Below are 54975 nucleotides of genomic sequence, written 5' to 3' on the forward strand. Positions count from 1 at the left end.
TAACTGGAAAGATTACTCCCATTTTTGTTGCCGGCAATTTCGACACTTTGATGTATAGTTGGGCAATCAAAATGCTCCATCATTATCGTGCAACTTCTATCTCTATTATTGTAACTATATTTTTGTTGTGAAAAGATGTAGTTAATCAAGATTAACTGACATGACTAAATTATTAATACTACCAGTCTTCAGCGCCATACTAATGATATGAATACAGTCATGATGGAGAATATTGATAAATCACAATCACAAATTGACTACGCCGACCCGCCGGAAGGCACACGGAAAAACTTGAATGACAGCACCGCCACATCAGCAACACTAGCGGGAATTGTGGTTGAGTCCTAAGGGCCATCATCATCCATGGAACAACCCTTCCTTAAGAAAGTACGTCCCGTCATCGATGGGAGAAGCCAGAACTCCACCTTTTCGTGTATCCACAAAGGTGCCGAGAACCAACCACCATGTCGAAATCTTCTCATCCTCAATTACGAGGTGCCCCCTCCCGGTGAGACGAGAATATTGATAAAATGTGCCTTATCAAAACAAATGAAATTAATATTTTAAATTAGGACCATAATAATGCTGGAGCGTTTTGATTAGTTTGCTGTGCCTGCAAATAGACAAAATTAATTGGAATGAAACGTGGTGAAATCATTCCCGTTATTAACTTTGGGGGAGGGGGTGTCTTTAAGTTTTATTTCGCTATATTTATATTATGTATAATTCTATTCTGTTGTAAGTAATATTTTGGAAGTAGTGGGGAGTAGACACCCTTAGTGGAAGATTTCGTGATAGTATTTGGAAAGAAATAGAGAAACGGTCATAGAGTTGGCGCAAATTTTTTTTCCGGTCAATTCTAGAAATTGATCAATTCCAGGGGCTTCCCTTGAGGAGACAGTTTTACCATGCCTTTCATTGACCTTGTTAGATATCTGCAGCTCGATAAGACTTCATAGTACCTGGAAGTTAAAATTGTATGGGGATTACCTTTCTGGATGCGAAAGTCTTCATCAAGTATCGTAAACTATAATACGAAATAAAAACTGGCAGAATCAATATATTTAATATTTTATTTGTTGGTAGTGATTCGCAAACTCTATTAAGGATTTTACCTGAAGAGAATATGCCTTGAAATATCTTTCCTAAATGGACAGTGACTAGAGAAGTACACCACTGATTTGATATGAAATTTATATAACCTTCATATGATTACTGGTTGCATTGATTTCTTATGAAATTAAAATTGCCGAGGTCAGTGCAGTATTTGTATTCGAGGGGATGATTCTTTGGATTTACAAATTATCATGTGCCTGCTAATCAATTTTTACTTTTGAAGCGTAAATAAAAAGCAAACTTCCCGTTAAAATGAAACTGCCGAAAGTGCAAAATGAAGCAATTACGATAGAAAACGATCTATGGATTTCTCGCATAGTTTTTGTTTCCTTTAAGGTGAATACTACACTTTTTTCTGTAACAGAAATTTACTGTAAAGTTTAAATCGTGCTGCCATCTGTTAACCATAAAAGGACAAAATGATTTATTTTAGTTCAGAAATCATGGGTAGATAGCAGTTCGAACTAACTTCTTTCACAAAAACTTCAAAGAACGAATGCTTGTTTTCAAAGAAATGATAAAAAAAAAGATTAATCCACACATCATTTAATACTAATGCACACATTAGTGTATTAAAAAACATAAATTATTTTTAATTTCTTTTAATATTTATTTAATAATTTATTACAATTTATATTACAGAGCAATAATGAATAAAGTGTCATTATTCTTTTTTTTAATTTCATGTCCACAACGAAGTGATGCTACTTGCATGGAATTAAATTCAATTCATTAATTGATAATTGAGTTCAGAAATTTCTAAAATAGTATATTTCATTTGCTAACAAATTGTACAAAATTTCTAAGCTCCAGCATATAAGAAAGTGAATGAATAAATAAATAAAATTCGATAATGAAATGCCGTTTTTCTAAATATTGAACATTTGAAATCAAATAAATATACATAATAAATAAAAAGACCACATATATTTACTAAAGATTCAAAACAAAGCAAGAAATTAGCGTGCTTTTTTCTGAAAAAAAAAATAACACTATAATTTATCTCGTTTCACTGTAGTAGGGAAAAGATATCATTATCTGCATCAATAATATATGCGATATTTTGAAAATATTTTTATTTAAATAAGGTCTAATGAATCGCCTATGGTTAAACAATCTGAAAAATGACCAGATGACGAAGAAAAATAAAAAGGATACTTTTAAATAGTAATATTTGCAATGAGATCTGGTTATAAACGAAGGTTTCTATAAATTTTGTCTTTAATCAAGGCAATCTTTTTACTTCTAGGATCTCGTTTTCCGGCTATTAATAGTTCAAAAAAAAATTATTATGCAATATATTGTTGGAATCACTGGCATGCATTTCACAACAGCAATCTCCATTACCAACCAAGTTACATTTGGTACGTTGGGGAAAATAATCGAATTTTGAAAAACGAGATTCCTAAAGAATGATATAACACCTGGAAGCAACCATAATAAGGTTGCATGCTATTAAAATGACATAATGTTGCTCTTCTCACTCCTGCTCATAACAATTAATTTTTTTGACAATATATCTGGATATTATTCTAAGAAGAATGCGCCCACATGGATGGAATGCTTATTGGCCTTATTTTGACTGTCCATCCTAAGATTTCTAAAAAATTCTTTTTTTTAAAAAATAATTTTCTCAAGGTTGTCCATGACAGTTAATGATTCTTTCCAGATCTGGATCTGAATTTGAGTTCGATAAAGAGCAATTTTCATGATCGGTTTCACTTTGTCCCTTGCATCCAGAGATTCGACGGTGAAATTTCTTAAAATCGCACTCATGAGAGTTTTAAATTCCATTTCTACACATTTTTGATCATCAGAAAGACAAAAATACAATTTTAATGCACAGAAAAAGAAAAATATCAGTGGAACATATTACTTTGTAAAGCATAATTGATATATTTTATTTGTCTAATAAATCGTGCGAAAAGCCTGATGAGGCCATACTTTTAAAAATCTACCAAGAATTTTATGAAATGATCTGATATCAGTTGTAGTCTATAAATTTAGATTCTTAAATTCATTTGTAGAATAACCTTAACCTGCTATTCCGACCAGCCCGAAAACAGAAGGAAAACACTGAATCACCGGACCGCCGCGGCAGCAACACTGGCGGGAATTGTGGTTGAGTCCTAAGGGCCATCATTGGCCACGGCATAACCTTTCCCTTGGGAAGTACGTCCCGTCATCGATGGGAAGAGCCAGACCTCCACCTTTTCTTGTACCCACAGGGGTGGCGAGAACCAACCACTATGTTGGAAGCTTCTCCTCCTCATTTCTGAAGTGTCCCCCGCCCCCGGTAGAAGTCATTGGTAGAATAAACTATATTTTGAATAGCCAAATCCAACAGTTATTTAAAAGAAATTCATAAAAAATCACCGTTAGCAGTTTTGTAACTTCGAAGCCTAAGCATTGTTAAATTAAAATATTTTGAGCAAAACTTTGTTTAACTATATTTTTGTGCATCGAGATAATGGTTGCCTCTGTTGATATGCTTACACTTATGCAGTTTATTGAAGATAATACAGATTCTAATTAATACGTAATTCAGTGCATCATGCTCTTTCTTTCTTCATCGATAAGAATCCTGCTTCTGCTGCTCTAGCATGACGCATCACGATGAGTCTCATAACCATAGGTAGTTAAATCTATTTGTTTATTATACAACAAGTGTTTGAATATAGATTTCAAAAATTACGTTATGCAAAAAACAGGATAAATAAGTTTTTAAACTTCTCAAAAAGTTTCTGCAATGACAGAATGCATCAAATATGCAATACTAATTTTGTTGACAAACATGTACGACACTTGCCCAAATTCAAACACTATAGCGTGCCCAATAATATTTAGGCTTCAATACCAAGAGTTTATGCCAAGAGTGGGAAAGGCTGATAACATTTGATTGTTACCTAGAACATACTAATGATGATTTGTTTTGCTCGCATTAATTAGTAACTGTTTTATAACTCATCAGTTCGTGAATTTGGTCACCTTTGATGATTTTTCCACCTCAAATATTGAAAAGCATAATATTAAAATTTTTTTTTGCTCGCGATTTAGCTGATAAGAAAATAAATTCACGATGAATGATATTATTGACGTCGAAAAATATGATCATTTTTTTTTATCTTGCTGCATACTAATTACCATAACTGAGAAAGGCGTTCAAATATTTATGTGATCACCATGAACCAGATTCACGTAGGATTTGTCATCCACTCATTTTCCCATTTCTCTCTCCCTGATGCAATCGCAAATTATCTTTATGTCTAATTTAGATGAACGAAAACTCAATATAATTTCTTGCCAATTATAAGTATCATTGCAACGATTTCATATGCTGTTACAGAAATGCCATTTGAGACATAACATGATTTGGAGGGAAGAGCTGCAGCCTCAAATCATTTCTTTTATTTCTCTGCGCTTTACACATCATTCCATCTCAAATACTGAGATGGAATGATGTAGGAGCTTTTTCCATCTTTTGATTCCAGGAGCTTTTGATGCATCTACGAAATTTTATTCAATTTGAATTATCATTATGTGTTTTTGGTGTGGAATTTTGTGACTAGAAGTGCAGTTTTATGTCAAATCTTTGTTTTAATCGGTCGAGAAAAACATGTCTAAAGCACAAATTCTATTTTCGGATACTATTAATGACATGCCAGGGATTCATGGTTAAAAGACTCGCCAAGAAGGATACAATAAATTCAGTAAAGAATGCTAAATTCACGTCAAAAATTAATATTTCGTAATTATTGTATGCCAATTCCATATAAGACATTCTCTGGCATGGAAAGTTTATTAGAGAATATGCGAGAAAGTTTCGGGGAAACAACTGCCACTGGTTTTTTTTCTTCAAATATTAATTATTTCTATATGAAAAACATCATAGTTTATCCTTTAGAATTGATGCCAAAAGTTAATATTTCGAAAATTTTAAGGAAGTCACTTCCGCTGGTTGCTTTATTTCCGTTCCTTAAATAACTCGCCAAGGATCCCACGATAGATTCAGTAAAAATGCTAAATTCATGCCAAAAGATAATATTCGTATATTTCGTAACTATTGCACGCCAATGCCATGGGAGGCATGGCAATTTTATTAAAGAATACTAGAGAAAGTTTTAAGGAAACCACTCCCACTGGTTCCTTTATTTACGTTCCTTAAATAACTCGCCAAGGATCCCACGATAGATTCAGTAAAAATGCTAAATTCATGCCAAAAGATAATATTCGTATATTTCGTAACTATTGCACGCCAATGCCATGGGAGGCATGGCAATTTTATTAAAGAATACTAGAGAAAGTTTTAAGGAAACCACTCCCACTGGTTCCTTTATTTACGTTCCTTAAATAACTCGCCAAGGATCCCACGATAGATTCAGTAAAAATGCTAAATTCATGCCAAAAGATAATATTCGTATATTTCGTAACTATTGCACGCCAATGCCATGGGAGGCATGGCAATTTTATTAAAGAATACTAGAGAAAGTTTTAAGGAAACCACTCCCACTGGTTCCTTTATTTACGTTCCTTAAATAACTCGCCAAGGATCCCACGATAGATTCAGTAAAAATGCTAAATTCATGCCAAAAGATAATATTCGTATATTTCGTAACTATTGCACGCCAATGCCATGGGAGGCATGGCAATTTTATTAAAGAATACTAGAGAAAGTTTTAAGGAAACCACTCCCACTGGTTCCTTTATTGACGTTCCTTAAATAACTCGCCAAGGATCCCACGATAGATTCAGTAAAAATGCTAAATTCATGCCAAAAGATAATATTCGTATATTTCGTAACTATTGCACGCCAATGCCATGGGAGGCATGGCAATTTTATTAAAGAATACTAGAGAAAGTTTTAAGGAAACCACTCCCACTGGTTCCTTTATTTACGTTCCTTAAATAACTCGCCAAGGATCCCACGATAGATTCAGTAAAAATGCTAAATTCATGCCAAAAGATAATATTTTGTAATTATTATACGTTATTGCTATGAAGACTTGATAAGTTTATTAAAGAGTATGCTAAATCGTTTTAAGGAGTCCACTCCAGTTGGTTCCTTTAGTATCATTCCTTCATGTTTGTTCATGTTTGATTGATTCAAATTGGCTAAGCCATTAAAAAATCAAAGCAAACAGCAATTGAAAGTTTGCAATTCCCTTAAAAATAAAGTTCGAAAACAACAACAACAACAGTAATTGAAAGAGCAATTCATTTAAAAATCAAGTTAGAAGACAACAACAACAACAGCAACTGAAAGAGTTGCAATTCTTTTAAAAATAAAGTTCGAAAATAATAACGACAACTAAAAGAATTGCAATTCATTTAAAAATAAAGTTTGAAAAACAACAACAACAACAATTGGAAGAGTTTGCAATTCACTTAAAAATAAAATTAGAAAATACTAACAACAACAGAGCTTTACTCTTATATATATTGGTGTCTTCATTAGATTCCCTTGCAAATAGTGGCATGGCTGGATAAAGCCGGGCAGATTCCTTAAAGAAAAAGAAACATTTAACTTTCGGGTTCAGTTTAGGTTAGTTATATTAACGTCCCGTTTTAAAGCAACTCTAAGGCTATTTTGAGACGGACCACATAATTTTGAACCGCGTTCAAATAAAGAGGGCGACACCTGAGCTGGAACCCTCCTATCGAAGTCTGCACCATACCAGCGGGGGAACATTAGGTCCCGATGGAGTTAGCGTGCTCCAGACCTCTTACACGACGGTAAGAGGGTCTGGACGCGACGGTAGGAGGGTCTTTCGGTGGAATCGGGACTCGAACCTGAAGTAAAGACCTTACCACCAGGCCACCGCGGCCATCTTTAACTTTCGGGAAAGAGCGAGACAGATATTAACTTTCATCTTCACAAAAAAAAAAAAAAAAAAAAATCAATAAAGCCATAATTATTCATACTCTTTATTAACTTCTTTTACTATCATTTCCAAACTAAAACTTATTAGTTAACTAGCCGTTTTTGGTATTCATTTGGTGGTTTGACATAATTAATGGGCGCTACAATTTTTAATTAAATATTTTATGCAACTTGGTCTTAAAGGTTTCTCCAGCAAAATATTTTTCAACTTTTGATAGTTACATATCCGTACTATCCGTATCCGTTCAGCTCTGTATACTATGCTTTTAAGATTTCCCTAAAATTCCTTATACTTTTTCCCTGAGCCCACCAAAATTTGTATTTTTATTTTAAAAGCTTGCGATTAAATTTCAGTCAATGCAAAAACTTTTTTCTAGAATCAGACATATTTTTAAACATATGAATACTGAAAACATAAGTCTAGCATTGATGTTTTATGTGCACTGTAGAACATTATAATTCTATAATTTATGCAATATTAATTTCTTAGAGGTTTATTTAAAAAAAATTCTCTAATTCTATATAAAATTCAGTTTACAACAGTAAAATTATTACATTTGATTCCGAAACTTTACACAGCCACAGTGGCCTTGTGGTAAGGTCATAGCTTCGGAGCCGGAGGATATCAGGTTCGAAACCCTTTTCCACCGAAGAACGTCGTGTTTGAGGGTCTGGTGCATTTTAAATCCTTCGGGGCTAAACGACCTTCCGCTATTGTGGTGTGGAAGTTTGGAAGTGGGGCGGGGAGCCAGCTCAGGTGTCGCCACTTGACCGCGGTTCAACATTGCTAGGTCCCTCTCAAAATAGTCCTAGTATTGTCTTAAAACGGGATGTTAATGTAACTAAACCAAAACCAAACCGAGGTTATTCACGATTGTTAATCTTAAGATATTAACAAATGACAGGATAGATTTAGTAAAATGCTAATTCTCACCAAAAGTTAATATTTCGTAACTATTTTACGCCACTGCTATGCAGGACGTTCTCTGGTATAAAATCTTTATTAGAGAATACGCGAGAAAATTTTGTGGAGACCCCTCCGGCTGGTTTCCAAAATGATCAAAACTCTAAGGCTCTTGAACAGCTTCAATTTATATAATGACCCTCTTTGGCATGAGTGCAATGGCGTCAAGAGTATTGATCATAATTTTTTGTTCTGCTTAGTTCTCTTACGGCAGAAAGTCTGACCGAACTTTTCTCGAACATCTGATTTAAAATACTGTTGGGGCCAGGTTGACAGATGATAAATCCAACCTTCGTGTTTCTTTGCAAATATTCAAGATGTTATGTGTTTTCGAAACTGTGACTGTTTTGGGATATAGGGGACAGAAATCTTTGCTGCCTTTTGAAATATGTTCATGTTTTCAAGGACAAATGTGGAAAATTTTTCAAATACACCAAATTTATTTTTGTGCCAGTCTTTCTTCAAATAGTCTTCAAAATGTAATAAATACAAGTGAATTTTTCAGTGTTATAAATAAGTGAATTTTTAAAATTGTGATAAATAAGTGAATTCTTCAAAGTGTAATAAATAAGTGAATTTTTTAAATTGTGATAAATAAGTGTATAGTTGCAGATGATTGGAAAGAAGACATTTTATTGATACGACATTAATCGGGAAATCTAAGACTTTGAATTACTCTACTTTAATTTTTTGATATTTCCATTTTATTTTTAAAAATATTTTTGGCCAGGTTAACAGAACATAAATTCAGCCTTCGTGTCTCCTTGATGCAGGGGGTGGGGATCTGTATATGACAATTTGTCAAATTTAAAAATAAGAAAGTTCCTATAAATCATAAAAACGTATATCTAAAGTTTTCGTTTTGTGCCTCTTGTGTCCTTTCTTATCAATAGCTGCACATTTTTCTCTACAAATCCATAATTTTTAACTCTTATATAAAAAAAATAGATTTCAACAGAATAACACTATAAAGAATTCAATAGCTAATACCAAATGTATAAAAGTCATATCACTAACTCTCCGTCCCGCCTCGAAGGCACAAAAAAAAAAAAAAACTAAATGACCAGACTGCCACAACAGCAGCACTGGCATGAACTGTAGTTGAGTCCTCAGGACCAACACCGTCACGGTACAAACCTTTCCTTAGGAAGTACGTACCGTCATCAATGGTAGGAGGCAGACCACCACCTTTCTGTGTACCCTCCAGGATGACGAGAATCAACCACCATGCCGGAAGCTTCTCATTCTCAATTATGAGGTGCCCCCCCGGGGGATTCAAGTATATTACAAAGAAGATTTTAAGGGTTAAAGTAGACAATAGCGGACAGATAAAAGAGATTTTAATGGCAATTGCAAATGCTGAACTTCAGATTTTACAATGAAATTTTTGATATCAACATTCTAACATGTTCTTTTAACCAAATTAACTTAACCTTGGAGAGAAAAGTCTCACCAACATGATATTTACTTCAAGATGAATTTGCTGTATTCTTTATTCTTAGCAGAAATAGAAGTGAATTGACATATTACCTATCACGGAACTGTATAAGGAACAATACCAACGAAGTAACAAAAGTTGAATCAATTGATATTCTGCTTTTAGAAACTTAGCCATAAATTTAAATCTTACGAATTAATCGTCGTAAAATGAATGAATACAAAAGGAATAGACTTTCGGGTATTAATGAAGTGCAATAAAAATTACAAAATCAAACTTCTTTTCGGAGATTGAAATATGCTAAATAAGATATTTAATATTTATGAAGTAATATAATAAATGACATCCCATGAAAATTATTGCATTTGAAGTTAATCTAGTAATTGAAAATGGATTTTTCTTCAATAAAAGATAATTGATTAATTTTATTTTAGAAAATTCACCATGGGTTTCAATAATAACAATATATTCCATATATTTTAAAATTTCTAAAAGATATGTAGAAATAATATATATTATTGCAATTACTTAGCTAATATATTTATTATGTTTCAGCTTTATATAACATTTCGAAATCTTATTCACTCAATACATCAGTTAAAAATATTTTAGCGATTATTTGAAAAGGAGCACCAAACACTGCCTCCTCCGAATCGAATGCTTATTTAAATTTCTTTGATGAAACTATACATTTCATCATCTGAAGAATTTTTTTATGTAGTCAAATTAGAATGCAAACATATTTATGAAAAATTATCTCAAATATCAGCTAAGCGATTTAATATTTTTACGACGCAGAAGCTAAAGACATGGATTTTTTTACGAAAGTGAGGTGATGTGAGGAGGTCACAGTAAAATAACTGGATAAAAAGGAATGCGCCTTGCAGGACTAACTGACCTATATCACCGTAAAAAATAACAAAATTGTTACATAAAATTATTCCTGAAAATGAATATACATGCAATCAAATCAAGATACAACTATCCGACGTATCAAGAACATCGTGAAATTAAGCATTCCGCACGACTCCGACGAAATGAAGATAGTGAACATTCTTCGACAAAATTGAACATTTTTCGACTTCTTCTTTCTTTTTAAAGCTGATTTTCATACTTTTTTCTTTAGTTGGAATAGAACTATCGAACTCATCTAAAAAAAGAAAAAAGATATATCATAAAACGAGCCAAAGCAATTCGAGAAACCGTAGAATATTGTCATGCTGTGAAAAGATTCCGAAATATTTCTTTTTCGTCATTTTCTTTATTTTTGAGATTGAAATTGTTTGGCATATTATTTATTATGAGGATAAAAGAAAGGCAATCACCCATTTTCTTTTGATATTTCTAACTTTGATGCTTTATGTATGAATCCGCAAACAAAGTTGAGTAATGTTTCGAATGATGCAGATGCTGTTCAAAATTTTGAAAAGCTTTCCAAGTAATAACTTGAATATGGTAAGATATCTATTTGTTGCTGTCTATGATGTCACAATATCGTGTTATTTGGGGGAAGCGCTCCACTTTCAAAGCACTTCCACATATGTTAAGAAAAAGATATTCTGGGAAAACAATCAAGGAACAAAATTTGTGAATTATAATGCGAAATTACGATTCTGTTCCAAAACTGCCCTTAAAACTGCTTCTTAACGGAATGATTATTTAGTAAACAAAAGTGGAGGTATGCTATTTCTGACACCTCGAGATAAAGTGCCAGTTAAATGATAAAAACATTTCGCTTTTTAATAATATGCTCTTGTTATTGTAGAAAGTTGTCAAGAAAGCAAGGTAAAAAAAACACACCTTGTTATGAACAATTTTAGGGTAGCCAGCAATTACAGGGTAACCATAAAATAACTTTTCCTGTTTGGCGGTATATGCAGTTAATAGTCAAGACTGAACTGCTAACAGGTCGTTCGCTCTTCTCTTTATACAGGGAATGCATGGCCCTACTGCCACACACTCACTAGAAATTTTACATAATCCATCTCGATATGCAAATTTCCTCTTTCGTACGTGATACCAGCTCCAATATTTCTCCTATAGGCAGTTTTTGGTACTATTTTTTACTGCGGAATTCATCTTCCCATGCTTCCCACAGTCTGTATATGAAATGCGGTTTCATTTCGTTTATTCGCTTTAGTTGTAAATGCTGCCAAACAAGGAAAGTTATTTTATGGCCACCTTGCACATTAACGCAAAATATATATTTGTGTAAAAAGAAATGAAGCATGAGGGATTATTTGCCCATTAGTATTTTTAATTATATCATTCTATAACTCAAATAAAATGTTTTCAGAAAGTTACAAAATTTAATAAATTTAAACATTCTTTATCAAAATATAAATTAAAATGAATATTATTCAAAATATAGAAAAAATTTGCCAAATCAATCAAAACGATCGAATAATTTAATTTTTTTGTTGTTCATCGCTTACAAAGAACATGGAATCTAATTTATGACTTTAATACTAACATGAAATAGCATTCGTTTGAGCTAGATAAGAAACAGAAAAATGGAATATTTTTTTTATTCATATAAGGTAAAGGAATCATTTTTTTAATTCATTTAGGGCAATGGAATCATTTTTAGAAATTCTTTTTGGGCTATGGAATCATTTTGTTATTTATTTGGGGCAATAGGATCCTTTTTTATTCATTTAGGGCAATGGAATCCTTTTTTTCTTTTCTTTTAGGACAAAGGAATATTTTTAAGAATTTATTTAGAGCAATTGAATCATTTTTTATTCTATTAGAGTAATGGAATCATTTTTTAAAATTCTTTTAGGATAATGGAATTATTTTTTTATTCATTTAGGGCAATGGAATCCTTTTTTTAATTCTTTTAGGACAAAGGAATATTTTTTTATTCATTTAGAGCAATTGAATCATTTTTTTAAAATTTTTAGGGTAATGGAATAATTTTTTATTTATTTAGGGAAATGCAATTATTTTAATTCTTTATTTTTCACGATAAAGCTACAAAACTCGTGCAATGAATATGAAATCAAATTTTCGATCACTGTGTCTTATACTCTACCTGATTATTATCATTCTTGATATTTTGGTAAATTAAATTGCGAATGACAGAATTTGCATTTTGTTTATGTTCACAGACATATGGCTTTTGAATTCCTTTCTATTTTAGAGAAATTATTAAGTAATATTTACGCCATAAATGCTATCGACAGTTAAGTTGTGGTTTAAAGAAAAGAGTATACATATTGAAATTGTAAACAAACTGATTGCGTGATTATGTAAAAAGGTATTTTTATTGAAAGATTGATCAACCATAATCTGAAAACTTCTGATAACGATACTCAAAATGGAACAAACTATCTAATGTGCAATATATTCCGTTTGTGATAAACTTTATGATAAATACTAAACAACTATCAGGAGTGGTCTTTCCAAAATTTTCTCGCATACTCTCTAATAAAGGTGTTATGCTAAAGAGGGGCGGACCGATCTCCATATCATTCGAAATGGAACTCTGACCGGTAGCCGATATAGGGATGCGATCCTGAGACCTATTGTAGTCACTTACGCTGCAGCAATTGGAGATGACTTCATGTTAATGGATGACAATTGCAGGCCACATCATGCTAACTTGGTGAATGATTTCCTTTTGGAGAAATGGATTGGCCAGCCTGTTCTCCGGACATGAACCCAATCGAACATGTTTAGGACATTCTAGACAGATGAATTGCTGGACGCCTACCACTCCCACAAACTCTTCAAGAACTGGAAAGAGCTCTTCTGGGGAGTGGGACAGAATACCACAGCCCCTCATTAATAGCCTCATTGACTCGATGCCACAAAGGTGTTCAACGTTGCTGATCGTCCGAGGAAACCATACCATACTACTAAAAATGATTTTCTTTTAAGGAAACACCTTTTTTATTTGTTTTTCTCATGCACAAATTGTGTTTTTTTCCCTTTTGTACCCAAATACTCAATAAAACGATTTTTTTTCGGGCCATGTTGGTCGATAATGTATCAATCATTCAAACAATTCTCCAGGTTCAAGATCAACCCACAACCTCAATATCCTTTAATTGTTTTGAGCAGTGTATTTTTCAATAGCATTAATCGTATTTCTTTTCATTTAATTTGAAAGTAAATGTATTTACTGTGATATATAATAAATTGTAGCCGGAGAAAAAAAATTATGCCAAAATAGTATATAAATGAACAGCACACTATATTGTCTCTGGTTTGCAGCGCTTCGACCAGTTTTTCACAACTTGTGAATGCAGCACCTAATTTCATTATATAATAATCATTTGATCTATTTTAATCTATGTTTCATTTGATTTTTATGTCCATTTGATTAAAATAATGACTGGGGAATTTTCAGACCAATGAAACTGTTAAGGAAAATTTAAATTCATTTTAAGCGTTTATTCATATGCTGCATCATGAAAATTTAACTTGATACAGTTGATTAATTCATAATAAAATTCTAAAATATTAAAATAGTTCATTCTCATCGGGAATATTCATTTGTAAAAATGTTAAGAATCACACGCATCAGGAAGAAGGTGAAATTAGATTGCAAGATTTCATTTTTACTAATCTATACTTATATAACGCTCAATGTGTGTGTGTGCGTGTTGGCGCTCTGCAGGCCAGGTCGTTTGACCTACAGCTACCAAATTTGGCACATGTATACCTTGGAGGTCGGGAATGTGCACTTGGGGTCCCTTTTTTTTGAATTTTTAATAAGAATTTTAATTATTAATTAAAAACTAACTTTCCCGCCAAAATATTCTTTTAATTTTCCCCACCACCAAATGAGTAAGGCTTCAGTTTTTTTCCCCACTCTAATGAGGCTAGGCTTAAGATTTTTCGGCTGATTATTTCAAACGATTCTGTCTATTTTCTTAATGTTTGATGCATTTAAAATTAAACATTGTTAATTAATCGATTTTTCAGATTCATTCTGAAGTACTTTTGAATTAAAATAAAACAGAATAAAGGAAATTAAAAATTTCTAATCTGCGTAGCGTTACCAGAACTGGCGTAGAAAAATTTACGATTCGATTTTAATGGCTCAAAAGCCAGACATGGCTATGCTGCAAAAAAATTTGCGATTTGCGTTATCGTAACTGGCGTTGAAAATTCGCGCATGCGCATTGTCTTCTGATTGTTAAAAACCATTATCAACGGATGCGGACTTGATTTAAATTATTTTTAGGTTAGTTGCATGCTTTTGTAATTAAATTGTATTTATGTTAGTTATATATTTTTTTGTATATGCTTATAGTTTTAAGTACATCGTTTTTTAAGTAGTTTTTTTAACCTGTTTTCAACTGATTATTTGAAAAAATTCGTTTTATTTTCTTAGTGTTTGATGCATTTAAAATTAAACATTGTTAATTAATCGATCATTGTTCTAATCTATCTGATTGTTAATTAATCGATGATTGGAAATAGCTAAACTTTCGCCAAAATTGAAATAAAAAATATTCTTATGGCACTATATTACATTCTTTATTAAAACTATATCATGAGAAAATTTCTATAATAAAAAACAAATAAAAATTATAAATTTAATTACATTTGCAATTTGTTTTAATGATAATATTAAAAATTAATCTTTAATAATTTTCAGAATAAGAATTTTCAAAGCAAGTAAAAGCGAATTTCTGCAATAATTAGGTGAAAAACTTGCCCGGAAATGCAAGGAAAACAGATATCTAGAAAGAAAATGCAAGAAAATATTTATAATACTGAAATTAATTATCGTATTTTTACATCATTGATGTACTTTGCTAAATTGAGAATATTATTTTAGACGTATGGAAATTTGTCGCAACATAAAAAAAAATTATAAAATATGAGGAGAATCAATATGATCATAAACAATCCTTAAAATTTGAATTAAAGTGCAATAATGAAATCGTGCTTTTTGTTCTCAGTCGAAAATTTTACTAAAGAAACTATTTCTACGTGTGTTTTAATGCATAAACTTTTTACAAGGGGTGGGCAGGAGGTTTAAAATTCAGTTCGGGATAAGATTTAGTATGATGGTAGTATAGAATGCTCATTTGCGAAAATATTAAAGCGCAATGGCCAATCAATTTTGAGAAAATGGCCATCAAACCTTCTGCATAGCTTATATACTAATAATGAGTCGTTACTGCCGAGGCGCGAATAGCATAGTGGTTAAGACACTGCCGTAATTAAAATTGTCTATAATTTTATTTAAATAATTTTTTAAAAGAAAAACGCGTTCATATATTAATTTTATTAAAAAAATATAATTCAGGTATTAAGAGAAAGTACATTTATTTTTCCATATAAAAATTAATATCAAAATAATTGAAAATGTCTTTAAAATGTTAATTTAATTTAAGTAATTTTGAATGTTTAAAAAAATGCATTCATACATATAATTATTTTTCCTCTAAAAATTAAATTATTATCCAAGAATTAGGAGAAAAAATATTTATATTTGTATAAAAATAAAGACAGATAAATTAAAACTGTTTGCAATTTTTTTAATTAATTTGAAATAAAGTAGAAAAAAAATTTTAAAAAGCAAAAAATCGCGAGCTCAGAATCGAACTCGGGTCTCCAAATTTCTACGTCAATGGCATAACCACTATGCTATGAGCGTTTCGGCGGTGGTGGCTCATTATTAGTACATAAGATGTTGAACGCCATTTTCTCGAAACTGACTGGTCATTCCGTTTTAATATTTTCGTGAATGAACAATCTAAACGTATACTACCATTATACTAAATCTCATCTTGAACTGAATTTTCAACCTCGTGCCCTCCCTTTGTTAGTCAAAAGTTGAACAAACATTCTAAATTATTTCATTGTAAATTAATTAAACGTGATAAGATGAAAAAAAAAAAAGACAGCATAACAGACTTTACGTTTAAAGTTATGAAATTTTCTTCCATATATATAACTTTTAGTACATTTATTTATTATCAGACGAATAATAAAATAAAATAAAATTATGTAATTATTCTTCACATGAAATTAGCAAATTTATATTAAAGAATTAAAGAATAATATCGTCTGATTAAATTTTTCTATTTTGCTTTAAAAGTATTTAATTTTATTCACAAATACAGACGATAATTAGCAAACGACAATTTATTTCATATATTAAGAACGAACATTTTATTTATTTCATTCTTTACGGTTCATTAAGGAGGTGATTTTTTTAGCAAGAATAATCGCTTTGAAAATGGATAATAAATTTCATTCCAATAAGAATATTAAACAATATTTTACTTCTGATGCTTGGTCAGCACTTAGTGAATATGAGAAAAAGCGTTGGGAAAATGTTCAAAAAAATTTTGAAATTCTAAAATCAAGCGGTAAGTAAAATTGTTTGGAAACTTCTTTGATACAAACAATAATTTGGATGTAAGCAATTTTCTTTATTACAGTCAGTTTTATTTATCTGTGAGTTATAAAAAGAAAGAAATTAATTATTATTCAACGATTTAATTGTGAAACGAAAGGATTTTTTTATTTTTATATCTTAATATTGGGTGCTTGTACTGTCTTTGAATACGTTGTTTAAAAATAAAATTAATTAAAAAAATTTGGCAGAATTTGTTTCTCAAAAATATTTATTATTAATTTTAATTTTTGTGAAAACGCCTTGCTAGAAATCAATATTTTTCGAAGAACGAAAATTGAAAGAAAAAATAATAATAATAAATGTTTTCTTCAATATTGTAAATATATTCGAATGCATTTTCTTAATAATTGGAATAGAATTTTAATTTTGCAACGATTATAATAATCTTTTTAATGGATTATTTGTTAGTAATTATAGCAATATATTCAGTCCGTTTCCAGTATGAACATTTTTGTATTATAGACAAAAAAAAAAAAAAAAACAGTAATGCATTTTATACTTTAATATTGCAAATGATTTCGAATACATTTTTCTTAATAATTCGGATAGAATTTTAATTTTGCAATAATTATTATATAATTTTTAACGGATTATTTGTTAGTGATTATAGCAATATATTCAGTCACGTTTCCACGTCACGTCATTATTTATAAGGCAAATTGAAAGCATATTTGGTCAACATTATGCAAACAGAATAATGATAAAAAATATAGTAGTTTATGATTTGTTAAAAAAATATAACTATAAGTTATAAATGTCTAGCAATTAAATGGATAGGTTAAGAAAATGAACAATTAGATATTACGAAATGTATTTTCTTTTAGAATCACAATGTGATAAGTTTTTGTAAATAGAACTATTAAAAATATATCGATATTTTAAATATTAGAAGTAAAAATAAAAAAAAGACAATTAAATATAGAAAAGAACGGAATGAAAGTGAAGGCCAAATGGAACGAAAGAACAAAAGGAAATAGAACAAAATATTTTTAAAACGAATTTATAATATTTCTTTTGAGATCTAAGAACGTTCTTTTTTTATTATAATTTCAAAACTTATGCATCTAATAAAAGTATAAAAATAGTATATGTTGCTTATTTTGTTCTTGAATATTGGTTTGAACATAGAGCTATATCAAACTGCCCGTATAGAGAAAAAATACTGTGATTTAAAATGTATGTTTAGAACATAGGAAAACCAAGGAAGTTAGAGGGCCAATTAATGCTCATTCTTTTCTTTGTCACTCTCTAAAATCCATTTAATAAACTAGACCGGCATGAGTTAATAATTATATATATAAAATAGGAATTATAAATCCTGTTATGTGTAATACTAGCCGCCTCTGGCGACCAGTTAGCTCACCGACAGTATTGTTCTCTAAAATATTCAATTCAATATATTATGTAACTTTGTATCTTAATAGCTTCTTCAGAAAAATACTTTTAAGTTTCAAATTTTGATAGTCATACGATTATAGGAGTCTTAAGCCGTTTTGTTAACTCTAATATATATTTCTTTAATTCTCTGTGAGTTTCCATAAAATGTAGTTTTTAATTAAATCTGACGTGAATAAATTTAAACAGGAGCAAAAACATTTTTGCTGAAAGAAAACATGTTCTTTTGAGTTCACATTTTCACCCTCCAAAGTATATACAGTGGCTCCCAAAAGTGTTCGTACACCAACAAGAATCAATTAAAAACCTCATTATTTACCATTATATATTCTTATTTTTAAATGAAAATTTTTTCATAGCATATTTTTACAGTTCTTAATAAAGCAGTGAAGAATAAATTTTAATTACGATGCAAATTATTTTTTAAAAAATGACAGTAAATAAAATTGCACAAAAATAGGACACAAAAGTGATCATACACTTTAAAAAAAGATCACTAAATATGAAAATTTCTAAATTTTTATAAATGTTTAGTATTCAGTAGGATATCCTTTATTCTTTATAACAGCTTTTAAACGTTTGGGCATAGATTTAACTAAACGGTCGGTTACTTCTGCACCGATCTTGTTCCATTCTTCGATCATTAGTGCTTTCAGTTGAATTTTCGATTTAATGTCGTGACTTCTTATTCGCACCTCTAATTCTTTCCAAATATGTTCTATAGGGTTTAAATCCGGTGATTGAGCTGGTGTTTTAAGGGTTTGAGGGCAATGATAGAGGCAAAAAAGACGAACATTCATGGCCGTGTGCTTAGCATCGTTGTCTTGGTAATACACAAAGTTGTTTAAAATATCCAATTTTTGTGCTGACACTTTTAAATTATTATTGAGAATATTTATATAAACTCTATGATCCATTATACCATCAATGAATATTAAATTGCCTACTCCAGCCGCTGACATACACCCCCAAACCATGACACCTCCACCGCCATGTTTTACTGTTCCAACTAAATTCTTGGGATTAAGTTCTTCGTTTTTTTTCTCCATACAATAATTCTCCCATCCGACACAAAGATGTTAAACTTACTTTCATCTGCAAATAAGACACGATTCCAATAGCTCTCTGGCTGGTTTATCATAGATTTGGCAAATTTAAGCCTAGCAATTCTGTTCTTCTGACTTACAAAGAATTTTCTTTGTGCAGAGCGGCCGTGTATACCAGCATTCCGAAGAATTCTACGAATAGTTTCACAGGAAATAGAAGTTCCATTTGATTCATTATATTGTGAAATAAACTTTATTGCACTCAGACGTGGATTTTTTAGAAATTTACTCACAATATTTCTTTGACTTCTAGCTGACAGAATTTGAGAGCGACCATTACGAGGCTTGTTTGCAATCCTTTTCCCCTCTCTGTAAAGTTTTATTATGCTTTGCACCGTTGAATGAGGTAGATTAGTTATAGTTGCAATGCCTCTAATTGATTTTCCTGCTTTAAAATGAAATATAATTAATTTTCGTACGTCTAAACTCGTTTCTTTACGAATGCGCGTCATATCTAAGAATAAAGTAAATAGAATAAATAATTGTGATATTAAATACTGAAATCAAACGATTTTAGTGTATTTTTCAATTAGAAGAAAAATAAGCCGCAAAAGATATTTTTATGATGAATTTAAATAAATAATGTTTGGATGTACGAAGACTTTTTTGTTCTAATTTTGTGACATTTTTTATTTATTTATTTATTTTTTAGAACAATACTACTTGATTTTTTATAAAAATATTTGTTCAGTTTTATTAAGAACTATTCAAAGATGCTAATTAAAAAAAACTAACTAATAAAATGCTTTATTAAGAAGTATAGAACACAATTTCTGCAAATTTCTTTAGTGTACGAACACTTTTGGGAGCCACTGTATATGTCATATTTGATAGTTATAGGCCAAAGGGTTTGATCAATAGAGCTTCAACATTAGTTTATGTGTATACACGCAATAATCTTAATTATAAGTAAAGATAGTCACCTTTAGCGACCAGCTGGCACACCGGAAATAATGGTTGCTAAAATAGTTAATTAATTGTGTTTTATATAACTTGGTTTTAATGGTTTCTACAACAAGATATTATTAAGCTTTATTATGTTAGAGATATGATTCATAGAAGTCTTACGGTATTTTGTTATGCATTTCCCTTATTTTTTGTCAGCTCTCCTAAAATTCGTTAAAAAAATGGCTAACACGACCTAACTTAAAACAGCATTACATTTTTCACTTTTCTTCATTTAAAAATATTTTAAATATAGATTTATATTTTTTTACAGATTGTACTCAGATTTAAGAAAATGTATTACTTGCTTTTCTGAAATTAGCCTTGTTGATAATGATTTGTGTTAAGAATGAGAGTAATTCGGATTGTAAAACAAAAACGAAAAATATCTTGAACTTTAATAATGACTTTTATAAATGACTTCGATGTTATTCCAGAATTCTTATGTTCTTGTATTAGAGTTCGTGATACGTTTAACATTCGTTCAGAGTTCTTATGATTCTTAATGGAAAGTATGCTTAAAATATTTTTTAAAGATTGTTGATTAAATATACAAAAATATTTATAAAATAAAAATATTAATGTCATTGAAAAAACAATTTTATGTTTTTAAAATGATATAAAAATTATTTTTGTGATGTAATATTTTCGAAAGTTATCGGAAAAAAACGTCCAAATTTGATTTAATTTTTAATTAAAATTTCAATAAATAAATAAATCCGAGGTGCCCATTCTCATTTTCCAAAGAATATATGCGCCAGGATTGTTACCTATACTGTCAAACTGTTTGACCTGGAGAGTGCCAGCGCACACACACATGCGAACTCACACGTATACACATACAGTGGCTCAAAAAAAAATACCTTACTTTTACTTGATAAATCTGACTTTCAATATAAATAACACATTACCGGGAATTGCAAACGTGTTTTTATTTTTACACATAGCAAAGGGATTAATTTAGAGTAAAAATATAGAAAAACGACGAAAAACTTCTAAATTGAAAAGTTTCAGAAGCATTTTAAATAAATATACGCAAAATTTTACCTCAAAAAATTGAGAATACACCAATGAAATTCTTGTAATATCATGCATAGAAAGAGCGTGTCAGTATTTAGTTGCATGTCTTTTGGCTTTTATAATAACCTCTTATAACGATAACTTCATCTTTTGAACCACTTTTTCGAGTATGGCTCACGAATATTCAATGGCATTGATGTCGGGTTACTGTGATGATGTGTGTAACTGCTGATTACAATATAAAAGAAACCATATTTTGACGTTACGTGCATTCTGTTTGGGGTCGTTGTCCTACTGGAAAATGAAATTTCCATCTAAATCCAAATTCTTAGCACTTTCCTTTAGATTTCTGCGAAGTATATCCAAGTAAACCATATACTTACCATATATAAAAATTAAATTTCCTACCCCGGATGAAGCCATGCAACTTCAAATCATGACGGAGTCACCATCATGTTTAACTGTAGGACGTAATTTTTTTTGGATCCAAAGCAGTATTAGGCTTTCTCCATATAGTACGATGGCTGTCACTGCCAAAAATGTTGAGTTTTCTTTCATTACTAAATATAGCTTTCTTTCAAAGGTTATTGGTCTTCAATAGATGAGTTTTTGCAAACTTCAGATGTTTTTTCTGAATTTGCAAGCTGATGAACGGTTTCTCTCAAACATTTCGATTTTTATATCCAGCTTGCCTAATGGCATTTCGCACAGTTTCAGCACTTATACTTCTGTCTATGATTTAAAAAGTTTCTGCAACAAGTTGGATAAGCCATATAGTCGCAGCAATCTAAAGAAAAGTGTTAAAAATTTGGGATTAGATGGAAATTCCATTTTCCATCAGAAAACGACCCCAAACAGAATGCACGTAACGTCAAAATATGGTGTCTTTTTCAGTGTAAACAGCAGTTATACACACCACCACAGTACCACGACATCAATGCCATTGACTATTCGTGGGCCATACTCAAAAAAGTGGTTAAAAAACACAAAAATAGAAACAAAATTCATTTAAAACAAGTGATGCAAAAAGAGTGGAGTAAAATATCTTCAAATACCACGAAAAATGGAACTAATTGGTACTATGACGTTTAAAGCCATTATAAGAGCCAAAAGACATGCAACTTAATAGTGACACTTTGTTTCTATGCGTGATATTGCAAATATTTCATTGGTGTATTCTCAATTTTTTGAGGCGAAATTCTACGTATGTTTATTTAAAATGCTTCTGAAACTTTTCAATTTAGAAGCTTGTTGTAGATTTTTCTTTAGTTTTACTCTAAATTAAACCATTTGTTATAGGTAAAAATAAAAACATGTTTGCACTTCCCAGTAATGTGTTATTTATATTGAAAGTCGGATTTATCAAGTAAAAGTAAGGTGTACTCTCAATTTTTTGAGCCACTGTATCTACATTTATTATAAATAAAAATATAGAAAGAAATATTCACCCGCATCCCTTATATTAGCATTTGCAATTTTTTGAATAAAGTATCTTATAGAAACTTAATCAATAATAGAGGTAAAAGCTTTAATTTTTTCCGACTGAAAATTACTTTCGGGAGGTTTGTTTGAAAAATCATTTGTTTTTTCCAAACAAACCATTGAAGATTAACGTCATCATTACAATCATTGTCAGTAAATATTTTATGAATAATTTGCTGTGATGTCAAATGTATAACAGTATTTCTACGTTAGTTTTTATAAACATTACACTTTAAAGAAGAATTTTTAAATTTATTCTTCTTAGAGAAAAAAAATTATTCTCTAATCTGATGAAATACTCAGAAGATAATAAATAATTGACTCATGAATATAGAATTAAATATAATTCTATATAATTAAATTACAGAATTTCTTTGTCTTTCGTTCAAAAAAGCTCTTTTTATAATGTGTAAATAAATTTAAATATCAGAATTTTTTTTTGCATTAAGTAAAGAATTGGAAATATTTGAAGCGATAAAAATAAATTACATTTTTGTCACTTTACTTACAACTTTTCCATCAATCCTTACAGATTAAGTTTACTCGCTTTTTTATTACTTCCTGTGCCATAAATATTTAAGTTTTATTCATGTAATTGTAAGCAATCCTTTTTTTTTAAAATTATCACTGAGAAAATTTGAAATTAGAAACTATACATCAATGCATATATGATATATTTTAAAAATATAATATGTGAAATATCTTTAAAATATCTTCATTGCTTACTAAATGTTGCTTACTCTGCTTACTGTAAAAATTGCTTACTTTGTGTTGCCTGGGATGAAAGTTTTATTTTCGATAATCCTTTTAAAATGAAAACAAATTTCTATAAAATACAGGGTGTTCGAAAAGTATTGCCCCTCTTTTAAAATGAATTTAAAAAAAAATCACTTAGGTTTTTTTTTTTATGTTCTATTAAGAAAAGATCAAAATTTCTTTTTAATGAAATGTAAACTAGATGGCACTAATTCAATGTTTTGCAACCTTCTCATTTCAAAATAGCTTCACAGCAAGTTGTAAACATGGTTTATCGAATTTAAATTTGTAACACAGGTACAACATGAATTTCGGACTACCTATGATCGAAGTCCACCTTCAAGAACAGCAATTTTTAAGTGACTTAAAAGATTTATGATGGCAGGTAGTGTATTGTCAAAATCAAAGTATGGACGCCTTAGCAGAAGCTGAGATGGAGCTACACGAATTGAAGAATGCTTTCGCCATAATCTTCGTAATCAATCACGAGACGCAACCCAGCAATTAAATACCGCAGAGCTGCATTTAATTAAAAAAATATTTAGCACTATAAGATAACTAAGACTTAATTTCCTGGCATTTTCTTATGCTTTTTCAATTTTTTTTAATTAAAAAAATTATTCGTTTCTAGAAGAAATTAATTCTACTTACAAATTGAAATTCTGAGTCAAGTTCTAGATATTGAGCGTTGACTAGCTGATATGGCTTTATATAGTAGTATACTCATGTCTAATATTTTTATTGTAAAAATGCTTTTTATTATATAAAAGTAATTAATATATTTCTTATAAACGTATTTTATATATTTTATTTCAAAGTATTTAATTCCTTGGAGTTAATGTAAACATTACTTTTACCCAAATTTTTATAATGAACAATATCCTCTTATTAACTGAAATGTTTTTAAAATAAAACGATAAGATGTTTGCCGATATATTTAAAAAAAGTGATCAAATAACATATTAATATTTATTGTATAGATACTACAACATTTGACCTGAAGTGTTGAATCTAAAGAAAGATTTTAAAGAACATTTTAGAGCAATGATGCATTAAATTTTTTTTTTTTAAAACATGGAAAAAAATATTCAATAAATAGTTGCTCCTAATATAGTTGTCAGTAGTCTATTTAAAAAATTTTCTTTTAATGTTCTTCCAGAATTCTATTATGAAGAACACTATTATGAAATCTTTTAAAAACTTTTAAAAATATTACCAAAAATTAGAAAAAAACCCCAGAAATATCGGAGAATAAAGTTAGAGTAGTTCAAAGCCGTTGCATAGTAGAGGAATACCTAAAAAGTTCCCTTTTTCAAAATAGTCTGCATCTAATCGATTATTTATTAAATTTTCAAAATTTAAAAAAATGAAGGTTTGCTCTGAAGTGTAATAATTTTTAATCCAAGATTTTGATTTTGAAGTTAGTGTAAAATGTTTTTTGTGGAATAATTTGTAACGAAATTTCCGAGAAAAACCTCTTTTCAGTTAATTTCTATTTAATTTATTTTAGCGCTTTGGAAATTCACAGTATTCCTTCTTTTTTGAATAATAACTGTGGAAAATGAGATTAAATGTGGATCAGTTTCTTAAGAGAAGTTGTAGAACAAATTTACGGACATACATTAAATATGTTACATATCCCCGTATTGAATAAGTTTCAGTAAAAGTATGTTTTTAATAATTTTTAAAATTTTTTTTTAAAAATTAAAATTAAAGGTTAACTTTAGAAGCAAGCGGTGATGAAAGGTTTTTTGAAATGATTCGATTTTTTAATACTACTGTAGTTTTATATGATATAATAGGATGCATAAAGATATGCACAAAAATTTAGGAAATGCGCAGCATAATGAACAGAACACATCAAAATTTAAAAATATTTTTCAGGGGAAGCTATTTTGAACAAATTACCAAAAATATTTATTAAAAATTTTTTAGCAACCATCAGTTATGTAGAATCAACTAATTGCAAAAGGGGGCTAGTATCTTAGTATAAACAATAGCCATTGTGTCTATGTATGTCAAGCTGTATCACGTGAAAACGTTTTTTATAAATTCAAATTAACAGTCGTTAAAAAATTGAGCAAACATGACAATAGAGTTTCACTTCAACAAAAAAATATGTTGTTAAAAATGGGTTAAAAGTTTGTTTAAAAAATTAATTAAAAATAGAAAAAATTATACAGCAAAAAATTGGCATCATTGAAAAGTTAATAGTTTTGTACTTTAATGTGAGGTATGTGATTTTTGATGATGTGAGATTTTTTTTTAGTATGTTATAATAATTTTAGAAATTATCACATAAAATATCAAAATTTCACTTAATTTATAATTCATTAAACTTTAAATTAAATTTCAATGAAATCAACGAGGTGCACATTCCCAGTTTCCAAAGTATAAATGTCCAAATTTGATGGTTTTAATTCGAAAGGTCTAGCCTGTAAAAATCAAAAGAAACCAAAGAAGAATATAGAAAAACCAAAGAAGAATATAATTTAATTGCTAATATATTTTTCTTTAAAATTGATGCATTGAAATTGTAATTCTTTTTGCTTTCAATTAAAATTAGTTTCGAGATTTTGATATACAACATATGCACGGGGCAGATATAAATAATTTCATATTAAAATATTTTAATGTAAAATTAACTGTATATAAATTAGTCTAATAAACAAAATTTAAGGCTATTTTTAATTAAGAAAATATTCGTTGAACCAAAATTTTTTTTTAAATCCTCGTAATCTAACTCTTTTAAAAACTTAATTGATAGTTTTTAAAGAATGATGTAAATAATTTATTAAATATAACGATATAAGTTGATTTGAAAACTATAAACTTAAAAGAATTAGAAAAACCTTATTAATCTATTAATTAACATTATAAATCTGTAAAGATCTATTACATTTGCAAATAATATAAAGACTGTATATTATGATAAAATTTTGATCTCAGCGACGATTTATCTACCATAAATTTGGTTACTATTATTTTTATAAAAAAGTCACAAAGAGAGATCATTAACGTTTTTAATCTATATTTTCTTAATATAGTTTTTAATGTGATTTCAATTAGAGTTTCTGCATACATCTGATTTCCAACTGTACAAATATTCATATCTTTGAAAATAAACATCCCATGCATTCAGTATCGTAATTTTTTTAGGAATCACACCCAAGATGCCAGAATTCATGATACCTAAGTTTAAGCGCTCCATGATGAGCAAAAACAAAACCAGTGAAGTGCAATCCAAAAGTAAAATGAGTACTTTTATTATAGTTTTATTTTAATATTCTTTCGGTTTATATTCTTTGAGTTAATATTCTTTAATATTCTTTGAGTTTAAAATGCCTACTTCATTTGATTAATTGCATAAAATCAATTCTCTACAGTATATTTTTAGTATAATTTTTTTTCAGTATAATTTGATTTCATAAGGAGAATTAAATGGAAATTAAATATTTGTAATGAATAAAAATTAGAAACTATTTTTATATTTAACTATAAAGAATTTAATTCATTAAAATTTTTTATGATTGTTTTATTTTTCTATATGTTATTTTCTCAAATAATGTAACGTAGACAATCAAGAACCAAAAGCAAAATTTAAACTGTTTGGTGTTCCGAAACAAACCTCTTCTAAACGCACCAAATCTATCAAAGGTAAAAGCATCATAATCTATCACTTTTTTTATCTTTAGTTTTGAATTTTTTTCCTTCTACTTTCAAAACAATTAAATTCTTTAATAACGATTCTTTCAATAGGTGCAGAAGTTTCTTCAAATATTTCTGGTATTATGAAAACGGAATCAACTTCATCAAACACGGTAAGTTAATCTAATATCTTTAGCCCAAAATGTGCCTCATATTCGACCTCCGTAACTATATATAAACCAAAACTTTCGGAAATCCATTCAAAATTAAATACAATACTCTCCTATCTCTAATTTTAAATATTATAAAAAGTTACATTATAATCAAAATGGTCATTTATTAAATACAATGATTAAATTAAATTTAAAAGTAACAAATTGAAAAACAACGTCATCACCAACTTAATGAATTGCTCATTCAGGGGTTAATATAAGTCTAAGAAAAATGTTTTTGACTTTAGAAGCTAACAAAAATTAACTGAAATGTTTATATATATGAATGTTGCTAAAGAAATTATTCAACATTTTGAATTACATTAAAAAAAACTTTTATTTTTTTCTAGGTGACTACTACAATAATAAATCTTCGAGGTGTAAAACCGAAACAATTTGCGCAAAAAATTCTGATATCCGCGCAAAACGCATTGAAAGTTTTGGGAGATATGCTCGGAGGTATGGAGGAAGATATCAGTTTTAATGTCGAGGAAGTACATATCTCGAAACCTGGATGCTCAAAAGGTACGTATCAGTATTTATTTATTATCATGATATTAATTATGTTGGGAAGCCATGCACTAGTTGTATCAGGGGTAAGTGGTAACACTTTTGTTACGCAGCAGTGCCTGAAATTTTTAATCAGAATTTTCGCCAAACGTGATTTTTATGATTATTTTTACAATTATGTCTGAAATTATTTTTACGATGAACACAGTCAGGGCCCAATCAGAACTAGTTACAAGCATGAATTCCTTTTCAGCTAGTGATTAAAAGAGAGATATTTTATAAATTTTTAATTCAAAATGGGTTTAGTTATTTTAAAAAATATTTTTATTAATTTAATTTAGTAGGTAAAGTAGGTAATCTACTTTAATTTTTTTTAGTGACCGCAATATTTAAAAAAAAATACAATTGAGCTGTCTGAAACTATGCGATGGGGAAAGTTGTAATAAATCTCGAAGTAAGCTATGGTATATTAAAACTTGCGGGATTTATATTGATCTGTATTTGATTCCTACAGTTTTTGTTTTGTTTTTAATATTAATAAACAACTTCAAGCATCAGATCTTTTCCTATGGATTCACCCTCGTATTCCCTCTGAAAACGTCTAATAAAAAAAAAATGCTTGACTCAACAACCTGCTAAAGAAGACGTGGAAAAAAATGACATAATTAATAAGAAATGAAAACAAGAAGAAAAAGTAAGGAAAAGGGAAAGGTGCAAGGAAAAAAATTCGAAGGATGAAAGAGTGAGGGAATTGATTTTGAACTAACATACAGATTCGGAAAAAAAAAATAGTTTTGTTCCAACTTGCTGGGATGTTTACAGCAACTCTAAAGAAATATTATTAGTAATTATATTAGCATCCTGTTTCGAAATAACGTTAGGATAATTTTGAACAGGACGAATATAGTGCGTGAGCTGACATAACAATTTAACTGATATCAAGTCTGCTTACACGACAGTTGCTCAGATTTCAAATTAGAAGCACTCCAGCGACGAAGCCAAAATAGTTTAAACATGCTATCATTGCCTGCATTTCTGATGAGAGAGAATGGGCTTAATGCATGATTTGAAAAATGTGAGTAAAACTTATGTTAGGAAGAAGTTTCATTGCTTCATTAGAGAGCCAGTTTGCTTTCGTAAACTGCAACTCTAATGCAGAGTTTTATGTTGATTGATTAAATAATTTTATCCTTATTTTATTATAAACCATTTAATATAATTTATCATCACTATCGATAATTATCGACCTCCTCATGTGTTTTAATTGATATAAGATAGTAAAAAGAGTATAATTTAAAATATTTTTGTTTCATTATTACGACTTACCTCATATCTGTGACAACTTGCTCCATATCCGGGGCAAGTTGAAACAGCCAGAGATTTTTAAAAAAATATGCCTGGTCTAAAATTAGCAAAAGTATTGAATGATTTTGATGCATATTATGGATGAAGTTAAATTATGAAAAAAGGCTGTTGTATTAAAGTAAAAAAAATATAAATGTTTTTGCCAAAAAAATGTTAGAATTAGCTCCAGTCTCACCTGCGTTTTTGAATTTGTTCCAAATGTAACTTTTATTCCCTTTTGAATAGAGCATGTTTATAGAAATTAGTATGCTCAATTATTCTAAATTCTTATTTTTTTCTTTGTGATGCATTAAAATAGTTTCGAATTTCTTTAATTATGATTATAAAGACAATTTTATTAAATCATCATGGCGGATATACTTCAGTGGAAAAGGAAAGTTTGGTATGGGAATCGTTACAGTTTATCCATTTCTCTTCAATATGAAAGTGCAGCCTGTTTTTGAATTCTTGTTTTCATCACCATCTTCATTTCAAAGTTTTTAGATTTTCCACGAAAATAGCAGAAATTACTAATAAATTTATAATTTTAGCATGTGACACAGATTTTAAAAGGTAATTAACAAAAGATATTGGTCCAGTTTAACAGAAAGTATTAACAGTAATAACTACTCGTTGTAAATATTAGAAAATATATTTATAACCGAGAAAAAGATCAACATTAATTATAATACTTTGAATAGTAGATAGGTTTCCATGTCAATATGTGAAATTTATTTCAATTTTGTATTTACTTAATTCAATTTGGAATTTGGAAAAGCAGATTACCGATTGCAATGGTATGTTTTAATTCTATATGTCAATGTCCCTTAAAATTTCATTTCTCTTAGTTAAACATAGAGCTTTGAAGGATTATTCAGTACCTATTGAACAAATGAACAGGTAATATATTTTTTATCATTTCTTTTTCAAATATTAATTTAAACTATTTTTTTATGTAATGTTTCAGCTATCGAACCAAAGCGCCGTTATCCCAAACGCAATGTTGCGAAGAAATGTTATAAAGAGGAAGATATATCGAGCGAGGATGAGTTTTTGTGTAAGTAAAATTGCTTTGAAATATTTTATGTGTAAGAAATTATTTCATAATATAGGTAAAAAAAACTTGCTAAAAAGGATATTTAAAATTAAATGTTGAAAATGATGTGATTTAATAATCTCAAAAATGATTTGCTGAGAAAAATCAATTTTTTAATCAATTATAATTACATTGAAATACAGTTTTTGTAAAATTTGATCAGAACGAATTACTACCAAAGCGTCTTGCGATTTGTTATTCTTTTGAATCGGCATAATGAAGAATAATGCATTTAGACATTATCTTTTTTTAATATAATTTTTTTTCACAGGAATCTGTATAGGCCATGGAGCGTTTATAAAGGAAATATTATAAAGTTAATTAGAGAAGGAATAAGAGAAAAATTCTTCATCATTGTAAAAAAAATGTTTTTACGTTCTTTAATCAACCCTTTAAATCCATTAAATTCGTTGTTCATCCGTTTCTTAAGTAATTACAGTTTTTTTTCAAAAAGGAATGAACTAATGAAAATAATTCACTTAATTATAATGCACCCAACTATTTAACTATTTGAGCTGAAAAATTCAGGTTTAGCAGATAAATTCATTTTGTTGTCATATAAGTTTAGAATTTGAAATGAATACAAAACTTCATTATAAATTTCTGTTTTCCTTCAAAAAGTCAAATATTTTCTTCGATTTTATTTGATTATCTGACAAGGGGAGGGCACGAGGTTGAAAATTTAGTTCGGAATGAGATTTAGTATAAAAGTAGTATACATTTAGAATGTTCTCTCACGAAAATATTAAAGCGCTCCCGTCATATTAATTGAAATCATCTTTAAACTCTTAATTTAATTTAAGTGATTCTGAATATTAAAAGAAATGCTTTCATATTTATAATTATTTTTCTTTTAAAAATTAAATTGTAATCCACGCATTAGGAGAATAAATATTTATTTTTGCATAAAAAAATGAAAAACATATTAATTAAAACTGTTTGTAAATTGTTAAAGTAATTTGAAATAAAATAGAAAAATAAATAAAGCAAAAAATGCCAATCTCCGGTCTCTTGCTTGGTACGCCAGTGTCTTAACAACTATACTACTCAGGCCTCGGTAACGGTGACACATTATTAGTATATAAGCTATGTAGAAAATTTGAGGACCATTTTCTCGAAATTGACTGGCCATTGCGCTTTAATATTTTCGTGAGCGAACATTCTAAATGTATACTACCATCATACTAAATCTTATCCAGAACTGAATTTTCAACCTCGTTCCCTCCCCTTGTGAGAACAATTATGAAATCTGATACAAAAATTTAAAGCTCAGAATGAAAAGACAATGAATTTATGAGAAATAGTTGTCATTCTTTTTTCTTATGAATATCTTTTATTTTTCATTATACTATAATTGGCTTCATGAAAAAAAGATGAATTCTGAAATTTTTGAATAATCCTTTTTTTATGCAAAAACTGGGATTTCCCTCGTTTAGATATATTTTAGAAGTCATTTTTTCAGAAGAAAATTTATAATAATATTTATAAATCTATTCGTTGTGCATTACAATATTTTCTGATGAAAATTATCCAAATTATTTTTAATTTGAATTATCCAAATTATTTAATATTTTTAAATTAATGTTGATACAAATCCTGCCCCGAACAGTTGAAGGAAAACTGTGCTTCGAGACTTTCGTTTAATTCTTTATGCAGCTCAATGTAACACAAGAGCAATTTTCTAATGTAATTATCCTTTGAGCGGTATTTGTTGGAAGATCTTAATCAAATAGATCATATGCGAGTCTTAACAGGCATATGCTTTTGTGTATGAAGCACAGTAAACTTTAAACATGATTTTATCAAGAATCAAGTAATCACCATCATAATAGTTAAAATGCTTTACTCAATAAATATTATGATTAAAGGATGAGAAAATAATAAATTCGATTGGTATATGCTGCTTATATTCAGAACATAATATGTCTTCATGATTTGTCTTGATTTTTATAAACTCGTGGATCAATTTCTAGATTGCGACATATGCAAAGAAGAACACAAAGGACCTTGCCCAGTACATGGACCTATGCTACTCGTATGCGACACAAAGGTAATTAAAAACCCTATAAAATTTTGTTAATAAAGGATATATCATTTTTTCAATTCATCGGCGAAAGCTATTAGTCACTCTCAAATCATCGATGAGTATTTCATGTGTAAGGTATATTTTATTAAGAGTTTATTGTAATGAACTAGCGGGTATGTTTTCCACTCTATTTTGCGATATACTAGCACAATATGTTGTGTTTTATGCTTCTGAGTATGGTTTTGGGGTATCTCTCTTCCAACTAATTAAGTTCTAAATTTTATACAGACCTGACATATATTGCAAATAAGATCATATATTGATCTCCATTTGTCTTTCTATGTGGGTAGTATGTTCTGAGCTAACGACAGCACCATCTGGAGAGTCATTTGTGAAATGTGTCACTAGAGACTCAGTCTGTGCACGGTAATATTCCATTAAGTGTGTGTGTTTATGTACTGACAATGGGACGGAGATATGCGATCTCTTAACTCTTGAGTTCCAAAATAAAGTTGCAGTCCTAAAGACTTTGTGTTTGTGTGTGTGTTGATGAGTAAAATACAGCTATCGACACAATAGACATAAAAACAGCGTGCGTTCTCGAGATGTCACTTTCACTTATACGTAAATATACCAACTAGATAATTAGATAAATTTTATATAGGTTTTGTGCTCCATAGTTGCAGATCTTTTACCAGTTAGGAACTAAACCTGTCAAAGAATAAGGTCGCTTTTTTTTATTCGTGTGTATATGAACAGGATAATTCAAAATCTCAAAGTGTTACATAAAGAAAATATCAGAGTCATCGAAATTGCAGATATTTATGGAATTTGAGATTAATAGAACAAAGATATAGGTTAAAAAATACGCTGTTCTTTTTATAATTTTCTATTTTAAAATTAATTCTATTATTTTAATCTAGAAAGAAATATTTTGATAGCGATAGTATTTCAAAATTATAAGAAAGTTGAGCACACTAAAAAGAATGATGGCCAAATTTATTACCTTTTAAGTAAGCGGGGAAATTAAGATATTTTCTTAATATATTTTTTTTGGTTTTATTTCAGTATGTTTAAATTAGAAGACTAAAGTACTTTTCTTTATTTGTACAGACTCCTAAAGGTGATCCTGAGAGGGCCAAGCGAACTCTTCCCTACTTTTTCTCCCTAGGAATCTCCAGCCTTCCCAAGGCCGGTCTGGGTGTTTGGTCAGAGATACCCCTCATAGCGGGGATGGTATTCGGACCTTATGAAGGAAGCATCGTCAAGAAAAATGAAGATGCCAAAAAGAGTGGATACGCATGGCAGGTGGGCATCCTTACAGCCAATTGATAAATTTGAATCAAGAGAAATATATGAAACTTCTACTGATTTTTTCCCAACAGGTGCGAAAACAGTCGAAGCCTCACCACTATGTGGAAGGTGTGGGCAAAGATAGCTCGAACTGGATGCGTTACGTGAACTGCGCTGACCATGAAGAATGGCAGAATGTGATTGCCTTCCAGTATTTGGGAAAGATTTATTACAGGACTTACAAGCCCGTTTTGCCTTTCACTGAGATCCTGGTGTGGTATGGAGATGGCTATGCTTCCGAATTAGGTATAGAGCTCAAGGAGAGAAAGTGCTTACAACCTCCAAGTAAGAACACAAGAAAAAATGAAATTTTAACTTTTGTCAAGCATACTTATATTTATTTCTCATTCAACCCACCTGATATCTAAAGGGTGTAAAGTTGACCCAAGTCGGCCGGTAGAGTTTACAATGCTTCATTTTTGTAGCCTGACACTTTAGATATCCATTTACTCCATTTTTAATCAATTTATTTTCAGGAGAAAAAAAAGAGTTTGCATCATCTGAGAGGAAATGGAATTGTCTCATACTGAGCAATACATATTTGAGGTGAAAGTTCCTTGGGGATAAAAGGCATCTACATAGACATATTAGTGCACGTTATTAACATATTGATTGACATGTTCTTGTTCGTATGTGTTAAAAATACCTTTTACTTATGTAGTCAGCGTTCAGATAAATGAAATCAATAATTGTAGGTGGCAGGGAATAAAATGTCTTTTCACATTAAAGGACACTGGACATCGTTAAAAAACCTTTTTCCTATTTATAAACATTTTTTAAATAAATTCTGTACATCAAATGTTTTCTACAAACTATTAAGTTAATTATTCAGCAATATTTACATTTTCTAGAAATAATTTCCTGTCTCCGATAACTTCTCAAAAACTGAGATTCTTCTCTTCTGTACTTAAAAGTTTAAACAGAAAATTGAATAAAAATTTAAATAATAACAATTTGTAAAATTTATAATTGAATTTAAGGGCTTAATAATGAATGGTAAAAATATTTGTAAAGGATCTATTTCACACATTATTTTCTCAAATTTAGTAGCATATTCTCCTTGCACTATAAAAATTAAACTGGGCAATTATAACATTAAATTATGCTTCATCAATTAGTTTAGTGATGTTTACTCATAGTGTTTTTTCAAGTGCCGAATTTTTTAAATGCAAATACTGCAATGATTAAGATTGAAATTTCCATTCTGATTATCATCATCACCGTCATTGTCCTTTATCATGGCAATTTAAAAATTGCAGAATTATGGAGGAAAATTGCGCTGAATTCTAATGAATGTAAATTAAACCTTGCTGCTGAAATAAATCCGACAGCCATCCAAGGCTTCGATTGTCGGAAAAACAAAACAAAATGCCTTTTGACATATTTTTCACATTTTTCACCATCAGGTGTTATTGGTGTAAGTATAAGCCATAGTAATAATGAACAATAAAACAGCGAAGTTGAAAAAGGCTAAAAGAACAGTAAGAAATTTACGGTAAATGATATCAGATTTAATGAATTTCACATGAACTTTTTACAAAGAAGGTAGGCAGAATTTTGAGCCGGAGGAAAAGACTGCTACAATGGTACTCTCAACTAATTTAAATTGTCTTATAAACTTTACTTAAAAAATCATAATAGTTTAGCAAAAATTTATAATATTAGGAAGAATTCTAGTGCTGAATTTTTATTGTGATTCACTATGCTACAGAAGGTAACTTTTCTATATGTTCCAATAATAACAGTTAAAAAGGATAGTTTTTTGTAATTTATAGTTATATTTAGACAATATTTTAAATATTTTCCAGTAAAAAAAGAAAAAAAAATTCAGATAAATTTTATTTTATAAAATAAAAAGTATATACTTACTTGGAAAGTTTTAAGAAGTTTATAAATTTCAAGTCAATGGCGAAATCACAAATATCATTACTTTTATACGATAAATTAAATTAGTATTATCATTGGAGCTGGAAGGAGAGATTCAGAAAGAAAAATGCAATTATTTCAGATATGTCCCAAGTTTTTATTGAACGTACATAAATCCATTTCTGTAATTATAATTCTTTTGCTTTGCCCATTCTCTCATTGAAAATGAAAATAATCAAAAAGATGCCGGAAAAAAATGACAGAACCCGGAAAAAACGTTTCAAAGGCCTAGAATCAAAAAGTGGACTTCATGCTATTAAAATGCGAACATAATTTAATCAAAATCACTTGTATTCAGAGATAAAGCACAATTATTCTGACTGTGGCCGTATCTTGAGCTTGTCCAGTTTGTCACAGACTCTTAAAATGTCTAAAATTTAACATCAAATATTTAATTTTTTTTATATTATACTATATACTTTAGTTGGAGAAACTCATCATATTTCACTTTTCCCCAACACTTGGAAAATATAGCTTTCGTCCTTCTCTTGAACATTTTTCAGATTCAACTGGAACTTTTTACATTGACTTTTACACCATGTAGTTAGTTATTTATATCAGTTTGCACTTATGCGATTCCAATTATTCTAGAGAATTAGAGTAAAAAAATAAGATTTTTCTATCAAATGGAAAAAGAATTCCGCTTATATTGGAGTTTGAACAAATTAACGCAATTCGATAATTTAGGAAATTGTGCGATACTCCGACCTAGCCAGAGGCAATGCGGGAAACTTGCCAAGGCTGTCGAAGAACAACCACACCTAGCACGAAGGAACAAACTACACTTGATGACATTGGACCCTTGCAAACAATAAAGAACCCTCTAGAGAAAGTGCATATTGGTTCAGAAAAAGAATAATAATAAAAAATCATTACATTTTACATTACATATTAAATTGTAAAATATTAAAAATGCATAAAATACATTAAATGAGTGTTAACTTTTTACATTAGGGGAGAGCTAAAAACAAAAGATTTGACAAAATGCCCCTAACATAAGATTTAATGACTGGAATTTTTATAAGTTCTTTGACAATTTAGGAAAGAAGAATAAGATCGCATATCAAAACTATCTATCTGGCAAGTTTTTTTTTTCTTTTTGGATTATTCAGTATACATACACTTAACGACAATTCTATAATTTTAGACAAGGAAAATCTAAACCAGGCATATCCTCCAAATACCATAATCAAATTTTTGGCAATTAAAACTTCTAGACATGAGATAGATTTTCAATAAAATAAATTATAAAAGTTAAATGAACATAATTCCGTCTTCTTCATTCAACAACTATAAAGACTGAATGCTTTTTTATAGATATAATATACATAGAGTAGTACAGATTTTAGACTACTTCATCGACCGTCTCAAAGATAATACCCAAATCAGCGCAGAAGATTTCTCAAGACTGATGGTCTAAAATCATATATATATATATATATATATATATATATATATATATATATATATATATATATATATATATATATATATATATATATATATATATATATATATATATATATATATATATATATATATATATATATATATATACATATATATATATATATATATATATATATATATATGTATGTATATATATATATATATATATATATATATATATATATATATATATATATATATATATATATATATATATATATATATATATATATATATATATATATATATATATATATATATATATATATATATATATATATATATATATATATATATATATATGTTACCGTTAAAGTATATAATGCAGTTATTTCATAGAATACCTAGTTATTCCATGAAATAACTGATCGTGTCCTTTAAGGTACGTAATATGTTATTAATTTGACACTTTAACTAGGTATTCTATAAATTAACTAATGAGAGATAGTTAAAGTGTAAAATAAATAATTTATATAAAAGGAAATTAAACTAATGATAGACAATTAAAATGAAAAAGAAGCAATTTATCTAATTTATGCAACGTATAAATGGTATTTATGGAAACGTATCATAAAATCATTTGTTACAACAAGGATTACTAAAACGACACTTGGAATTACAAAGAACATTATTTCTAAAACAAAGACATTTTTGTTGACACACTGGGTTTTACATGAACATTTTTTAAATCCCTGACCAGTACCTAAACTTTGAGCTGTAGCAACCGATCGGAGCGATATTTCTACATCCGGTACTTCGATTTTAATTTTTGTTCGCAGACACTGAACTGGGATCGGGAATATAATTGTTTTATGGGGCCGTTTCTTGTGCCCAATTGGAAACATCCTTCTTCGGTTATTTTTATGATGATAGCTAAAATAGATTTAGCATTATCTTTTCCTCTGTCAACTTCAGGCACTAGGATACAGACGGTAATACCCACAGAGGCTTCAGAATGAGATTTATCCGACATTAATTTCATCTTTTTCTCTTGAATTTCTAAACATTTTTTAGACTTTTCTCTTTCTCTTTGTACACTAAGTTCATTAAAACACAATTTGCAGATTTTCTGCTCAACTTCATCTTCTGAAACATAATCTTCCGAACATGATATATGGACAGGCTCCATACATTTGAAGCAAACTATATCTTCACTGCATTCTTTTAAACAGACAAGACATACTTTCGTAATGGGATTATTTAATACTGTTTCTTCAACTACTTTTTGTCGTGCGAGATATATGATATAGATTATTTTACCCTTTAACGGGCTGCAGATCGTTATACTATGAAATAACTAGTTAAACCATGAAATACAAGAGAGTTTTACACTTTAACGGACACGATCAGTTATTTCATGGAATAACTAGGTATTCTATAAAATAACGGATTTCATACTTTAACGGATATATATATATATATATATATATATATATATATATATATATTTAAATATTAGTACCTCGAGGATATTTTGTTAAAAATGTTCCACAGAGCAGAGTATCCAGATAAAAGATAAACATTCGTAATTTACAAGAGCATTTATTGACTCAAGTTACGTAAAATATTATTAGTTACTTCATTTAGCCTATTTAAATACATGCATTTCTATTATAAAAGGTTTAGAAATTAGCCGTTGGATTTTGAATTAAAAGGCAATATATTAAACCATGTTTGCTTGAAATAAAACTGATTTATTAAATTAGTAATGTAAAAGATCACATAAATCTTTTTTGCATTTATTTTTTAGAAAACATCGTATTTCATTTTATAAAGAGGTGCTGAATATTATGCTTTTCTTGATTTTTTAAAAATATTTTATGTAACTTGAGTCAATAAATGCTTTTATAAATTGCGAATGTTTAGCTTTTATCTGGATACTCTGCTCTGTGGAACATTTTTAACAAAATATCCTCGAAGTACTACTACTACTACTACTATTACTACTACTACAACTACCAATAATAATAATAATAATACACGTTGCATTCTAATTAACTAATCAATCATTAAAACTGACTGATTTATGAAAATCATCGACCGTCTCAAAGACTATACCCCAATCAGCGCAGAAGATTTCTCAAGACTGATGGCCTAAAATCATAAAAATGTTGATTGTTCTAAAGTATTATAGCTATTGGAGATCGTGAGGAGGAACTCGCAATGTTTGGGTTCGTAGCCGCGCAATATGACCACCAGACAAAAGTGATCACTCCTGTCTACAAGCTGTTATCTGGCTTATAAAGCTTCACCACATTAACTTGCATTAAGATAGGCGAATTGACTGGTCGCCAAAGGTGGCTAGTAATAAATAATTTTTAATTTTTACGTGCGATTAATTTATTTCAGAGGAAATCACGGGCTTCTCCTGCAATGTGTGCAACGGTCTCTTCTCCTCCTCCGAAAGCCTGATGAAGCACCAGAGGAATCATCCTCACCTGCAGCATGATCGGAGGCATCGGTGCCCGGAGTGTTCCTATTCCAGCGACTCAGCTGCCTATCTCCGCGACCACCTTCGCACCCACTCCCGAGAGAAGCCGCATGCCTGCCCACACTGCCCGAAAAGATTCAGTTTAGAGACGAATCTTCGCAAACACGCCCTTCTGCATATGGGACTGAAGGAGCACGCCTGCAACATCTGCGGAAAGCGTTTCAGCCAAAAGAATAACTTGCTGCGGCACGAACGCGTGCACAGCGGTGAGAGACCCTACCGTTGCCCCGATTGCGGGAAGGATTTCTCTCAATCATCTCATTTGAAGTATCATCAGAGGCTGCACACTCGGCAGAAGCCTTACCCCTGTCCCCAATGCGAACGCAGGTTTTCTGCGTCAAGTATCCTCACCAAACACATCGTGTACATACACACGAGAAGGTTTCCCCACCAATGCTCTCTTTGCGGAAAGGGGTTCATCTCTCCGGGAGAACTGAAGAAACACACCCAACGACAACATCGGAAATTAGAAAGTGTCGTCTTCAGTGCGGAAGGAGAAATGAGCTAAAACTTTTCGGTGTTGTATTTTGAAATTTTGATATAAAGAAATAGATTTGAACACTTTTCAAACAGTGGATTAAAAAGCTTCCATAACTATGAAGATCTTCATCGCTTAATAAATATTTTCATTTCCTCAGTCAGTTACTAAAATGGATGAATGCGTCTATTATTTTGTTCATAATTTGCTGCTATATGATATTTAGTCGAAGTCTAATATTACAATGATTTGGTTGTTCCTTGGAAGTACTTAGCATCTGTGGCTTTTCATCTTCTGTTCAACCGGAATGAATTGGTTAATAGAAAGACACATATATGTTGAATATAATTTTTAAATTATAGTAATTAGAACTGATGGTGATTAAATAGGAAAATTTTGCGCCTATTAATGCAATGAAAAAGAAAAAAAACCCTACAAGGAGAGAATTATATATCTAAACAGTATACTTATGTATGTATGAATATATATATGCTACGGTAAGTGTGAATAATCGGTTATTATTAATACTAACTGGTTTGGTTAGTATTAATAATAACCGATTATTCACACTCACCGTAATATATATAGCATTTTTCCTTGTCTTATTAACATTAAAGCAAATTTCAATTTAGAGCACAACTTAAAATTCTGCATGCAATAAAATCTCAATTAGAGCATATTTTAAAATTCTACATACAATAAAATCTCAATTAACAACATATTTTAAAATTCTACATACAATAAAATCTCAATTAACAACATATTTTAAAATTCTACATACAATAAAATCTCAATGAACAATATATTTAAAAAATAATTTGAAAATATTATATGAGCCGTTTATTTTGAAAGTGGGGCAAGTCCATTTTTGAAAAAAATGGAGATAATGGCAGTTATAAATAAAGCTTGTTATAAACTTTTTATGAGTAAAAAATTTATATTAAAAAAATATTTAGACTCTAGTATTTTGGAGATGGAAGTTTTAGTTCTTAACGGTATTGAAAATCTATTTATTTTGATAGTGGTGCAAGTCCATCTTAGATTGAAATTATATTTGACCGAATATGTTACGGCAAAATTTAGCTCCGGTTGTTGCATGGTGAAGCAAATGTGACCGTTTGACATCATGTCTGAAATCTAGGGTGTTTCTATTTATTTATTTTTGATATTGAAAATCGGTGGTTGTACACTATTTCATAAATAATAAAAAGTATATATTAGTTTTGTGTGTCGATAGTAATGTTAACTTCCATCACCGATTATTCAGTCCAGTGACAATGAAATAAATATCATTGATCACAATTTCTTTTTTGTCAGGACATTCATTTCTATCGAACGATCGCGATTTTGGAGTGGAACTATCCAGTAACTATTCAATCCAGAAACCAGTTCTTTGCATATTCCCCAGGATTACTATAAAGTAATACATAATTGTCGAAACATAATAAATTTTTAGTACATGAAATGAAACATATTTTCAACCCAACCTCTGTAAAAAGCAGTTTTAAAAAGAAAAAAAAAAAAATACCGATGGAGAAACCGTGAATTGATTAACTATATGCTGGATCAGATTTACAAGGGATGGACCATACAAAATGTTCAGCAACACTCCGATTGAACGAGATTTTGAATTTTAAATGATCGATTTGTAAACACAACGAGGAAGGTAAATAATTCCAAGTAATTTCAAAAATATAAAATTATCTTTTATGTAAGAAAAAAGGAGATTTATTACATTTCAAAAATACAAGGATATGATGGATTTATTACCATACTAGCCGCCTTTGGCGACCAGCCGGTTCGCCAATCTTAATGTTCGCTAAAATTTTAATAATTAAATATTTTATGCAATTCCAACTTTAATAGATTCTTCAGCAAAATATTTTAAAACTTCAAATTTTGATAGTCATATAATTCACTCATAATATTATAAAGGCCTTCAGTCATAACGTGATATGTATCTCTCTCATTTTCTGTTACCCCTCGTAGAATTTATGCTTTAAATTAATGTGTAAATGATTAATCTGCAATTAATATAATATTTTTTACTGAAACAAAGCATTTTTTTTAATAATATGATTACTGATAATAGAGTCACTGAGCGTTTAAACTTTATGGGCACTAAAGAATATCTTTCTTAATTTATGTAATATCTCAAGAATTTGTCAACAACATTTTCTCAGATTCATCATGAACAGATCGATTCATTAACAATGTTTAATTTTAAATGCATCAGACACTAAGAAAATAAAATGAATCGTTTAAAATAATCGGTCTAAAACAGGTTTAAAAAAACTACTTAAAAAACGATGTACTTAAAACTATAAGCATATACAAAAAATAAATATAACTAATATAAATACAATTTAATTACAAAAGCATGCAACTAACCTAAAAATAATTTAAATCATTGAAAACAGGTAAAAAAAAACTACTTAAAAAACGATGTACTTAAAACTATACACATATACAAAAAATATATAACTAACATAAATACAATTTACTTACAAAAGCATGCAACTAACCTAAAAATAATTTAAATCATCCGTTGAAAGTGATTGTCATGACAACAATCAGAACAATACGCATGCGTGAATTTTCTTCGCCAGTTAGGTAACGCAAATGCGTGAATTTTTCTACGCCAGTTCGGGTAACGCTATGCAGATTATACATTTTTAATTTCCTTTATTCTGTGTTATTTTAATTCAAAAGTACTTCAGAATGAATCTGAAACATGGATTAATTACAATGTTTAATTTTAAATGCATAAAACATTAAGAAAATAAACAGAATCGTTTAAAATAATCCGCCGAAAAATATTAACCCTAGCCTCATTACTGTTGGGAGAAAAAAGAAACTGAAGCCTTACTCATTTGGCGGTGGGGAAAATGGAAGTTTCTTTTTGGCGGAAAAGTTGGCGGTGGGGAAAATGGAAGATTTTTTTGGCGGGAAAGTTAGTTTTTAATTAATAATTAAAATTCTAATTAAAATTTGAAAAAAAAGGGACCCCAGGTGCATATTCCCGACTTCTAAGGTATACATGTACCAAATTTGATAGCTCTATGTCAAATGACCTGGCCTGTAGAGGCCAACACACACACACACACACATTGAGCTTTATTATAAGTATAGATATAGATATAGATATACCTCAAGTTCATCATGAATTTTTTAAAAATGTTAAATCTTGAATAAAATTCAAATTGATTATACCTACGTATAAATTGAAATATATAATTTCATTGAAGTTCTTAATAAAACTGAATTTTTTGTTGTTATGCTATATTTTCTACTCGAATATTCTTGGTTTTGTTTCCCTTTTTATCAAATGAATAAATATTTATAAAAAATTTGAATAGTATTTTGCTTTTATTCTTAAAAAAAGGCTGATGCAACTGAAATATTATTTCCCAATTAAATGAATGATTGCAATAATTCTTTAATTTGAAGGTGTAGACACGTTCATTTAGTTATAATGGATTTATTTTTTTATTCCGCACTGTAAACACTATTGGATTATAAACCTAAATGATCTGGTACCACAAAATAAAACAATATATTTATTAATACTTACCAATATTTTTAAATTTATTGAAACGCAGACCTTTAAATATCTCGCAATAATAACAAAAAATGAACTTGCCCCATTTTCAAAATAAACGGCTCATATGCTATTATATTATAATTTAACTATGCAATTTCAAAATATGATCAATAAAACATAATATAATTTTAAATTGATGTAAAAAGATAATAAAGTTAATATTATATTTTTGTTTTATTAACAATATGAAATTTGTTAAATTTTAATATCTATCCATTCACCATAAAGAGTATTTTTCATACATCCATCAAAATAGGCTTCATTTTTCTTGCCTTGTTTAAACTAACCCTATTTTCGGAATGTCGAAAAGAATTAGCCATTCGGAAACCAAGCCGTAATTCATTAATTCCTCGCGCAATTCTTGGTGGAGGGTGGAGGCAAAATTCATTGCATTAAGCTATCCTGTTTATTTATTTGCAGTTACAACTTATTAAAACCGTCGTCAGAAGGAGGAGTTCTATGCTGCTTCCTATACAAGTTATATTGCTAAGCATCTGAAGTAATAAGTCTAAATTAGCAGAATCTTGGTATTTCAGCAAGAAAAATGCCATTTAAACAATCTTCATTCATATGTTTGTCTCACTTAGTCAGTTAATAGTAACTTCTTATTCTTGTAATCGAAATAAGCCTTGTCTCCCTAATTATTGTTTCTTAAATTATATCGTGTTTCATTTTTTAATTTTCTTTTACATATATACACATTTTGACCCTTAACAATTCAAAGAAAGCCAAAATAGTTGATATTCACTATAAAATATGGGGTTTTATTCAAAATAAGCTAGAGCTAGTGTCACATTGATGACCGACTAGAGATAAGTCAATTATATAGTACTGCACCATATAACTAACTACTAAAGATCAGTCCTATTTAACAAAATGAGGATAATAATTTTTAGCTAAAAATATATTGCTCTAGAAATTCATAAATTTTGGAACTGAATGATATTTATTAGAAAAATACTAAAATTCACAATTTATATTCTCTAACTGCGCATATATATATATATATATATATCAGAAACCTTGACTGCGGCTTTTAATCCTTAAATATTGATCGTAGACATATGCTGTAAATTAGAAAGTTGCGTAAAAAAAGGTGCAAAATGTTCTGAAATCAATTAAAATTTTCAGGGGATTAAACTTCAAAAAATACAAAATTTAAATCTTTATACAGACCCCGTATAAAAAAAATCCCAGAATATATATATATATATATATATATATATATATATATATATATGAATGAAATAAAGCGAAGTTAAAACTTTAAAATTCTCTTCTTCTCAGCCACGTGTTTTCTAAAACATGTTATAAAAACTAAACAAAAATTTACCAATAGATGGAGATGTAATACAAATGGCATTTATTTGCATATATTGAAAATGTGAAACATAATTTCTGTTACAGCGAATACCTATTACCATTTTTCTTTGGATGAAAAGAAGGCGGATTCTGCATGAACATTAGTTTCTTCTCTGTTTTCATGCCTACGTTGCAAGAAAAAGCGCTACTGGTGAAATTTTTCTACCAGAACCAACAAAACTCCGTAGCAGCTCTAAAGGAATTTCGTTGTATGAAGCAGATACGAAGAGATCGAATGTCTCCAGGTGCCCTACGCAAGATAATGCAGAAATTTGAAAAAACTGAGCACCTTGGCATTCTTCCAGGTAGAGGACGAAAAAAAAATCCCGTTCCAGCATCGAAAATGTTGCGACAGCGTTCGTTGAAGCCAGTTGTCATTTTGTGAGTCTGCCAGTTGTTTCACGTCTTCTGGATATAACATATTCAACTGTACGAAAAATTACACGGCATATCTTGCATTTTTATCCGTACAGAATCAAGTCTGTGCATCTGTTGCAGAACGGGGATTTAGAGGTCCGTAAAACTTTTGCACTAAAAAAGTGACAGTATGGTGTGGTTTTACAGCTAGCTACCTTTATCATTGGACTGTATTGCTTTGAAGAGGTAACTTCAAATGGAATCCAAATCTGTTCCATCACAGGACAACGGTACCGTGATATGTCGAGGGATTTTGTAATTCTAACTCTTCTACAACGTGGATGCCTTCAAGATAGCATTTTCATGCAGGATGGTGCATCACCTCATATTAATCGTCGTGTAAAGTGATTGTTAATATAGCATTTCACAGAAGAACGAGTTATCAGCCGCCATTTCCCAATAGTATGGCCTCCTCGCTCGGTGGACATAACCCTGTTGCAGAACGCTGTGGGGTTGTTTGAAGGGAAATATCTACCATCAAAGGCCATCATCTCTACCAGATCTGAAGAACAACAGTCGGCGCCAAATTCTTAATATTCCGGCAAACTCACTCCAGTCATCTATAGAAAATATGGTTCACCGATTAGACCATATTGTTGAAAATAAAGGAGAACATATTGAGCAATTTTAATTTTATTTTACTTAACAATTACGTGAATAATGACGTGTTTTGTAATAAAAGCGTACTTGCCAATCACAAACACTGTTATGAGGACCAATCAAATGTAGGTAACTATACTTCAGGTTATTTGGATGGTAAAACAGTTATTGTTGTGGAAATATTTTGCGGAATGATGCATACTAGTACAATTAAATAGAGTATTACTGTTTTTGAATATTTTAAGTCATTTTTTTAAATTAAACTAATTTTAAACAATGTCACCAACAAGAAGAACTGATTGGACATCTACAAAAAGATGCCGAATTGTCATATTGAGAGAAAATAGCCTCTCTTATGCTGAAATTGCAAGACAAGTTAGTGGTTCAGTGACTTGTCCTGGTGTACGAAAGTTCTGTTTACGTTATGAAAAAACGAAATCAGTGGAAAATAAGGCCAAACCAGGCCGAAAAAAATACACAAGTGCTACTACCGACAGAAAAATTAAATGGCAATGCCTTCAAGATAGAAAAATTTCATGAGATGCCATTAGATGTGAAATGAATGCAGCGGGTATTGCAGTAAATTCAAGAACAATAAGAAGAAGGTTATCAGGATTTGGACTAAAAGTTAGAATCCAAGGAAAAAAACATATTTAAATCAAAAGCAACGCGAAAAACGAGTTAAGTGGGCAAAAGGTAAGAAAATCAATGGAAGTAAGTAATCTGGAGCGATGAGACTAAAATATCGCTCTTTAGTAGTGATGGTAGAAAATACGTGAGACGTAGAGTAGGTGAAGCGCTTCATCCTGATTGCATTGAAGCAACTATAAAAACAACAACAAATGCCATGATTTGGGCATGTATGTCTGCAGATGGTGTGGGCCGAATTCAAGTGATTGATGGTATCCTGATTGCCAAAAAATACATCGAAACTGTCCTGGAACCAAAATTGTTACCTTTCATCAGGGATTTCTTCCCCAACAAAGCACCATTTATTTTTCAGCAGGATTCAGCTCCATGCCACACAGCAAAAGTATGCAAAGCATGGTTTCAAAATAAAGGCATAGATGTATTACCATGTCCAGGAAACAGCCCTGATCTCAATCCAATTGAAAATTTGTGGTGGCGTTTGAAAATTCTTGTACGAAAAAAACGTCCCTCCAATAAAAGACAACTTATTGAATCTATAATTGATTCTTGGCACCATGTGATTACGAAAGATGAACTCCAAACATTCGTTCACACGATGAAAAGACGCTGTGAAGCTGTCTTAAAAAATAAGGGTTATCCTACTATGTATTGATTGTGTAAGTATCACTTTAAAAAAATGCATTGTGTAAGTATCACTTTAAAAAATGCAAATCTGGTAGATCTTACTAAAATGAGCGTAACTTTTTTTGCAATACAGATATTGCAATACTGTTTTTGTTATTAAATTCTACATTAAATTACCTTCAATTTTATATATAAACATTTGTATATAAATGAAAATTAATATATTCTACAAGCACGCAAAGTTGAAAAACATGAAAGTTTCAAAAAATGTCCACACTTTTGGTCACCACTGTACATATATATATATATATATATTGCGCTCAATCTTTGGTATTTATTAAAACTTTGTTATTAATACTTTGCGTTCAAAAAGCTCTCGGACATTTCCGATAGCAGAAAGTTTATTGATTTTGATTCGCTTAATTTTGATAGTTGAAGAAAAAATCTTCGAATTTAAAGTTATGAGTTTATTTTTCTGGAGAAAGCAAATTACACAATAAATGAAGTGAATAGTTTTGCATCTGATCAATCGTGATTGTCTTCGAAATATTTTTGTCTTTGCGAATGTTTTAAATTTTGAATTTTATTCCTTGTACTAAATTATATTTTTTATAAACTTTTACCTTGTGATGACGTTCATGTTTTTTTCACGCAAGCAATTTAAACTTCGATCCTTTTCGAGTACCACCATCAGAATGAATTTAATAAAAATTGGTGGCATGATTCTGCAATATCTGTAATACTGAATCATAAATTAAATTTCGTTTAGTTATATTAACGCTCCATTTTTAAAGCAACACTAGTGCTATTTTGAGACGGAGCTCATAATTTTGAGCCACGGTCAGATGATTAGGACGACATCAGAGCTAACACTCACCTTCTCCAAACTTCCACACCACACCAGAGGGAGGATATATGGGCTCTGACGGATTTCATATGCATCAGGCCCGCCTACATGACGGTTCTTTGGTGGAACCGGGTCTCGAACCTGAAGCCCTCCAGTTTCGAAGCCGAGACTTTACCAACAGGCCACAGCGGTATGTAACACAAAATAAAGAATAAGATATAGAAAATAAGTAAAACAAATCATTCTTTTCTGTACATTTATAAATTTTTTTAAAAAAACTATAAATTTAAGTATATTTATAAAACTAAACAATTGTTTCTATTAAATTAATTCACAGTTCTATGAGCGTTACTTACTAGAATGCGCAAATTCTTTCAAAGATAAATAATTTTACTGAATTTTTAAAAACTAATATATCTTAAACACTAAATAAAAGCAATTTTATCAAAGTATAAGTAAAATAATAGCAATTATAGCAAAGTTTGCAATAGTACTATATTCGGGAAAAGGAAGCTGTGTATTATTCGTATAATCAATTTTTACGTATACTTATGTATGTTGTTATTTTTAAATGAATTAAGTGAACATTTATTACTTTTTTTTTCTGAAAAAAAATATGAATAAAATTAATTTTGTTATCAATTTATTATCTGTATAGAATTGTATTTTTTTTAATGATGTGTACTGTCTTTACTTTCTCTCACACGTAGTATAGAGAAAGGATCGTAATCGTCAAAAAATTAACACTCGAGATTTGCACGAATCTCCACTTTTTAAAATTTCCTGTGTTCGAGAAACACATTTTTGGAAAGTGTCTCACTGTGACAAAAATTACTGAAAAACGCAAACGCGTTGAGCTTGACGGGTGAAATTTGATATACACTTTGAGTTTCACCGGTGAAATTTGGTATACGGTATTTACACCAAATAAATAGATTTCTGCCAAAATTTGAGCAAAATCCATTATGAAGAAGTCTGTCCGTCCGACTTTTCGAATATAATGTTACGAATCTGTGATGCTGCTTCCCAGCATAGTTGGTTCCATCATCAGAAAGACTGTTTTACAGTCATCTGTATTGGACGGAGTCCGGGTGTCGCCTCGGAGGTCCCAGAGCTTGCGACCATTTGGCGACTTGGCGACGAATTTGGCGATTTTGGTGCCAAAATAGATTATACCCGAAACATCGAGAATTTTCCCGATCCGTCCATTAGGAACCGAGATACGCCTCGAACGTTCCTGATTGGTTGAGAGGCTTCTAGCCCCGCCTCCTGAAACCTATAAAAGGAGGCAGTCTGCAGCTGCCAGAGTAGAGTAATCGGAATCGACGGTGAAGAACGAGTCTTCCAGAGATTAGCAGAGCAGCGACGGAGTCAAGCTAGTGCTGAACTAAGCTGTGAGCTACTGTCAGCAGTAGAGCCTTGTTGCGTGCTGCTGTGTGCACGTCTCTCGGCTGAAGATAATTATCTTTTCTATGCTATATAGAGTGATCGTCTTTGTGCTGTCCTGTCCTGTCTTCGTGTAAATAAACGTCGTTGTTTTATTTTCTACTGCCGCTTGCTGATTGAGCAATTGAAGTGATCCACACCATATCACTTCCACTATCCAAACGAACCGGGAAATTTCGTAACAATAAGTTAACATGATAACTACAAAACGGGGGGAGCTCGAATTCAACACACAGATTTGTGTAGACATCTTACAAATTTTGAGCCAAATCCAATAGGGGTTGATCGCCTGTTGGTCTGTACATTTAGAAATACGTAAATGCGATGACTCAAAATTGTAAAGATTTTAATATATCAAATTTGATATATGATTTTTCCACTACAGATGTAGCTTTGTATCAAAGTTTTATTTAAATCGATTGGGTAAAATGCGTCTAAAATACAAATTGAACTTTAGAAAGCTTTTAACAGCATGCTAGGGTTTAATTGCCAAACACTAGCCATGTATCTCTCTATAGATTCAGTAAAAATGTAAAATGAACGCCAAAGGTTTGTATTCTATAATTATTGTGCGCCAATATCCAAGCAAAGTGCTATCTGAGATAGCATCTTTATTAAAGAATATGCGAGAAAGTTTTGAGAAGACCACTCCTGCTGGTTGATAATTGTTTTCATCAATTTTTAAATCTGTGCAGCAACTTGTAAATAAAATGGTAAGTTATAATTAGTGCGCGCATTTGGTACAAGCCAAGTATGTTGCTCCTGGAACCTGAATCAAATACGGTAATCAATTTTTAAATGATTCATAATACAATAAGTCCACGATGCAATGATGCTTTTAATTAAGATAAATTCATTGAAAAATTGTCTTAAGATAGAATGTATTGTTTTAAAGAATAAGCTATGGAAAAAATGAGAAGCCGAATAAAACTCTTTTATAAATTCAAATAAAGTTTTTTTTAATAAATTCTATAACTTCTGTAGCTTATGAATAATGTTTCCACTGCCAACTGTAATATCTTGATCCAGAACGATCGAATAAGAGAGTAGCGTGACAAAACAATTTTCTTATTTATAGCTTTATATATGTACACAAAAGCAGCGTACTTGTCTTCATCTAGGTTAATATTATTTATAAAATTCACGCAACAATTGAAAGTTTAGTCATGAAATAGGTCTTCGAGTGAATCGGAGAACCTCCCTCCCCCAAAGAAATGCTATCTGGCTGTTAGCTCAAACGGCTACTCCAGGAGTCGCTCTGGAAATCCAGGAATCCATGTTAGGATGCACCCGATCTTTAACGGGTGGATCCTAGCATAGAAACCCGAATCACAAGGAGCTTCTCAGAAAATCAGGAACAACTTCTTCGGACACCGACGTCTCGCCGAATTCCAATTCGACGCTTCTCCTCTCTTCTGTCCTTTCGAAACAAAAATTTCACATTTTATGTCCGTCAAATCTCCGCCTTTGATTTTCTCATTGATGAGTTCTTTATCACCCACTAGCTACTCAACAATGCTTCCTTAATGGTCTCCAATCAGTCGTGGGAATGTCTATTCATGATCCATCTTTGTAGCTGACCCCTCCCCAACACATGTTAATTATAATCAATTCACAGCTAACACCGACAGACGTCCACCTGAGCTCGACATTTAATGAGAACGAGTGCTGGTGATGGATCGTTTCGTGAAGATTCGAAGAGTCTCTTCGTAATGGAAAAGATTTATCTGGATGTTTTGACGTTCTTCTCCCTTGAAGACATGATGGATCCATTTGAAACGGGGGAACACACATCTGGGCCTTTTCACAGGGATACAATAAACGACCAGACTCAATGGCTCTACTAATGAAGAGGATCCCCATCTGGCGGTCCGATCTGTTTTTATTACAATTTTGCTGTGTTGAAAATTTTAATGCTGTTTTTCTCTTTCGGCATCTACGATAGTTGGTGGTACTGTTAGCAATGCGCGATATACTTTTTCCAATTATTTATCTCTAAATCCTTCATCTTCAAATAAATCGATTTCTCGTCAGATGGTTTTGGATATAGCTATTGTATTGTGGTTCGTTGAAATTTTTTTTATTCATCACCAGTTCTAATTTTTGTTCAAGACAATTAATTCCCTTTCACTATCGACATTAGTGTCATCATAATCTTCGATAATTGTACCGGATTCTTCTGAATGTGGATAGGTTTGTAGGTAAAAAAAAAAATTAAGCAAACAAACACCGTTCAGAAAAGTGATAAAATATAATAATCGCTTATCTTGAAAGTGTGTAAAAAAAAGCGATATGAAAAAGGATGGCGATTTTTATTTTTCAATGAGTTAGTATCCAAAAAAAGTCGATTATACAATAAATGATTATGGAATAAAACAAATCGAATAACAAAGTATATCAAAAATTCTAATACTATTTAAAATTTCTCGTAACCAAATAAGTTAGGAATTAAAGCCAGTTGATTTTAATATTTTTTTATAAGTACAAGTGAAGTCGATACTTCAGACTTCAATGAAAAAATGAATTCGATTTTTTTCAAGCTGATTATTTTATTTACGCCGAACATCTGCTTCACTTTTATGCTTTGTCAAAACGCGGAAAATGGTGATTCAAATCAGGATTATAATATAGCGATGCTCTTGCGAAATTCTCTAGAATATATAAATGCATCTAAAAATTTGAAAACTCTTTCACTTAAAAATAGAAAATTTTAGATGAAGTTGAATACTTCCTTCCAAAATCAATCAGTGCAATGCTATCAGATTTAATAACTGTAGATTTCGAACATTCTCACGTTAGACTGATCGGATAGGATTCCGTTATAAGAACAGGTAGTGATATAGAATGGCCATCTTACTCACCGGATCTTAACCCGTGCGATTTTTTATATGGGGACGTCTGAAAGAGACAGTGTATCTCACACAGCCCTCAACATTGGACGACTTGAGAGCAGCAATTAAAATTGAGGTGAAGGAAATTGGAACAGATGTTTTGCAGAAAGCGTTGCGAACTTCTATTGCAACTTCCCTATGTCATTTGTTCGAACGATCGACATTTCGAAAATCTGTTGTATTGAAACTTCTCGATAAATATTGATTTTTGCTTGTTTTTCCCCCTCTCATTTCATGAAGTTTTCTTGACACAAGCTTCACACCTTAATTAGTCTGTAAGTCACTTAATTAATCTTATTGCCCCACATGGTATATATCAAAACACTCGTCATGACGTGCTCTATTCGAATCTGTGAATACCAGATGCTGTATACCTTATGAGACACACTGTATTATAATAAAAGTAAGGACTAATTTAAATTATTTGTTATATAAATTTGTTAATTACTCGAATATTTCTCTAGTCTATTGAATTTCTTATGAATGTATTTTTAAAATACTTTCTATCATTCGAATTTACCTTGGTAATTTATAATTTGAAATCAAAATCAAAATAGTAAAAATAGTTGCTTTTGTTTCTGAATTGTATTTAAAAGTTATATATCTCCATATCTTGTGTCTTCAATGATAGTGATTGATTTTTTTAATTCTCTCAATTCATTCGAGAGCTTTAATACTATAAAATGATAAAATGTATTCGATAAAAAACAATTAAAATTTCTATCTTTTAGGTTTTTTTTTTAATTCCAAACTTTTTGCATATGATCAAATCAGAGGAAGAAGAAAGAACTAATCAAGAATTCTGAATTAAAGATAATCAAGTCTAAACTTTGTATTGCTCTTCTATATACATTCGGATCAGTGAAAAGTGATTGGCATCAGTGAAAAGTGACTAGAATCAGTGAAAAGGGATTGGTATCAGTGACAAGTGACAGGTATCAGTGACAAGTGACTAGAATCAGTGAAAAGGGATTGGCATCAGTGACAAGTGACTAGAATCAGTGAAAAGGGATTGGTATCAGTGACAAGTGACAGGTATCAGTGACAAGTGACTAGAATCAGTGACAAGTGACAGGTATCAGTGACAAGTGACTAGAATCAGTGAAAAGGGATTGGCATCAGTGACAAGTGACTAGAATCAGTGAAAAGGGATTGGTATCAGTGACAAGTGACTAGAATCAGTGAAAAGGGATTGATATCAGTGACAAGTGACAGGTATCGGTGACAAGTGACTAGAATCAGTGACAAGTGACAGGTATCAGTGACAAGTGACTAGAATCAGTGAAAAGGGATTGGTATCAGTGACAAGTGACAGGTATCAGTGACAAGTGACTAGAATCAGTGAAAAGGGATTGGCATCAGTGACAAGTGACTAGAATCAGTGAAAAGGGATTGGTATCAGTGACAAGTGACAGGTATCAGTGACAAGTGACTAGAATCAGTGAAAAGGGATTGGCATCAGTGACAAGTGACTAGAATCAGTGAAAAGGGATTGGTATCAGTGACAAGTGACTAGAATCAGTGAAAAGGGATTGGTATCAGTGACAAGTGACAGGTATCGGTGACAAGTGACTAGAATCAGTGACAAGTGACAGGTATCAGTGACAAGTGACTAGAATCAGTGAAAAGGGATTGGTATCAGTGACAAGTGACAGGTATCAGTGACAAGTGACAGGTATCAGTGACAAGTGACTAGAATCAGTGACAAGTGACAGGTATCAGTGACAAGTGACTAGAATCAGTGAAAAGGGACAGGTATCAGTGACAAGTGACTAGAATCAGTGAAAAGGGATTGGTATCAGTGACAAGTGACTAGAATCAGTGAAAAGGGATTGGTATCAGTGACAAGTGACTAGAATCAGTGAAAAGGGATTGGTATCAGTTACAAGTGAAATCCTCAGATTCCTAAACCATGACCTTACCACCAGGCCAACGTGATTGTTAAATTGGATTGTTACTTGTTCAGCCTTTTTGTAGAAATTCATTTACTGATATGATTTCTTTTTTCTTTTCTGTTTTGATGAATAACGCCTCTAGATCACCATTCACCCCCCCCCATATTGGATTTGGCTCAAAATTTAATAGACTTCTACGCCACACATGTTAAATTTGTGTGCCGAATTTTATCCATCTAGCTCTTTCCGGTTTGTAATTATCTTGTATTCGGTCAGCAGACAAACAGGCATAATCAAAGCGGATTTTACCCAAAATTTGATAAAATTATATAAATTTGGTTTAAAGACAATATGCAAAATTTTATCCATCTAGTTCAAATCCTTTTTGAATTATTTTTGCCGTATACAGACGGACGGACTCACAAACAGGCTTAATGTCAAAAATGTGTTCTTCGAACACAAGAAGGTCTAAAACGTAGAGAACCATTATGTGCTGTACAGAAAATTATGTATTAAATTCATAATACTGTGCTGTACTATCGTTCCGCGTACGAGAAACCAAAAATGAATTTTTGCAAAATTAATTCATCTATTTGTATAAAATAATCAAAA

The 54975-nt window shown here is 30.5% G+C and overlaps 1 protein-coding gene across 1 annotated transcript; it reads left to right on the forward strand.

Annotated features, from left to right (window-relative positions):
* Positions 1–16661: 16661 nt before the first annotated feature.
* LOC129980742 (histone-lysine N-methyltransferase PRDM9-like) lies at positions 16662–40094 on the forward strand. The gene is made up of 10 exons (XM_056091123.1): positions 16662–16739; positions 26653–26742; positions 27070–27150; positions 27253–27314; positions 27704–27878; positions 30175–30264; positions 32277–32353; positions 33443–33637; positions 33715–33967; positions 39407–40094. The coding sequence occupies exons 2-10, from the start codon at positions 26667–26669 to the stop codon at positions 40054–40056; spliced, it is 1659 nt and encodes a 552-aa protein (XP_055947098.1). The 5' UTR covers positions 16662–16739; positions 26653–26666; the 3' UTR covers positions 40057–40094.
* The last annotated feature ends 14881 nt before the right edge of the window (positions 40095–54975 follow it).

This window comes from Argiope bruennichi, chromosome 8 (assembly GCF_947563725.1).
Source record: "Argiope bruennichi chromosome 8, qqArgBrue1.1, whole genome shotgun sequence".
Taxonomy (NCBI): domain Eukaryota; kingdom Metazoa; phylum Arthropoda; class Arachnida; order Araneae; family Araneidae; genus Argiope; species Argiope bruennichi.

Excerpts from the sequence above, each read along its gene's own strand:
- LOC129980742 (XM_056091123.1), top strand. The coding sequence starts at position 26,667 with ATGCCAGAATTCATGATACCTAAGTTTAAGCGCTCCATGATGAGCAAA. Across the intron at positions 27,151-27,252 it reads ACGCACCAAATCTATCAAAG|GTGCAGAAGTTTCTTCAAAT; the intron begins GTAAAAGCATCA and ends TTCTTTCAATAG. Across the intron at positions 33,638-33,714 it reads AGAGTGGATACGCATGGCAG|GTGCGAAAACAGTCGAAGCC; the intron begins GTGGGCATCCTT and ends TTTTCCCAACAG.